The sequence below is a fragment of the Aotus nancymaae genome, unplaced genomic scaffold, assembly GCF_030222135.1.
Source record: "Aotus nancymaae isolate 86718 unplaced genomic scaffold, 86718_ANA_hifiasm-v0.15.2.pri h1tg000077l, whole genome shotgun sequence".
NCBI classification, from domain to species: Eukaryota; Metazoa; Chordata; class Mammalia; order Primates; family Aotidae; genus Aotus; species Aotus nancymaae.
The window spans coordinates 861,010-933,098 of NW_026988492.1; the positions used below are offsets into that span (position 1 = coordinate 861,010).

General features: G+C 43.3%; 1 long non-coding RNA gene across 1 annotated transcript; it reads left to right on the top strand.

Annotated features, from left to right (window-relative positions):
• The first annotated feature begins 16,899 nt into the window (after positions 1 to 16,899).
• On the top strand, positions 16,900 to 25,823 carry LOC135271395 (uncharacterized). The gene is made up of 2 exons (XR_010339515.1): positions 16,900 to 17,473; positions 25,403 to 25,823. It is a non-coding gene; the product is annotated as an uncharacterized LOC135271395 (long non-coding RNA).
• Positions 25,824 to 72,089: the final 46,266 nt, after the last annotated feature.

Below are 72,089 nucleotides of genomic sequence, written 5' to 3' on the forward strand. Positions count from 1 at the left end.
AGACCAAATAAAGCCATACTCATGTCCACTCTATGATGGTGCGTCGGAAGGGGCCAAAGCAGAAAGGAAGACAGCATCCCATCATGATGACTGGTATGGTTTGGCTGTGTCCCTACCCAAAACTCATCTTGAAATCCTGCATGTTGTGGGAGGAACCCAATGGGAGGTAATTGAATCTTGGGGGCAGGTCTTTCTTGTGCTGCTCTCTTGATAGTCAATAAGTCTCATGAGATCTGATGGCTTTATAAGGCAGAGTTTCCCTGCACGAGCTCTCTCTCTCTTTGCCTGCTGCTGTCCATGTAAGATGTGACTTGCTTGTCCTTGCCTTCCACCATGATTGTGAGGTCGTCCCCAACCACGTGGAACTGTAAGTCCAGTTAAATCCCTTTCTTTTGTAAACTGACCAGTCTCGGATATGGATTTATCAGCGGCATGAAAATGGATTAATACAGTAATTTGTACCAGTAGAGTGGGGCACTGCTGAAAAGATACACAAAAATGTGGAAGCAACTTTGGAACTGGGTAACAAGCAGAGGCTGGAACAATTTGGAAGGCTCAGAAGAAGAAAGGAAAATGTGGGAGTTTGGAACTTCCTAGAGACTTGTTGAATGACTTTGACCAAAATGCTGATAATGATATGGACAATAAAATCCAGTCTGAGGTGGTCTCAGATGGAGATGAGGAGCTTGTTGGGAACTGGAGCAAGGGTGATTCTTGTTATGTCTTAGCGAAGAGACTGGCAGCCTTTTGCCCCTGCCCTAGAGATTTGTGGAACTTTGAACTTGAGAGAGATGATTTAAGGTATGTGGTGAAAGAAATTTCTAAGCAGCAAAGCAGTCGAGAGGTGACTTGGGTGCTGTTAAAGGCACTCAGTTTTAAAAGGAAAATAGAGCATAAAAGTGCAGCAAATTTGTAGCCTGACAATGCAATAGAAAAGAACGTCTCATTTTCTGAGGAGAAATTCAAGCAGACTGCAAAAATGTCCCTAAGTAATGAAGAGTCAAATGTGAATCCCCACTATGAAGTGGAAAAATGTCTCCAGGGCATGTCAGAGATCCTCACGGCAGCTCCTCCCGTCACAGGCCCTGAGGCCTAGGAGGAAAAAACGGTTTCGTAGGCTGTGCCCAGGGTCCATGTGCTGTGTGCAACCTAGGAACTTGGTGCCCAGTGTCCCAGCCGCTCCAGCTGTGGCTGAAAGGGGCCAGCATAGAGCTTGGGCCGTAGCTTCAGAAGGTGCAAGCCTTAAGCCTGGGCAGCTTCCACATGGTGTTGAGCCTTCAGCTGCATGGAAGTCAAGAATTGAGGTTTGGGAAACTCCACCTAGATTTCAGATAGACAGGCAGACAAAGTGAGGAGAGGATGTGGGAGTTCTCTTCTGATCACCTTTGCTTTCTCTGTTAGACAGGAAGTAAGATCATCAACTGAGTGAAGAAGGTACAGCAGGGCAGAAAGGACAGTGAGTCATGGGCAAGGGCCAGGAGCACTGAGTGGACCCGAGAGATGTAGCCTGACCGCCACGTGCACTCAAGGCCCCCCGGAAGCTCAGTGTCATGAAAGAGTTAGGGCAGTCAGCCTTGGCATGTGGTTTTCTCTGGACACTTAGCTAAGGGGTGCAGGCAGGTCAAAGCGTCACTGCGGACAGGGTAGTGAAGGAAGTGAGTGACAGAGGAAGGAGGCTGCAGCTGGAGCCCAGGATGCTTGCAGTGGAAATATGCACTTTGTAGCTATTCCAGGGTGTGACTGTGGAATAGGGGACTGAAGTGGTGTCTAGAATGAGATCTTTGGAGAATAGGTCAGGGAATAGAGAGACCAGTTTGCTTACAGTATGTGGGTATTTAAGTCACCAAGAATTAAGGCAACAGTCATATTGAGAAAACCAACAGTGAGCAGGGTAAGGACCCGGGGGTTGTAGATGACAAAACAGTGACTGGTCAGTCTAACATGGCACTCAAATGCAGGGATTCCAGAAGGGAAGGGGAGCAAAGTCAGAGTCTCTGTGAAAGTGGCCATGAAGAGAACATGGCGGGTCCCCACCCACCCACCCGGAGGCTCAACACTGGGAAGACTACAGGTGGTGAGATGCTGTTTTTGGAAAATGCAGCAGAGAAACGAAACATTAACCTAGGTAGTAAGAAACTTGGTATTTGAAACATTTCTTCTTCTTTTTAATTGATACCTAATAGTTGTGTGCGTATTTGGAGTACATGCGCTATTTTGATGCCTGTATGTAATGTGTGATTATTAAACCTGAGTAACTGGGACCTCCATCACCCCAAACATTTATCTGTTCTTTGTGTTGGGAACATTATTATTCTTCTCTTCCCTCTCTTATTCTTCTCTTATTCACTGTGCATACTTGGAAAAATGTAAAAAAGGGTGATGATGTTGAGGCTAAAAGACAAAATGTGTTCAACGTTGGCTTTGTGGGCGAAAGACATCATCCTAGCTCATAGGAAACATGAGTCTGTTAATAGTGAACTGCACCTACCGTGTTTGGCTGGAGAGGCAGGAAATCCACTGTGACAGCCCTGAGCACTCTGTGACCAGTCTCTTTGGTCTTTGTCCTGAGGAAATACAATAGGCAGCTTGGAACAGAGCACTATTGTTCACATTACATGGGTGCGAAGATTAAGCTCTTAATTAACAGGGAATGGGTAATTGATCATTGTTAAGTGCCTGAAAGTAGTCACGATTACATATTGGGCCATGAAATTGATCATTGTCTTTTCCTCTGGAAATGATTATGATTGCCTATGAGTAACTTTATAATGAACGCAGAGCTCCATCGAATCGCTAATCACCTGGGAATGGGATTCATGATTTGGTAGAGCTCAGTGTTTTCTCAGTGTGGAAGTCTTCCCACTCTTCATATCAGCCCCTTCGAGAGGCAGATTTCCAGATTTAAATACACCCAGAAGAACAAAGGAGCAATAGAGGGGTAAAACAGCAAACAGAAAAACAATGTTCTTTAAACAAACGTGATTTGAATTCAACACCCAAGGAAACCTGGCAGCAAAGTGACTTTAAGGAGAATAATTTAAAATCACCATATTAAACCTTGTTCCCAACCGTACTGTCACTGGTACCATCTTTGTAGGGGGAGAAAAGAAAGGACGGGAAGGAAGGGAAGTAATTACAGGTATAAAGACAGAATAATTGCCAACAAGATTTAAAATTCACCTCCATTTCCTGGCTGTAATGGTCTCAGGTTGAAGATTAACTTTATCCGTGTTCTTTATGTTACTGTTTTCCCAAAAACCTTCTTGCTTGGCTGTGTTGAGGCAAAGAAAGAAACAATGGGGTTCTTTCTAGTCACGGCATCTGTGGTATGTCGTCAGCAGAAAAGTTCCTCTCCTTCTGTCAAACCTGCTGTTACCCTGGTGCTAAGAGCATCTATATAAATAAACATGAATGGATACAAGCATGTAACTCTATTTTGCAAACACAAACGGTACTTCCTAGTAATGTCATAGCGCGAACTGCAAAAATGAAAGGTTCACCAGGAGAATCTTCATGAAGAGGTTGTATAAATTGTCAGCACTGGACGTAATCGTTAGCACACAGAGCCTTGATCAGCCGTTGTGCAAATGTTTATACAGACAGATTTGGAAAGGGAATTATGATGTATTCCTCCCACTACACATCCCTGTTTGGTCAGGCAGCAGTTAGCTCAGATTGTGTGAGAAACTCGAGAGCTGTTTCAGATGACGCTGACCTGCTGAACTAGAACGTGGGCTGACTGCGCACAGCACGTTCACCATGCACGATGGGGGCCACGCAGGTGGACTCGCTCAGCACACCAGACCCCAGGCAACCAAGATTCGTGGAGCAGATGCAGGAAAGTGATTATTCGCTTAACTGCAATGCAATGACAAAGAGTGTGTGCTTCATCAAAACCCCACTCACCGTGACATTTATTTAAATGTCTCCTAAAACAATTAAAAAATTAGTTTTTTTGAGAAGATTATGCGAACTATTTTGCAATGGATATTTGCACTATTCAAACTGTGCAAAATGAAACACCCCTGCAAATAAGAATCAGTCTGCCTTGACAGCCTGTGCTCCAACTCACCTGAATGGCATCAGAGTAAGTTAAAACAGAGGCTGGATTTCTTTGTCTCCTCTTTCTACAAACACATAAGAATTCTTCGTTCATACAAATACTGACCCAGTTAAGACTATGTAATCTTTTCACACGGGGTTTGTTCAAGCATACTTTTTTTTTTTTTTTTTTTTTTGAGACAGGGGCTTGCTCTGTCACTCAGGCTGGAGTGCAGTGACATGATCATGGCTCACTACAGCCTCAACTTCCTGGGCTCAAGTGATCCTCCCACCTCAGCCTCCTGAGTAGCTAGGACTACGGATGTGTGCCACCACTCCCGGATAATTTTTTAAGTTTTTTGTAGAGACAGGGGTCTCACTATGTTGCCCAGGCTGGTCTCAAACTCCTGGTCTCAAGTGATCCTCCCTCCTCAGCCTTCCAAACTACAGGGATTGCAGGCATAAGTCACAGTGCCAGGGTCTCACTATGTTGCCCAGGCTAATCTCAAACTCCAGGTCTCAAGTGATCCTCCCTCCTCAGCCTTCCAAAGTACAGGGATTGCAGGCATAAGTCACAGTGCCTGACAAAAGCAAACGTTTTAAAAGAAGAAACGTTTGGTTTTGGTGTTTCTTCTGCGTCTCTTTGTTTTGCTCTCCTTCCTTCTGTCAATCCCTCGTCATCTGTCAGAACTCTCCTAATGCCCCCTCCCGATGATCAGGGACTCCCACAGGTAGGGCATTACCTGGCAGAACCCATGCTTACCAGTTATCTGACTCCTTCTCCCAGCTCCAGAGTCCGTGGGTCTCATTTTGGAAACAAATTCATGTCTAGCTATTAATAGATAATTTTTCATAGCATTACCTCTTTCATGTAATGTATTTGCACTGAAATTTGACATTGAACCAAAGAATTAAAAACCCAAACCCCTTCCCCAACTCACTCTTTCTTCTCCCAGGAGAGATTAAGAATCTCCTATCACTAACCCAGGTGGACACTTCTGAGTTGTGAGCTGCAAAGAAAAATCTAAAGCAGCCAGGCACATTTCATGAGCCCTGTGCGATGGATTCATGGCCCCTGCCTTCACTGATACCAACTGAACTATAGTAGGATAAAGATTCACACTGTCTTCTTCATCACACTTGTGACTCCAGCTCAGATGAATGAAGGTTAATTTTGTAGGAAGCAGCCACCCCAAGCCTCCCCAAAACAGATTCTTTTGTTCTCTAACCCTAGAATGGAAACTTAGAGGATTAGAAGTTCTAAACCAATTTCGGAGAGATTGGTTTTCTAATGCTTATGAGGAGAACTTGAATGGAAAATTATTAAGTAGTGTGAGGCCAACAAACATATGAAAAAATGCTCATCATCACTGATCATTAGAGAAATGCAAATCAAAACTACATTGAGATACCATCTCACGCCAGTGAGAATGGCAATCATTAAAAAATCTGGAGACAACAGATGCTGGAGAGAATGTGGAGAAATAGAAACACTTCTACACTGTTGGTGGGAGTGTAAATTAGTTCAACCATTGCGGAAGACAGTGTGGCGATTCCTTAAGGACCTAGAAATAGGAATTCCATTTGATCCAGCAATCCTGTTACTGGGTATCTACCCAAAGGATTATAAATCGTTCTACTATAAGGACACATGCACACGAATGTTCATTGCCGTACAGTTTACAATAGCAAAGACCTGGAACCAACCTAAATGCCCATCAATGATAGACTGGACAGGAAAAATGTGGCACATATACACCATGGAATATTATGCAGCCATCAAAAACGATGAGTTCGTGTCCTTTGTAGGGACATGGATGAACCTGGAAACCATCATTCTCAGCAAACTGACACAAGAACAGAAAATCAAACACTGCATGTTCTCACTCATAGGTGGGTGTTGAACAATGAGAACACATGGACACAGGGAGGGGAGCATCACACACTGTGGTCTGTTGGCGGGAATAGGGGAGGGACAGTGAGGGGTGGGGAGTTGGGGACAGATAGCATGGGGAGAAATGCCAGATACAGGTGAAGGGGAGAAAGGCAGCAAATCACACTGCCACATGTGTACCTATGCAACAATCTTGCATGTTCTTCACATGTACCCCAAAACCTAAAAAGTAGTGTTATAGAGGAATCTGATTAACGTGGTTCTGCATGGAATTAAGGAGATGTTGTAAGATGGAGCCCAGGTAGAAGTTAGAATGAGACGCCCAGCAGAGGGCATTCCCTGGAGGACTTCTAATACTAGAAGCAGGAGGTTGAGAAGCTTGTCCAGAGCATGTGCTGGGATGGCCGGGGGAATAGTGTTCTCTTTACTCTAGGAATATGAGTAGCAAGCAAAACGCAAAGCCTCCCCGCAAAAAAAGAAAATATACTTCTAAAGTTCATGACAAAGGCAATGCCCTGAAAATGAGCTCCCAGCAATGTGTTCAACTGAATGTTGAGGGGATATTGAAACGGAATAACAGGAGGTGTCTTAGTCCATTCCAGTTGCTATAACTAAATGCCTTAGACCGGGTGATATGTAACAGAAATTGACTGCTCACCGTTCTGGAGGCTGGGAAGTCCAGGATCAAGGCACCAGCAGATTCCGTGTTTGATGAGGGTTCTCTGCTTCATAGGTGGCACCTTCTTGCTATGTCCTCACCTGACAGAAGGATCAAACAAGTTTCCCGAAGCTTCTTCTATGAAGGCATTAATCCCATTCCTGAGAGTGGAATCCTTATGATCAAATCACTTCCAAAGGCTGCATCTCTTAATACTATCGCATAGGAAACTAGGTTTCAATGTATTAATTTTGGGCGGACATAAACATTCGGCTCATAGCAGAGAGTACGATTCTTCTTTCTTTCTGATTTTCATTGCAGAAGGTGGAACTCCACTGGCTGACATTGCTCAGTTCTAAGTCTTTGCTCACTTTGTTCCTGGGAAGGGTAGTACATTTAACTGACGGTTAAATCGGAGGCAGAGTTTCAGGAGGATTGGTACCAGTTCTTTGTATATTTGGTGGAATTTGGCTGTAAGCTCATCTGCTTTGGGGTTTTTGCTGTTGCTGATGGGAGTTTTTTTATTGATTCATGCTCACTCTTTGTTACTGGTCTGTTCAGGATTTCTATTTCTTCCCGGTTTAATCTTGGGAAGTTGTACGTTGCCAGGAATTTATCCATTTCCTCTAGGTTTTCGAGCTCGTGGGTATATTGTTGTTTCTAGCAGTCTCTGATGATCTGTTGTATTTCTGGGGTATCATTTGTAGTGCTTCCTTTAGAATTTCTGATTATGTTTATTTGGACCTTCTCTTTTCTTTTCATTGTTAGTCTAGCTAAGAATCTATCCATTTTCTTCATCTGTTTCATTTTGTTCCTTGTTTGTATTGTTCTTTTTTCTGAATTTCTTTGAGTTCTACACTGATCTTTGAAATAAATAACCCTATACGCATGGCTCTTTGTCTTAGGAGAAAAACCTGTGCTCAGAGAGTTGGTGTTTTCCGTAACGAGTGCTGTGAGTTGCACTGAGTCTCATGGTTGTGGGCTGTATTGTGTCCCTGCCCCCTGCCCAAAGGACATACTGAAGTCCAAACCCCAGGACCTCAAAATGCGACCTTATTTGTAAATAGAGTCTTTGCAGATGTAATTGATAAGATGAAGTCGTAAGTATGGGCTCGAAATCCAACGTGAATGGTGTTCCGATAAAGAGAAAATTTGGTCTGCTGTGGCGGCTCATGCCTATAATCCCAGCACTTTGGGAGGCTGAGGTGGGCAGATCACCTGAGGTCAGGAGTTCGAGACCAGGCCGGCCAACATGGTGATACCCCGTCTCTACTAAAAATACAAAAATTAGCCTCGCAAGGTGGTTAGTCCCAGGTACTCAGTAGGCTGAGACAGGAGAATCTCTTGAACCTGGGAGGTAGAGGTTGCAGTGAGCTGAGATTGCACCACTGCACTCCAGCCTGGGCAACAGAGCAAGACTCCATCTCAAAAAAAAAAAAAAAAGGAAGAAGAAAATTTGAACACAGACCTAGATAAACAAGGAGAAGGCCATGAAAGAGCAGAATTGGAGATCTAAGTGATGCAGCCACAAGCCAAGGCTTGACAGGTCCACGAAAAGCTAGGAAGAGACCAGGAAGAGAGGACTCCCACTTACGGATTTTGGAGGGAAAAAGATCCTGCCAGCACCTTGATCTTCCACTTCTAGCCTCCAGAACTATGAGACAACAAATTCCTGTTGCTTTGAGCCATCTAATTTGTGGTACTTTACTGTGGCACCTGTAGTAAACCAGCACCCCACCCTCCCACGTGGCCTTCCTGATCCCTGAGACACAGCAATATTGAAATTGGGCCAATGAAGAACCTTATATTGGCCTCTGAGTGTTCAAGTAAAAGGAAGTGTTGCATATGTCTCACTTTAAATCAAAAGCTAGGACTGATTAAGCTTAGTGGGGAAGGCCAGCACTGCCTGGGAGTGGAGGGGGCCTGCCTCTGGGCTCGGCGTTCACAGGCATACTTGGCTGTCAGCCCTAAAGCCACATTTTCCAACTTTGCTCTTTTTAACTCGATACTTTGCCCCCATCTGTCTCTCCCGGTTTAAATTTTCAAATTCTTGAGATCCCCAGCAGAGTTGAGAATGACATTTATGGGGAGCCCTTCAAAAACACCAACCTCACACAGCTAAATAAGGTATACCACACAAACCTCCACACTGGGGGGAATCTCTTAGGAGACAAAAATTATCTTTCCAAGCACACGTTTCTTGTCCTATAACTTCCTTGGGTAGTCCATACATTGGTCCAACGACACAGCTAAATGAAAAGTTGTTGAAAGAAATAAAGTTAATGAAATCAAGAAGTTGTTGAAATGAAGAATGTTGACCACGACTGTCATATTATGATATAAATCCTAATTTTTAGGTTAAACATAGTACTATAATTGGCCTTCGGATAGAAAGAACCGGGAGTTTTAAAAGGAGAGGCCAATGTTCAGTGCACTGTGGCAACCGCAGACAGGAAGACTGGCCAGGCAGCCGCCTCTCCGGCAGCTCAATGTAACATCCTCATTTGGAGATGAGAATGGGGGCTTCCAAATGCAACAAACTACAGAGCTCCTTTTCCATTTCAAAGTCCAGTTATCTTTCCAGGATTCCAAATTGTTATCGTGAAAATGCTTCACTCATTGCCAGGGAACGCATTTCCATTTTACATGGCGCATGTCTCCCTTGCAGAGGTTTGCCTCCCTGATCTTTCTGCAGCCTCGGGAGATGGGAAGCACACAGCTTGGGCTCCTGATCAGGCCAAAGCGTCAGGACAGAACCAAGCACATTTACCAGGAACAAACAGCCCGGCTTCTCCACTGACCACGGTGAAGGGAATCAGTGGGGAAATGAGAGTCCTTGGCGTTCTGCTGATTTTTATGTCAACCTCCACTCCATCTTCAGAGGCATCTTCCTTTGCAAACTGGGCTATACCATAATTCATTGCTCTGCTCACAGGAACCCCTCACATCTCCCCATCTCTGATCCTGGAAGCAAGTTCTCCAGCGTTTTGCATCTGGCCACAGACTGAGTGAGGTGTGAGCAGCTGGAGGATGATTCTGTTCCTCTCTGGAAGCTGCTCCGTTACCCACAGAGTGACTCTGAAGGCTCCAGGGAGGCGTAGCAAATGCATTTCCTTACTCCTGTATTTCCATCATAAATCACAACGGGCAGCACCATGCTATGCTTCACTTTCAGAGCTGCATAGAGTTCCCAGGTCAGCTAAGGGCATCTCTTCTGTGTTGTGCGTGCTTCATTTATTTATTTATTTGAGAGAGTCTCACTCTGTCACCCAGGCCGGAGTGCGGTAGTGAGATCTCAGCTCACTGCAGCCTCTGCCCCTCAGGTTCAAGCAATTCTCTTGCCTCAGCCTCTTGAGTAGCTGAGATTACAGGCAAGTGCCACCACACTCAGCTAATTTTTGTATTTTTAGTAGAGACAGGGTTTCACCATGTTGGCCAGGCTGGTCTTGAACTCCTGATCTCAGGCGATCTGCCCTCCTCGGCCTCCCAAAGTGCTGGGATTACAGGCATGAGCCGCCGCACCCGGCCCAGACTTTAGCTTTTAAAAGTAGAAACACTCCCAAGAAAACAACTGTTTGCTCATCTACAGGCATGCCTCATTTTATTGAGCCCTGCTTATCGCTCTTTGCAAATGGCGCGCTCTTTACAAATGGAAGGTTCGGGGCGACCCTGCGTCGAGCGTCCTGACACCATTTTTCCAACAGTGTGCTTACTTAGTGGCTATGGGTCACATTTTGATAATTCCCACAGTATTTCAGACTCTTTCATCATTGTGACTTCTATGATGGTGACCTGTCATTAGTGATACTGCGTATTACTACTGCAACTGTTTTGCCTACGTAAGGCAGCAAACTTAATCTGTAAACGGTGTGTGCGTTCCTCGGCTTTACTGAGCAGCCACTCCCCCATCTCTCCCTCTCCTCGGGCCTCCCCGTCGTGGGAGATGCAAGAATATTGAAATTAGGCCAATTAATAACTCTACAACGGCCTCTAAGTGTTCAAGTGAAAGGAAGAGTCACACATCTCTCACTTGAAATCAAAAGCTAAAAATGATTAAGCTTAGTGAGGAAGGCATGTTGAAAGCTGAGACAGGCTGAAAGCCGGGCTTCTTACACCAAACAGCCAAGCTGTGAATGTAAAGGAAAGGTTCTTGAAGGAAATTAAAAGTGCTACTCCAGTGCACACGGGAATGCTAGGAAAGTGAAACAGCCTTGCTGCTGATAGGGAGAAAGTGTGAGTGGTCTGGATCAATCAAACCAGCCGTGACATTCCCTTAAGCCAAAGCCCTAATCCAGAGCCAGACCCTAACTCTTTTCGATTCTGTGAAGGCTGAGAGAGGTGAGAAAGACACAGAAGAAAACTGTAGCACCAAATTGGTTCATGAGATTGAGAGAAAGACGACATCTCCGCGACATAAAAGTGCAAGGGTCTGAAGCACCAAGTACTGATGGAGAAGCTGCCGCAAGTTATCCAGAAGATCCAGCTAAGATCATCGATGAATGGATTTTCAATGTAAACAAAACAGCCTTATTTTGGAAGAACATACCATCTAGATCTTTCTTAGCTAGAAGGGAGAAGTCAATGCCACGCTTCATAGCTTCAAGGCCAGGCTGACCCAAAGTTAAGTTAAGGGTTAATGCAGCTGGTGACATTAAGTGAAAGCCAATACTCTTCGACCATTCTAAAAATCCCAGGGCCCTTAAGAATGATGCTAAATCTACTCTGCCTGTGCTCTAGAAATGGAAAAACAAAGATTGGATAACAGCACATCTGTTTACAGCATAGTTGACTGAATATTTTAAGCCCTCTGTTGAAGCCTGCTCAGAAAAAGATATATATTCTGTTCAAAATCTTACCGCACGTTGACGACTCACCTGGTCACCCGAGAGCTCAAGAGACGCACGAGGAGATTGTACAAGGAGAGGAATGTTGTTTTCATGTCCGCTAAGACAGGGAGTCATTTCAACTCTCAAGTCCTATTATTTAAGAAACACATTTCATAAAGCTATAACTGCCATAGACAGTAATTCCTCTGGAGGATCTGGGCAAAGTAAATTGAAAACTTTCCGGGAAGGTTTCACCATTCGAAATGCCATTAAAAGCGTTGCTGATTCAGGAAACGAGGTCAAACTATCAACATTAACAGGGATTTGGAGGAAGTAGATTCCATCCTTCATGGGTGATTTTGAGGGATTCAAGACTTCCATGGAGGAAGGGACTGCAGATGTGGTGGAAACAGCAAGAGAACTAGAATGGGAAGTGGAGGCTGAAGATGTGACTGAATTGCTTCAATTTCATGATAAAAATCGAATTGAATGGAGCAAAGAAAGTGGTTTCTTGAGACGGCATCTACTCCTAGTGGAGATTCTGTGACCCTGTGGAAATGACAACAAAAGATTGAGAATATTCCATAAACTTGGTCAATAAGGCAACAGCAGGGTTTGAGAGGCTTCACTCCAATCTCGAAAGCTCTACTTTGGGGAAAATGCTATCCGACAGCATTGCATGCTACAGAGGAGTCTTTCCTGAAAGAGTTCAGCAGTGCAGCAAACTTCATTGTTTTCTTACCTTAAGAAATGTTCACAGCCACCCCAACCCTCAGCAACCACCGCCCCGATCAGTCAGTAGCCATCAGTGAGGCGACACCCTCTACCAGCAAAAAGATTACAACCTGCTGAAGGCTAAGATGATCAGAAGCACTTTTTTGCAATAAAATATTTTTAATCAAGGTACGTCCATGTTTTTACACATAATGCTACTGCCGTTGTAAAGTACAGTGTAATATAAACAAAACTTTTTATTTTATTTTATTTTATTTTTTTGAGACAGAGTTTCGCTCTTGTTACCCAGGCTGGAGTGCAATGGCGTGATCTCGGCTCACCGCAACCTCTGCCTCCTGGGTTCAAGCAATTCTCCTGCCTCAGCCTCCCGAATAGCTGGGATTATAGGCGCGTGCCACCATGTCCAGCTAATTTTTGTATTTTTAGTAGAGACGGGGTTTCACCATGTTGACCAGGATAGTCTCGATCTCTTGACCTCGTGATCCACCCGCCTCGGCCTCCCAAAGTGCGGGGATTATAGGCGTGAGCCACCGATAAACAAAACTTTTATGTGCACTGGGAAATTTGTGTAGCTGTCTTTATTACGCTATTCACTTTATTGCACTGATCTGGAACTAAACCTACAATATCTCTGAGGTATGCCTGTATTTGGGAATATTCTCTTCAAAGGGAAAAATGCATCTGTAATTAAAGTTAAACATGCATGTTGCATCCTTCTCTCTGCTCCCAACACTCTCTAAAACCAGCAGAGGTCTGGGAGAGAGCCAAAGGATTCTTCCAACAAGCCCATGACCACAACCCCTTGCCAGCTGGTTCCATATAGAGCACATAACAGTCAATGGTTTGTCTTCAAACACGTCTTAGCTGAGAGGAAACGTGGTCTTTGAATTCAGACACTTTTAGCTTTGAATCCAGCCTCTGTTCACTCTGAACTGCTTGATGAGATATTTAACCTTTCTGATTTTTAAATTTTTTATCTCTAAAATGCAAATAATAATATGCTTTCCTAGGGAATTATTGTGAAATTAAATCGCATTGTGCAATGTACCTACCCTCTGTAAGTGATTCTGACAAATGTAACACTTATTTGCCCAATGAAGAAGGGGAGACTGGGTGCGGTGGCTCATACCTGTAATCCCAGCACTTTGGGAGGCCAAGGTAGGAGGATCATTTGAGGCCAGGAGTTCAATACCAGCCTCGGCAACATAACAAAACCCCATCTCTATAAAAAGTCACAAAATTAGCCAGGCATGGTAGAGTATGCCTGGAGGCTGAGGTGGGAGGATCGCTTGAGCCCAGGAGGTCGAGGGTGCAGACAGCTATGATCTTACCCCTGCACTCCAACCTAAGCAAAATAGCACAATCTCATCTCTTATTTAAAAAAAAAAAAAAATGAGGTGACGATAATGATGCCGACAGTAAATGCGTGTATGACATTTAAAACATGTCAGGCACTGTTCTAAACTGTAATATTGATTCACTTAATCTGCACGTGGGCCTACAAAGTGTTCTACAGATAATGAAATCAAGACACAGGGAGGTTAAGTAATCCGTCCAAGGTCACACAGCAGGTGAACAGTCGAACCAGGACTCCGTTCCAGACAATCGTGCTTCAGTCCATGCTCCTAATCATTCCACTGGGTTGTCTCTTGCTGCGTAGTGATAATTCCCGTGGTCCTGACTCCCAATTTCCCTTCTAAAGGAAGCTCTTTAATCTCCCCTTTCCTGTTGCCTTGAAAAGGCGCTGCTGCAATTTCCCACACGTCTGGCAATCACTGTTCCTTCTCCAAGACCCTGAGTGGTGTCTCCTGCCTCTCTCCTCCTCTTCAGGACCCTCCCTCCTTCTCGGTGCTCCAGCCATGTGGGCCTCCTTTCGGTTCCTCGTGCTCACCATACTTGAGCACAGAGCACTCCTTTCTCCCCATTTCTCCCAGAATGCCCTTCAGATCTCAACCCAACTGTTATCTCCCCAGGGGAAGCCTTGTGGGACCTCCCTGACCAGGTGGATTTCCGCATATGCACAGCTCCAGGGATGCTCACACTTAGCTTCTGCCTGTAGAGCGAGGGCTGTGTGCCCTGTTTTGCTCACCCTGTGCCCATAAAGCCTGGTCTAGTGCCACACTCATTAGGAGCTCAATAAACATTTGCTGAATGAATGAACGAACTTTGCTCTGTGTTTGGAAGTGTCTGGCGGTGTCGTCTTCCCATAGCTTCTCTTAACTCACTTCTGCTGCTCCCCAGAGGCTTGGGGAAACTTTCAGGAAGTCTTTGCAGATGCAGAAAATGTCCTTCTATTTAGTAGAGGACTCAGGGATCACCTTTCTTTCGTCATTCAAAATATAACTCAAAATACTATTCATTGGGAAATGCAAATTTAAAAAAAACAATGAAATAGGCTACACACTTATTAAAATGGCCAAAATGCAAAAGCTTGGCAGCACAAAATGTGGACCAGGTAGGAGCTCTCATTCACTGCAGGCGGGAGTGCAAATGGCACAGCCACTTTGGAAGGCAGTGTGGCAGTTCTCTACAAAAGTAAACATACTTGGCAGGACGCGCCTGTAATCCCAGCACTTTGGGAGGCCGAGGCGGTTGGATCACCTGAGGTCAGGAGTTCGAGACCAGCCTGGCCAACATGGTGAAACCCCATCTCTACTTAAAATACAAAAATTAGCCAGGTGTGGTGGCTCACACTGTAAATCCTAGCTACTTGGGAGGCTGAGGCAGGAGAATCACTTGAGCCTGGGAGGCGGAGGTTGCAGTGAGCCGAGATCGCACCACTGCACTCCAGCCTGGGTGACAGAGCAAGACTCCATCTTTAAAAAACAAAAAACAAACAAACAAAAAAACCTAAACATACCTTTAATGTAGAATCTGACAATCACGATCTTTGGTATTTACCTAAAAGAGTCGAAAACATGTCCACACGAAAACTGCACATAGATGTTTATAGTAGGTTTTTTCATAATTGCTAAAGCTTAGAAACAACCAAAATGCAAGATCATTCTGTGCTAGAAAGAAAACAGTTCTCAGAACATGGGTTTGAACTGCAGGGGATCACGTACATGTAGATTTTCTTCTGCCCCTGCCGCCAGAGACAGCAAGACAAACCCCTCCTCTTCTTCCTCCTCCTCAGCCTACTCAGAGTGAAGATGATGAGGATGAAGACCTTTATGGTGAGCACTTCCACTTCACAGATGGTAAATCTGGCGGAAATTTAAATGCATATCACTAAGAAAAAGAAGCCGATCTGACAAGGCTACCTGCTGCATGACTCCAACTATATGACGTTTTGAAAATGACAAAACTTTGAGGACAGCAAAGAGAGTAGTGGTTGTCAGGGGTTGGAGGTCGGGTGGTGCAAGCAATGAATATGCAGATCACAGAGAAATTTCAGGGCCAATGAAAGTACTCTGTATGATACTATCATGATAGGTACAGGTCATTAGACAAATGCAGTATATGTGCCCAAACTCAGAGCATGCACAATACCTAGAGTGAGCCCCAGTGTAAACCATGGACTTTTGGTGATAATGATGTGTCAGTGTGGGTTCACCAGTTGTAACAAATGCACCCCTTGGTGGGCGACATTGTTAACTGGGGAGGCTGTGCAGGTGTGGAGAGAGGGGACAGACGGAATATCTCTGTACCTTCCTCTGAATTTTGCTATGAACCTAAAACTGCTCTAAAAAAAATGAAGTCTCAAGAAATACTATTAGTTGCAACCTTAAAAGCATGATAAGGATGCTGAAAGGGCAATAGAGAACACGAGGCTGCGTCCACGCTTACCTGTGCCTGCACTGTAATCAACAAATCCTCGCCCAGCGCTCAGCAACGACTGTTCTGATGCAAAATGAGTGGAATATTCGCAAATCCTTTACAACAGAGTTCCATGCAGGGTTTTCTTTTCCCCAACTTGCGCCAGAACACTATTGGATTTCAGATCTTCTAGACACGGTTTAGCTCGTGGCAGCCAGCGGCTCTCCATGTTGGTGCAATTTGTCCTGTGCATGGTGAGAAAGAGATGAAATTCCAGTGAAGGAAGTGACGGGAACTCCTTGCCTTCCTGTTCTCTTAACTTGGGCATCTTCAACTCGAAATACTGAGCTAGCAGTTTTTTTTAACTTAAGAGCTATTTTATATTTTATTTTACTCTTTGCTACGTTCCTATTCCTGATCGTGGTGAGTACTCTTTTATTCAATCACAGAGAATGTGGCATACAAATATTTTAACATTTTAATTAATTGCATTTTCATTATGCTTGTCCTGAGGTTTCCTGGGCTGAGTGAAATGTATTAAATCTCAAAGAGAAAAGCCATGACTGCAATTAGCTCCTAAGTGGGATGGGTTTCAGTTTTACATAGAAGAAGCATTTTAACGTGACCTTAGTGGCACAGATAGTCTCTGGAGGGCTTATTGTAATGACTGTCCAGCTTCCTGGCCCCAAATTAGCAGTATCTCCCCAACACACACACACACACAAACACACACACACACACTTAATGCCCGTACATTACTCCACTATTTCTTTAGCTCTTGAAGGTCTCCTGGCCTTTTAAAATACCACTCCAAGGTATTAAGCCTTATCAGTTCATAGCTTTGTTATCAGCCAACACCTTAGCTGAAAACCAGCTGAGAGTGAAAGCGTGCCAGGAATGTGGCCTGGATAGGTGCTGGGCCTGGGGGAGGGGAGGGCAGTTCTCAAGGGGAGAAGAAAAAGGCTGTGGGGGTGGGGGGAGGGAGAGTCAGTGACAGCCTGGGGCGGCAGGATGCTGGCCTTTGCCACCAATAGGCATGTTTTGCTCAGTGCTAGAGTTCAGCTTCTCAGACGAAAACACTCCTGCCCAGGGAGCTACGGAGCCGAAGGAGCCAGGAAGGGCTCCACTCCACCCGTGCCTTCTTCATTCTCTGCACAGCCTGCGACAGAGCTAAAGGAGGTACCGCAGACCCTGCTGCCGTCCTCCAGGCACACGGCTCCTCCCCCTTCTCGGAGGGTGAGATCGGCCTCATCCATACTGACCGTGCGGTTCACCTATTACCAACGCAAGCCAGCTAGCAGGGCTGGAATATTTACTGCATCTAAAAAAAACGGCATTCTGAATGCTTTGTGCCCGTCATCTGATCGAATCCTCACTGCAGCTGTGTGAGTAGATGACAGTCTCCAGTTGACCCTTTAAGAACATGGGTGTGAACTGCAGGGGATCACTTACGTGTAGATTTTCTTCTGCCCCTGCCACCAGAGACAGCAAGACAAACCCCTCCTCTTCCTCCTCCTGGGTCTACTCAGAGTGAAGATGATGAGGATGAAGATCTTTATGGTGAGTACTTCCGCTTCACAGACAGTAAATACATGTTCTCTTCCTTATGGTTTTCTTAAACCATTTTCTTTTCTCTAGCTTTCTTGAAGAATATAGTATAGAATAGGTATGTTATATAAAATGTGTGTTAATTGACTATCTATTGTTATCGGTAAGGCTTTCGGTCCACAGTAGACTATTAGTAGTTAAGTTTTGGGAGCATCAAAATATATACAAGGATTTTCAACTGTGAGGGGGTTCAGTGCCTCTAACCCTCACATTGTTCCAGGTTCAACTATATGTGATTCATCATCTTCTACAAATCAGAACTGAGGTTAACAAAAAGTAAAGCAACTTTCCCAAGAGCGCATAGCTAGTATACGGGAGAGATCCCATTAAACAGGGTTCAAACTCAAACTTGTCTGACTCCAGAGCCTGGAATTTAACCACTACACCTTTTAACTTCTTTATGTTTATAAAGTGCTTTTTTTAAAAGCTAGTGTTTTACTTGCTGTCAAAAAATTCTGGGAAATGCAGAGGCTGCGCATGCTCTCTTACTTCCATTCTGGAAATGGAAATGCAAGGGCACAAACTTAGCGGCCCCGGGTCCTCAGTCAATTGCAGAGCGTGGACAGAAACATACCCGCAGGTCCCACCCAAGACTTCCCGTAGGAAGACCATATCTTTCCTTATCTCATTCAATAACACAAGTCATATTTTCATCCATGTGCTCATTTTGGCATTTGTTCTATATGGTCGTCTCTCAATATCTGCCAGGGATTGTCTCCAGGACCTCCTGCAGATAATAACATCCACAGATGCTCAAGTCCCAGATATAAAATTGTGTGATATTTGCATACAACATTCGCACATCCTTTGACATGCTTGAAATCATCTCTAGATTACTTAGAATACCTAATACAATACAAATGCTATGTAAGCAGTTATTATACTGTATTATTTAGGGAATAATGACAAGATGTGAAAGTCTGTATGTATTCAACACAGACCTATTCGTCCTTTTTGAAAAAGTATTTTTGATCGACATTGGTTGAATCTTCAGTCGTGGGACCTACAGATCACAAGGCCCATCGTATCTACCACCAAGAATATGTCTTTGACAGAGGTAAACACAGCAAAACTTGATCCGTTCAATCCATTCACGGACACAACTGTGTGTTTCTGGACACCATTAAGATAAAAATTATGACATTAGGAAGCTCTCATCAGGGTGATGGCATCCGTCATGATTATCCTAAGCGTTCCCTAAGGCCTCCCGGGGTCACTGAAGCTCAGGACAGTCCCCTGAAGAAACAGTGCAGAGGGGCCAGAAAGTGGATGCCAGCAAAGAAGTTTTAACAAGCAGCTCCAGCTTTTTATTGACTTAAAGGAAAATGGAGTCAAGAGAGAAGTTCCAATAAAACTGTAAGTAAGTCAGAGGTTTGTTTTCGTTTCTGTAGATTAGTTCTCACACGTTTCCTGTTACTAGACTTAATTTTGGTAGTGTGTAATTATAACCACAAACCTACCATTAAGCAATGAGCACTAAAGTCTATTTCCTGATGAACTCGAGAAAGGGCAGAGGTTAATTGGGGCATGGCTAGTTAAAATGTCATAAACTTAAAGGTATAGCTTCTCACCTTCCCATAGGCCCTTGCGACATTATCAGAACCAGGGACGTTTCCTCAGTTAGACACGTGAATGTCTTAGTTTCGGAGAAACCCGTCTAATATGTCTTAACTGTGCTCTACTAAATAAACGACTCAAACTTCCTGAAACCTTAAGAAAACACAAAAGGCCCTTAGTCTTAGAGTCTGGGCCTCACCAATATGACCTTACATCCCTGCCCTTGCTACAAAGAACAGAAGCAACTGAAATTTATACTCATCATCAATTACACAGAATCAGATCTGTCACCAAGCTCCAGAGCTGAATTTTCCTGGGGAAAATGAATAGCATATATTAACCAAATGTCTAAAGGGGATTTAGAAGAAGGGTAGAGGGAACTCCAGAAAAGAGTTACAAAAGGGCCTGTGTGTAACCACAGATACGCACTGAAAAGTAAGTTCCAACAGTTTTTTCTGAAACACAATTATGGATTTCCATTTAGAATTTCAGTTAAAAATGATGAGAATGATCATTGATAGCAGAAATAAAATGAAGAGAACAGCTCAATGCCTAGGTATTTTCTTTCCAAGATTTTCTGTCTTGAATCAGCCAATCTGTTTTAGATGGGCAGATACTGATAGGGTCACATGAAAGTTGCACTGAAATCCATAATATCCTAGTAGGCAAATAACTGCTGGGATAGAGTATTTACAAATAATTTTCAAGTAGGGTAAACCAGGACAACTGCTTATACAGACTTCAAATCATATTTTTATTTTTAATTAATTGCCTAAATTATTTATTCAGCTTTCATTAAAACAAAGAAACAAACTTGTCCCCAAAGCATTGAGCTGCTGAGAACTTTGAAACCTTTCTAGAATCAGCTCAGCATATTTCTGGAACCCACATTCCCAGGACAAGACGAGAGTGTGTCAATGGAAAAGACTTGTGAGCTAATTTCTCTCAGGGACAAGCCAAGAAATGTCTTTATCAGAAGACACCCACAGCTGAAGGATGATTTTTATGTTGCTGGCACATTCTCTGACTACTCATTCAGAGCTTTGGAGGCAATCTTTCCAACAGAATATCTTACTTTACTTACTGAGAGAGGGTCTGATATTTTAAATTGTTTGAATCATCTATCTAAAAAACTTCCATTTTAACTGAACGAGTTCAAGAATGCTACTAGGAGACGGAGAGTAGTGGTGTTTTCCACATTTGAGAAGATAAACCAAAAGATACGAAAGTTTTCTGTATTTATATCTTCACATATTTTTACTCTAAGAATATAAACCTCAGACTGGGAAGGGAGTCTAGTGCTTAAAATGTTGTCCATGTATCTCAGATGCAAGAGTGAGTTCTACAAAGGAATATATTCAGGATTTATATCACTTACTAAGAGAATCTGACTGAAAGAGGGCACCTCAGGAGGCCAAAGCCATAATCTATGCACTTTCTGAGAAAAGCACTGGGTTTGGTTATGCACAAACTGAGAAAGATCAGATTGCCCAGGCCATCTTAAGTCTCAGGATTAGCCCACAATGAAGCACATACCCTGCTGTGCAACTTCCTTCCAAAAAAAAAAAAAAACCACTAAACAAAAAAGATTTCCCTACCTGATAGAATATATTTAAATAGAAATTTAGAAAACAAAAATACAAAATATGTCCATTAGGATAAGCCAAAAAACAGACCAGACACAGTGGCTCACACCTGTAATCTCAGCATTTTGGGAGGCCTAGGCGGTTGGATCACTAAGACCAGGAGTTCGAGACCAGCCTGGCCAACACGGCAAAACGAAAAATACAGAATTACAAAACCCTACTAAAAAGTGTAAAAATAAAAAAATTAGCCAAGTGTGGTGGTAGGCACCTGTAGTCTCAGCTATTCTGGAGGCTGAAGCATGAGAATCATTTGAATCTAGGAAGTGGAGGTTTCAGTGAGCTGAAATCACGCCACTGCACTCCAGCCTGAGCAACAGAGTGAGACTCCATCTCAAAAAAAAAAAAAAAAGGATAAACCGAAAAACAAAATGCAAAAATGCATCTTAAAAAAAAAAGAAAAATATACTGAAAAATTAAATAGGCGAAGAAAATGTGTCAAAACTTTATCTTTGTATGCCAGAACTGATTGTCCCAGGAATGGGCAATTTTTCCTTAATACTTTTCTCAAACTCTCAAATTTCATACAGTTAAGTATGACTTCAAACACCATTAAAAAGCACAAAATAGGAAACAAAACCAAGAACTTCTAGTGAAGAGCCACTGTAAGGCTGTGGTTTGTCCAACTCCCTCTGCTCCATATATATGGCAATAACACATTCAACTTTTAAAAAGAGAAACTTACTCCCAAAGAATAAAAGACTAGTAATGATAACGTATAAAGAACCCCAGATAATAGGAAAGCAGTTAAAGAATGCAAACAGAAAATTCACAAAACGATATCCAAACACTTTCAGCATGAGGTCATTGGAAATTAAAAGATGCTATTCTATAGCCATAATATTGGGAAAACTTTATTAAAATTCCAAGTATTGTGAAGGATGTGGGAAAATGAAAGCACGCACGGTGTTAATGGTCGCATCAGTTGATACACTGCTTTGGAGGCAGTTTGGTGACGTCTAGTAAAGTGTCGATAGGCTTTTGCTCTATGACTTGTGAGTACTGTTACAAAGGGTGCCTTTACCATGTGGACACAGGAGGCATTGTGCTGGAATTTTTATTGCAGCATTGCTTGAAATATTGAACAGTTAGGAACAATTTGCAATTCTATCAATAGAGAAAGGGATCGATGAAATTGCGGGGTCTCATAAAATAGACCACTTTCAAAAAATTAAAATAAACAAGATATAGCTATAGAAGTAGGGATCAATGTTGAAAGCATTGATTTCAATGAATTCATTGATTTCATTCTCCAATGAAAAGCAAATTGGAGAATAATGTGCTGCATATAGCATTCTGGAACTTTCCGTTCTGACTCTTGGGCACTTGAGGGCACATCCTATTACGCTCTGTATTTTTCAAAATGCCTGATCTATTTCATAATTTAAAAAAGTAAGTATCCACAGGATTTATCCATCAAGAGCCACTGTTGATTTTAGCCAGAGTAAACTGTGAGAGTGGCAGGGGAGAGTCAATTTCCTGCGGGGGAGGCGGGCCCGGAGGCGGGGAGGCGATGAGCGACCCCCGAGCTTCTGATGAGAGCCAGACCTCCCGGCGGACGGACGGACGGGGAGGCCGGAAGGTCCCGAGAGTGCTGCGGGCGACGGGCCTGGCGTCCCGGCTGCACGGTGGGAGGACGCGGGTGTGGACACGCTGCTGGAAACAGAGGCGGAGGAGCTGAGCGCCCTGGGAGGTCCCGGGCTGCGGCTGAGACGGGGCGGGAGGGCAGGCGGCGGGGGTCACACGGAGAAGCCCGAGGACGCCGCGGCGGAGTGGAAGAGGCCGGGCCCGGCGTGGCCAGGGCGAGGGAGGAAATGACCTGGAAGTCCCCAGGGCTGAGCCGGGACCTGCAGGCCGCCAGGACGCAGAGGGAGCAGGGCTGTGAGCTGAAATCCCCAGCACCTGGAGGCACTGACGGAGGGGACGTGGAGGAGGACACGGGTGTCGCACTTTCCTTTTGCCAAAAAAAAAAAAAAAAAAGTCATTTAGGGAAAACGAACGCCCATGAGCAGAGGTGGCTCCACCCCGCTTTGGATTCCTCGCGTCCCAGCCCTGGGAGAAGGCCTGGCAGTCCAGCCACAGGGCACACTTTTTTTCTGATTTCAACTCTTGTTTTAGAGGCAGGGTGTACATGTGCAAATGTGTTGTGTGGGAATACCGCGTGATGCTGTGGTTTGACGCACGGATCTCATCACCTAAATATTAAGCGTAGTGCTCAACAGGCAGTTTCTCTTGTGTTTTATTTTTGTTTTTGAGATGGAGTATCACTTGCTCTGTCACCCCGGCTAGAGTACAAAGGCGAGATCGCAGCTATCTGCAACCTCCATCCCCCAGGTTCAAGCAGTTCTCCTGCCTCAGCCTCCCGAGTGGTTGGGATTACAGGCACGTGCCACCACACCCAGCTAATTTGGCGACCATCATTTACTGAGGCCATTTCCGTCTTCTGTTTTGAGGAAGGTGCGGAACCGGACGGCTTCCCGTTATTTCTGGGGTTTGCAGCCACTTTCTCCCTTTCTGTGTGATGGAATTAATTTCCCCGTGCTGGCCAGGTTGGTCAGGTTGGTCAGGCTGGTCTCAAACTCCCGACCTTAAGTGATCCACCTGCCTCAGCCTCCCAAAGTGCTAGAATCACGGATGTGAGCCACAGTAGGCAGTTTTTAACCCCACCATCCCCTTCCTCCACCCTCTAGGAGTCCAGAGTGTCTACTGCTCCCATCTTTGTGTCCATGTGTGTTCAATGCTTACTTCCCACATGTCCATGAGAACATGTGGTATTTGGTTTTCTGTTCCTGCATTAATTTGCTTAGGATTTTGGCCTCTAGCTCCATGCATGATTTCATCCTTTCCCGTGACCACATAGTATTCCACGGTGTATGTGTGCCGCATTTTCTTCATGCAACCTACCACCGATGGGCAGCTGGGTTGGTCTCATGTCTTTGCTATTGTGAATAGCACAGCGATGAACATACAAGAGGCCGCACATTTTCTGTGTAACTTGCAGAGGTAGATACTTTAACCGCAGTCCATTCAAACTCACGTCTCTTTGCACCCCAACTTCTCTGCTGTTACACTTACCACCATGTCGGGCAGAGATGCCGGGCACTTCTGAATGCTGGTTAAAGAGATAAGTTGAAGGTACTTTTCATTAGGATGTAGAGGGACATATTTATATAGTTTGTGTCACTTCTGTGTGTAGGTATTACTAGCCATGCAAGGTAAAAATGGCTTCCAGGAATAATCCCGTCCACCCTGCCAACCCACCTGCCATCCTGGTACAGGCCAGGGCCAGAAGTTTCACTGTTATGAGAACGAGTCCCATGTTCCCCAGTGACAGGAGAAAGTGTTTGAAAATACAAGTGGAGCTAGCCTGCAGAAAATCCTTCCACCATCTAACAAGTACAACACAAATCAAGGAAATACAGGGGAAGGTATTTTAGCAGCATATTATGGATTAGTCTAAAAGGACATTGTCATCTACATTTTGTAATGTCTGTGGAATTTCTAAGTTTGTGATGCGATGTGATTTTTTTTTCTCTAAACAAACATCCAGCCTGGTGCAGTAGTGAGCACCTGTAGTCCCATCTACTTGGGCGGCTGAGGTAAGAGAATGCTTGAACCCAGGAATTCCAGGCTGCAGAGTGCGACGATTGTGTCTGTAAATAGACCCAGCCAGGGCAGCATAGAGAGACCCCATCACTATAAAAATAATTAATAAATAAATGTTCAATTTCATACCTAACCTTATATTCATAATTTAAAGAGAGCCTTTCAAAGTTGTATAAGCTCAGGCCCCCCCAAAATTTGGATCCATTTCTGGTAGTTAAAACTTGGATTCAAAACAATGATATAGAATAATAAAAATTAAGTGTGCTTCTCCGTCTTCAGTTCACAAGGTTTTGGTTTTCCCGAAAGAAATACAAGCTAGGGTTTAGCCAAACATCATTTATTTTATTAAAATTTATGTAATCACTGTGTTGTTTTTTTTTTTAATGTAATCCAAAGACCAGGGAATGAGACCAAAATTTTGAATATAGCAATGCTTGCCAAGTTTAATGACCTCTTAATGGTATGAGAGTTTCCAAGATTTTATATTTCTAATTGCTTTTTATATTATTGTTGAACAAAACTCTGCAAAACAAGAAAAAATGATAATCATAGCCTTTTTAAAAAAATATGAAGATGCTGGAATTTTACTCATTATATAATGACTCAAATGATTCTGTAGAGCACTCTGTCCATTTAAAACAATCCGAAAGTTGTAGTCATCAGGATCCCACCACAGTCCACCTAGCCTGTCCGAGGGGAAATTAATTTCATCACGCCAAAGGAGAAAGTGGCTGCAAACCCCAGAAATAATGGGAAACCACCCAGTTCAGCACATTCTTCAGCAGAAAATGGAAATGGCCTCAGTAAATGATGGTCACCTGACTCGTGCAAACACTCTACTACTTAACACTATGTTTTTAAATGACCCGGCCATTCCAACTGGAAATGTGTACGAAAATGTCCCGTTTAACAAGAGCTTCAGATGATTTACTAGGTGGGTGCAAAGGGAATTGCAGTTTGGGGCTGATCATTTTGCCTTTCCAACAGACATTCCTTCCTGTTTTAAAGGAGCCTTCTGAGATAGATGGCCTTTCTTCTTAAAATGCCTTTAATTCTGTTTTGTTTCATTTCTTAGGATAAAGTAACAACTCGCTCACTCAATAAAGGTGGGCTCATTCTCAAATTCTCCGGTGCCTTCCTGGAAAGCACATTGGAACACGAAGCGTGTCAGCGCCTTGCCTAAGACCCCTCCCATCCACGCCCTGTCTCAGGGCCCTTGGTGAAGCCCCCCTGGCTGCTACAGATGAAGTTGGACACCACCCATCAAAATCTGCTCCAAGGCAGGGAGCATTTGCTGGACAGAATGCTTCTCACTGCTCTCGACCACCCATTGGTATTTGCGGGTTGAGGCGTCTTTTTTTTTTTTTTGTCAGAATTTACTAATAACTGAGAGAACGTTTATCAAATGGGTTTTTGTTTTCTCTGGGCTCACCTGCCTATTTCTTTGTTCTTTCTCCCTTTTTTTTAAATACAGAAATAAAAGCAGAAATTGGTCAGTCTGATTTCTCCAAATTATGATCCATGTGCCAAAAACGGTCCACTTGTGGGACAATGCACCACGTCACCCAGGATGTTTGACGGGGAGCAAAGAGGCGACAAGATCTCGGGGCTGCTTGGGACCTAAGAGGCTATTCATTCCTGTGTTTGCATTTCACTTGACGCCCAGGGGAAATGGGAATTTCTGTGGACCAGCTGACAGGCATGAACTCCAAGACCTCTCATTGCCAGTTTATTGGTGCTTTCATCATGCAAAGCTATGCTTGCAAGTTAATATAAAAATTAAAATTATAGGCCGGGCGCGGTGGCTCACGCCTGTAATCCCAGCACTTTGGGAGGCCAAGGTGGGTGGATCACGAGGTCAAGAGATCGAGACCATCCTGGTCAACATGGTGAAACTCCGTCTCTACTAAAAATACAAAAAATTAGCTGGACATGGTGCCGCGTGCCTGTAATCCCAGCTACTCAGGAGGCTGAGGCAGGAGAATTGCCTGAACCCAGGAGGCGGAGGCTGCGGTGAGCCGAGATCGCGCCATTGCACTCCAGCCTGGGTAACAAGAGCGAAACTCCGTCTCAAAAAAAAAAAAAAAAAAATTAAAACTATAGAGTTTAAAGGAAAAACTTACTTCTACTTTTTTTGACTTATGTGCCCTTGAAGAGACAGATAATCTAATGTCACCTCTCCAGTCTGGCCCCAGAGTATCCTCCATTCTCACCCCCGACCTCTTCCCCTCTGCACACCCTGTGCAGCTGGCTCCCGCATTACCCTCGGCTGTTCCACGCGTTTTCTGGCCTTTAGACATTTGCTCAAGCTGGGAATCCTCCCTCAATGCCTTCCCTCCTCCTGCATAGACCAAGCAAACCCTGCTAACCCCTCCAAATGTTGGTCCAATTCCTGCCCCCCGAAGGTGTGCAGAGACCTGTGTCCCTGAGTGTTTCTTGGCACGATTCCTTTAACACTGATCTGTAACACCATGGAGAGACCTTTCGCTGTCACTTTCAGTGATTCTTACCACTCGTACTCGTGTTTTTGCATATTCATGCCTTAATTTCTCAACTACATTGGAAAACTCTTAAAGGGAGAGCCCTTTATGACATAATTCTCTGTACTCTCCCGAAAAATATTTGGTACAATTCTTTATTTATAGCAGGTACTCAGTAAATATTCACACATGCAACTTAATCTGTAGGACGGGCAGATGGATAAGTAAACAAATCCGCAGCCATGTGTAACTCACTGAGTTTAGGTCTGTGAATTTGAAAACAATGTTGTTATCTGCCGTGTACCCAAACAGAATCCTACTTAACTAGTTTTTCCCATCCCAGTGCTGACCATAGAGAGCTGGTATATTGTCCTCACTCATTTCATGTGTATTTAGCTGTCTTGAGGGATTCTTTTTTTTTTTTTTGAGACAGAGTTTCGTTCTTGTTACCCAGGCTGGAGTGCAATGGCTCGATCTCGGCTCACCGAAACCTCCACCTCCTGGGTTCAAGCAATTCTCCTGCCTCAGCCTCCTGAGTAGCTGGGACTACAGGCGGGCGCCATCATGCCCAGCTAATTCTTGTATTTTTAGTAGAGACGGGGTTTCACCATGTTGACCAGGATGGTCTCGATCTCTTGACCTCGTGATCCGCCTGCCTCGGCCTCCCAAAGTGCTGGGATTACAGGCGTGAACCATCGCGCCCGGCCGAGGGATTCTTTAACTCAGAATGTTATGGCTTGTCAAGAATGGCTGAGCACATGGCCTGCAAGGAGAATCCTGCATTTGCTGGACATACTTTCGTAGAATGACCTCTACAGGAAATGCAGTTGCTCTCATAAGAATCCCAGATAATCTAGTAACCCCAGCCAAGCCAAGGATGTCATTCGGTCTGTCTGGATCTTCTGAAGGCCTCACATTTCTCTTGTACTGGAACTCCTGGACAGGGTCATTTCCTCTAATGATCACTGTAGTTGAGTGTGTCTTTGTTCATGCACTAACTTTAAGAGTGATAAATACTAAATCCTTGTCAACTTTACCAACTACAGGAGTGTCTAGAAAGGCAGATCCCGGCTGACTGTGGCTGGCTGAGATCGCAGGTGCGCCTCCATGCCAAGGGGCCTGGGTCTGTGGTCTTCACGGCCGCAGTCTCTCTGTGGATCAGATTTCTGTCCTGTTCAGGAACCACGAGAGAAAGGCCTGAACACAAAAACTCAAAATGCTTGAAAAAAATGTTCTCTTTCGTCGTGAAAACTTGACGAAAATGTCAAGAAAAATCAAATCTCCCTGGACTGTCTAGGAATATTTTCCTATCTAAAGAGTCACGTAAAGGCATTTTTTAAGAGTTCAAGGTAAACAATCTCCATGAGAAAGTCAAGATCCGTTCAAATTATGAATTAAAAGTCTCCAAATAAGTCCTTTATAATATCAGAAAAATGAAAAAAACTACCTCTTCATAAGGGAGTACATCGAAATTGCCTCCTTCCCATCTCCTCATATTGAATCATGGACCGTGTTTTAAGGGCTGTTCAGATATCTAAGGTGCATATCTTTCATGGTTCCCAACACTCTTCACCTGGCTGATGGTTATTTGTAACAACACGTTTCTCCACTGGGTCTTCCTTGAGGACCGTATGTGTGTCGGATTTGTCTGTGCATCTCTCATATCTGCAATGCAAAAAGCTCAGGCCTGGCTGGTCTCGAACTCCTGACTTCAGATGATCCACCCACCTTGACCTCCCAAAGTGCTGGGATTACAGGCGTGAGCCACCGCGCCCGGCCCAGTTCGCCTCTCTGAGCTTTTTGCATTGCAGATACTCAATAAATATTGCTTATACGGAGAAGTGAATCAATGCTTTCTTATATTTGGCAAGACCAGTAATTTTGGTGTCAGAAGTAGGATGCCCAGGACCAATAATCACGAACACTGTCACTGTTTAATTCCTACGAAGGACTCTAAACAACCGAACAACTAAACAACACACAACTGAACACTAAAACACACATCTAAACAACTTATGCATGCTCAAAATGTGCCGGAGCCCAACAGCAGGCTTAGGACACCCAACTAATGAGTCCACCTCTACTGCAGAGAAGGGTATTCTGTTAGCAACCTTTATCTATGCACTCAGACATCCAGTTACCCAATAACTTGTTGGGGACATTAAAACAGCGTCAGGCACTGTGCAAGATACTAAATAGATAATACAGAGATAAGTTAAGCACAGACTTTGTCTTCAAGAAGCTCACAGTCTGAATATATTGAGTGGGACAGAAGGTCAAAGGTTAAAGATGAAGCTACAAGAAATAAGTTGGGGTCAGATTGTGACAAACACAGGACAGCAACGTTCAAAAGTTTGGAAGCTGCCAAAAAAAAAAAAAAAATTCACTGAAGTGCAAGAAAAATTGAATGAAAGGAAGAAAAGATATGAAAATAATAAACAGGAAGGAGAGATATCACAAAGAGGCAGCCTATGTGGAAAGTGCGTCAGCTATGTTTCTTTCATTGCTTAAGTTTCCGAGAACGAGTTCTGGTTCTTAAGCCCAGAGGGAAGCTACTGGCAGGAGCCAGGGAGCTCACTGCACCGTCCAAGGAGGCTAGAGATCCAGGCTGGGTCAGAGCAGAGTGCTTGCCCGGGTCAGGGGAGCAGGGACTACTTAACAGTCTCATCCAGACACAATCGCGGAATAACATGAACTGCAGCCGTCGTCAGACTTTTTATCACTCTGCTGGAAATTCAAATTCCAGGGTGAAGACTCACATTCCTTAGCAAGGAGAGGGCAGGACTCCCAGATAACCAGTCCCACCAGAATGCACTCAAGGAGGGAAATGCAATTCCCCAAAAAGAAGTCAAGCTGGGGTCGATGACGGGCAGCCAAAAACACAAAGATGAAGACAGAAAGTTCACCGCAGCAAGCGACACTCCAGAAGGGAAAACCAGCATCGAAAGAGAAGAAACAGAGTTGAGAAGAAAATCTTCCTAGACCAGAGAAAGACCTGAACCTGGGCATCTGTGGTTCACAGCAAGTAGCTCGTAACATTAACGAAAAGAGTGCAGTACCTGGGTATATCCCAGCAGAATGTTCCTGGTGCCCCAGCTCTTGCTCTGGGAGCAATGCAGGCATTTTGCAAGGGGAGAAATGAACAGAAATGCAAGGGGAGAAATGAAGGCATCTGTTATTCCTGTTACACTTAAAGAAATGGATGGGGAGGGAGGGAGCCGTGCCCACAATTTGAGCGGAACTTAAGTGAAGAGAAATGAAAGATCCCTGCCCAGTCTTCAGGTATCTAATGTTCACGGCTGGAGTAGACTGATGTTGAATTGGAAAGGCACAGTGGTAGGCACCACTTGTATAAACAGGGCGTGATCTGGAGCCAGGAGGGTGACGAGGGGACCCTCACAACAGCTTTCGATAACAATATGAAGTGCTGTCTTCACCAGGAGCAGAGAAACCGTGAATATGTCACCTTTAGGAAAATAGTTCTCTGGGTTGATTTTAAGAGATTTTAAGAGTCTCTCTCTCTCTGCAAATTATCATTTGTTTTGGAAAGGGTGAGTGCGTGTTGCCTGAGACTTTCCCACAGTGTGAGTGTGTGAGGCCAGGAGGATGGAAGAAACACATCTTCACCCGCACGCGGAGAGGGACCTGGGCAGGAACTCGCCCTGGGGTACACAGCACACTCTGTGCTATTTCTCTTATTTCAGAAGCCAGAATCCACCAGGGTCTACTGTGCCCAAGTTCTGGGTATTAACCAGACCACATATACCATGCTTTGGAAAATGTGAGGCTATGAATTAGTGGGACCTCAAAAATGTCCCAGGGAAACGGGCTACAGTGAAAATTCACCCATCTGGACCTTTAAGATTGGTTTGTTGTGTGCACATTGTACCTCGATTGAAGAATGGCTGCAGGGGCCGGGCCAGGAGATGCTCTTTCATTGCGTGGTGAGGTGCACTGTGAAGAACTGAAGGGGACCTCCCAGGAGAGTCGAGGGCGGGGACTCAAGGCAGAGCAGCAAGGCCCAGAAACAGGCTGAAGCCAGGAAGGGATCCCAATCAAACACTGATATTTTTCCATTCTTTTTCCCTTAGCCTCTCTGGAATACTCTACTGGGCATCGTGCTTAAGAATTGTTTCCTAGCTGGCACAGTGGTTCATGCCTGTAATCCCAGTACTTAGGGGGGCCAAGGCAGTAGGATCCCTTGAGCCCAGGAGTTTGAGGTCAGCCTAGCCAACATAGTGAGACCCTGTCTCTACCAAAAAAAAAAAAAATTTAAAATTAGCCAGGGGTGGTAGCCTGCACCTCTGGTCCCAGCTACTCAGGAGGCTGAGGTGGGAGGATCACTTGGGCCCAATAAGTCAAGGCTGCAACGAGCTATGATTGCACCTTTGCACTCCAGGCTGGGCAACAGAATGAGACCCCAGCTCAAAATATTTATCTATTTCTATTTTATAATATCCTCAAGTTCCTTCCAAATTTTTAGTTTAAAAAGTTGTAGGGTGGTATTGTGGTGAATTAATAAATTGGCAGGAATGAGAGTTTGGTCTTCTCCACCTCGTCATCATGAGGCCACGAAAATCACAGTAGGAACCCCACGCGCGTGGAACGTGGGATCGAGAATGCAGGAGAAAATGAAAGAAACAGAGGACGGACTGCATGGAAGAATGAGGCTCCGGTGCTGACGAGGATGCAGGAGAAAAACTGCATTTACTTAAAATCTACTGCATGGAGGGTTTTGTCCTCGGGGTGCTGGGTGAAGGGTTGATGCAGGGAAAATAGAAATGAGTCATTCAAAAATACAAAACCACCCTACAGGTATGCAGGCAGAAAGAGCAGGCTGTTTATAAAGAAATGCATGTAAAGCTGGCCTCAGACTTCTTCCCTGCAGCTCTAACTACTCAAAAAATGTACACTCATCCAAGTCCTTATTCATATGCAAGGACAAGAGGAATCCAAGCTTGCTCTCTTTCTCTCTCTCTCTCTCTCTCTCTTTCTCTCTCTCTTTCTCTCTCTCTCTCTCTCTCTCTCTCACACACACACACACACACACACACACACACAGAGAGAGAGTCAGGGAAAACATTACCCACCGTCTCTGAAAGAGGAAATTACCAAAAGATGTAATCTAAAGAGATAAATAAAATTAAGTAACTCAAGATTGGAAAATTTGTAGTAAAAATTATAGGCAAAAAAAAAGTACCTCAGTTCAGTAGGACACTAAACAAATTCTAAATCATTGCTTATATGATTACAGAATGCAAGGTCAAAGGTAATTATTGACATATAAAATGTGAAAGATAAGTAAATAACAATTATCTGGATCTATAATTCCAGTTTTATCAAAAAGAACTAGAAAATAGAGTGAAGAGTAAGGGAGGAGTTCGCTCATTCTAATTTTATCCTCATAATAAATAAGTAGGTAGTTACTATCTCATTCATTTTATTGATCATTAGAGAAAACTGTGTTAAATGGTTTTTAAATTTAACGGTGAAAGGACGGCAAATAGCTTTTAAAGCCACCAAATCATTAGAGGGGATAAAACAACTAAAATAAAACATAATCTCATAGTAAAAGACCCAAGTTTTTAAATAACAGCAAATCTTTACAATTTTTAATTTAATGTTTTTCATCCAAAGCATTTCACTCATATCACCGTACAAGAGTAATGTGTGCTGTACCAAAGGCATTTTGTTTATCTTAACAAAGGCTTGATCTTCGCTTCTTAGCCACAAAGTGGTTTCGGGGGAAGTAACAAGACTTTCAAGATGGAAACATTAATATCACACAGAACTCTGTTCCCATCTAGTAAGCTTCTAAATTGGAGTTCTGGCAAATAGAATGAAAACTTCACCATCACGGATGGAAAATAAGATTTCTAGAAATTCTTGCTTCCCCCAATACTAACGTATTTGTGTTTTGCATTTTCCCGTTGGTAATTTTCCTTTCCCAACTCTCACAACTGAGACTAGGCTTTCTTGACCTTTTGTAAGAGTCAGTTTTATCTGTGATTTCCATGCTGTGAAATATGATTATGTAGGAAATTACACAAAAACTCCTAACATCAGCTATCACAAAAAATATTTTTATAGTTACGAAATCATAACCTCATACCAATGGCATTGCTGTCAGCTGTGACTTTTATGGTATCTGACTGCAGTGTTTCTACACTACCTGTGAAATGCAGTTAGGTACATGCCTTCTCATTTATGCTTTTTGCAAGCTAAGGCATTTGGCTTTGGGGGCTTGGTGATTAAAAGAAGAATATATATATATATATATCTCTGTTAGGTGACACTCAGTCACTGAAGGTACTTTATACTCTCAAACCTTGAACTGGGTCAAGAATTCTTCTTAAATTTCTAAGATTATTGTCAGTGGGGAAAAAATGCTTGCAAATGTTTTAGATCCTTCTTAATATTCTATAGATATATTGGGCAAGAAAGCTTTCGAAACTAGCAAAAAAAATCATTTTGAATTAAGTAAAGTTAAATTGGTTTTTATTCTAAACTGCTTGAAGTCTAAAAAATGTTGGATCTACTGGTGATTTGTGAGGTGGGTTGAAATGTGGAAGTAATTTTTTAAAAGTAAGCAAGACTTCTCCTTTCTGACAAATTATTCAGGAAAGGGTAGCTCCAGTTTTAATTTAGGCCCCATCCTTTACCGACATAGTTTGATGTTCCTATCTTGGAGGTAAAAGAACAAAAGCAACAGGTCTACAGAGTTTATTCCCCCCTAAGAATTTAAGCAACTTACTCTGTTATCCTTCAGTGTTTCAATTACTTGATTGCTTCTGTTGTGGCCAGCCGCAATTTCGCAGACATGAATTAGGACTTTGCATTTCCGGAGCTGTCTTTCCTATGTGCTCAGGTCTGAGTCCTACAGCCCACCATACACGGGGTTGACCACGTGACTTGCTGCGTTGTTAAGTCTATTGGTACGATTAGCAGGCTAGCAGCCACAGGGACCTGGTCATGTAAATATCACCACGGTGGTATAGATAAAAAACATAACCAAAGTTCATGAGTGAGCAGTGTGCTGTGTACCTGAACTCTTCTGAGTCCTGTCTCACGATGTTGGGAGTGAAATGATTCAGGCATGTCTTGGAGGAATGTGGAAATGATGTCAACTTTATTTCATAAGAAATACCTTTTAATACTTGATCTCTTGGATTTATTGATTAATATTAGTGACCTTTCCTAATTTTACTTTTTAATAATACATGATAATTATATATATATATTTATTTATGGAGAACATAGCAGTGTTTCCATACATATAATGTATAGAGATCACATCAGAGTAATTAGCCTATCCATCAATTCAATCATTTATCACTTCTTTATGTGGGGAATATTCAGTATTCTTCTTCTAGAATATAAACCGTTCTATGATAAAGGCATATGTGCACATATGTTCACTGCAGCACTATTCACAATGGCAAAAACGTGGAATCAACCCAAATGGCCATCAACAGTAGACTGGATAAAGAAAATGTGGTACATATGCACCATGGAATACTATGCAGCCATAAAAAAGAATGAGATCATGCCCTTGGCAGTAACATGGATGGAGCCGGAGGTCATTATCCTTAGCAAACAAACACAGAAACAGAAAACCAAATACCCCATGTTCTCACTGAGAAGTGGGAACAAGGAATACACATGGACACTAAGAGAAAAACAGACACGGGGGCTACTTGAGGGTGAAGGGTCAGAGACGGGAGAGGAGCAGAAAAAAATACTTAGGTATTATGCTTATTACCTGGGTAATGAAATAATCTATACACCAAACCCTCATGGCACGCAGCTCACCTACAAAACAAGCCTGTGCATTTATCCCTGAGCCTAAAATATAAGTTAAGAAAAAATCCTTCCGGCTACCTGAAAATATATAATATACTATTGTTAGCTATAGTCACCCTGCAGTGGTCTAGAGCACAGGGACTTACTCTTCCTGGCTAGCTGTGATTACCCATTCTTTCTCATTCATTTCTCCTCCGTGGAAAGACTGCCTGTCTCAGCCCCTGACTCTGTTGAGCACGTGCTGTACGGTGACTTTATGCCGAGCACCTGACTTTGATTATCTCGTTTAACATGCCCGAGGCTTGGGGCTCTTGATTTATGGAAGGGGTGTCATGTCATGGAGTTTCCCCTTAGTCATGTGCCTTGATCACTTTCACTGTCATAGAAATGTTACCCAAAGATAGAGGGCAGAGCCATCTTTTTTTAAAAAAATCACAGCCTAGCATTAAACAGAGCTTATTGTTCATTTATCAGCAACTAAAATGCCGAGAAGCTTGCCATGACCTGTTCCAGCCCAGTTAGATCCAAACCGAGAAAGCTGGAACTCAGCTTCATCATCGTTCAACGGCCAGGAAAAACTCGCTTCAGTGTAGTTCCTTGGTCATAAAAAGCAGGGGACTGCAATCAAGGTAGGGGCGTGGAATTACCCTCAATTAGAATTAGATGCCATGTACTTTAAGCACTGAAGCTCAGATTCAGACTCTGCCAAAGAGCAATCAGACACGAATCTCCTGGGAGTTACTCAGCAATTGGAAGACGAGGCTGGGAGTGTTCGCTGGGATATGCGTCAGTATCTTCCCACCGGGGAGTGTGGCTGACCTTGGTTTCTAAAGTGGAACTCCCCCAACCCCACTGCCTGTGCCAGCCCCTGTAGCACCTGTGGATAACTGAAAAGCCCTTCCCTTTCCAAAGCGTTTTAAATTAAGTGAAGTTAAATTCTTTCTCTGATTACTGTAAGTCTGGGGGGCGAAAAAACAGAAGCAATAGGTTTGCAAAATTCCTTACAGAGATGGACACGGCCTGAGCCAGAGTCCCCAGCTCTTTGAAAATCACACAGATGGGGAAATTCCAGCCCCAGCTGGCCCGCGTGGCCTGGCACTCTGGCGCCCACATGGCCCGGTGCTCTGGCACCAGCATGGCCCCTACCTTCCCTGACTTGTGCCCGTGAGAACCAGAAAGTGCTAGAACACAGAGGGATACTACCAAGCACAGTTTTCTTCTTTGGCTGTTATTTTATTAATATTTCACACATGTTCTCTCTCCTGATATAACCCAAATCAAATTATACTGAAAAGCCTAGATCTGTGTCAAAACTGTTACTTATGTTTCATAGTCTTCAAGAAAGACCACGGCAAACAGGTAAACTAGAAAACATCACCAGTGTGGAATTATCCATTTGGTCTATGCTGCAGATGAAGTCCAATGTTTTCTTGTCGATTTTCTGTCTGGACAGTTTTCCCAATGCTGAAAGTGGAGCATTCAGATCTTCTCTGGTTATTACGCACTATATACCTGTATTAAAACATCATATTCACCCCGTAAAGGTGTACAACTATTACGCATCCATGATATTCAAAATAAAAACTGGTATATGTTATCACACCACCACCACGCCCCTCCACAGACACACATACACAGGAGCCCTTTATATACTAAGCCTTGGACACATTTCCCACTGTGGTTGGACTCAGCAGACGAGATTATGGAATCTGATGATAAGCGAACAACCCTGCGCTATTGAAAAGCGCCAGCGTCCCTGGGGCTTGGAAAGGCAGGGAAAACAAGCTAAGGTGGTCCAGAGAACAGAAACAACACCAGATATTCTGAACAGTGGGGATTTAACACAGCGACCTGTTTACAGAACTATTGGAAGCATTCAGGAAATTAAAAAAAAAACAGTCAATTTGCCCAGAAAATAGCAATTTTAGGAAGTTTGCTGGTGTGTTGAAGGCCATGGCGTTGGTTACTCCATCCGTCTAACAGAACCTCACGCTTGTTGACAAAAAGGGTTCCTTTGAGGAATGTCTAGCAATGTCCGCTCACTGACAGATGCTCAGAGGCTGCTGTGACTTCTCTGTCCAAGTGAAGGAAGCCTAGGAGATAGGGCAGAATGAGGGGCCGAGGTGAGAAGAACATGATCGGTTCAGTGCGGGAGGAGTTTCCTCCTGGGGAAGGCAAGAAACCCAAAGAGAACAGGCAACTGAAAAATAGATCACCTTTCAGTCGGGAAGACATGAAACAGAACGTGATCACATTAACAACACTTTTGGTTGGGATAGTTACATCGTCTAAATGTTTTCACAAATATCACCTCATTTAATGTTCCAAAGCTGGAAGGCACTAGAAGGGAGCTGGCGAGCAAAGAGGTGATGGAACCGCTCAGAAACACAGGAGGATGGCACGCTACCCCTGTAGTGAGAAAAGACAGCTTCCAGGAGAAATCGGCGGTGAAATGCTGCCAAGACATTGAGAATAATGAAGCTAGGCTGGGCACAGGGGCTCACACCTGTAATCCCAGCACTTTGGGAGGCCAAGGTGGAAGGATCACTTGAAGCCGGGAGTTTGAGACCAACCTGAGCAATAAGGTAAGACCCCATCTCTTCAAAAAGTAATTTTTAAAAATCAGCTGGGAATAGTGGTGCATGCCTGTAGTCTCAGCTACTTCAGAGGCTGAGGAAGGAGGATCCCTTGAGCCCAGGAATCGGAGGCTGCAGTGAGCTATGACTGCACCACTGCACCCCAGTGTGGCGGACAGAGCAAGACCCTGACTCTGGAAAAAGAACAGAAGAAGAAGAATGAGGCTGTGGAAGGTAAGAAAAGGAAGCCATTGAAAACCCTGAAGAGTTCATTCAAGTGACCAGAGCGGACAGCAGCTCAATGACAGAGGCAGAAAGTCAGAAGACGTGGAGATAGTGGATCTTACCGATTTTGCCGTGGCAGAGGCAAAACATCAGACGGTATTTCATGTGCGTGTTTTCCTTCTGTTACTTGATTTTAGTGAAAGCTCCTTACTGCCTCACGTTAAAATCACATTTACATTTTGAGGTTTTGAGAGTGAGACTGGAATTCTCTCTGTCTGTCCCTCTACGTCCCTCCCACGAGCCTCGGAGGGAAGAGGCACAGGGACAGGAGGAGGATGTGGGGATCAGCCAGACGCCCTGCTTTTGTTCTTCTCTTGACTTTTTAGACTTTTTCATACAGAGGGAATTTGTCAGCAAATTTAACCTTTTAATCGCCAAAGGGATTCAAGCCTTGCTATCATAAGTCACCATTATGTGATTTCTTTCACTGTTGACGTTCTCAGCATTCCTATTCGTATCTCGCCTGCAGAGGCACAGATTCTGCTCTGAGCATCTGCTGTAGAGAATCACTGCAGACATCACTACATCTCTGGTAAAAGAATAAAATAAACCAAGAAGAGGCCGTTTAGGCCGGGGGCAGTGGCTCCTGCCTGTAATCCCAGCACTTTGGGATGCCGGGAGATCGAGACCAGCCTGGCCAACATGGTGAAACCCCGTCTCTACTAAAAATTTAAAAATTAGCCAGGCGTGGTGGCACGCACCTGTAATCCCAGCTACTCGAGAAGCTGAGGCAAAAGAATCTCTTGAACCTGGGAGGCAGAGGTCACAGTGAGCCGAGATCGTGCCACTGCATTCCAGCCTTGACAACAGGAGCGAGACTCTGTTTCAAAAAAATATAAAAAGGCATTTAAATGGAGTGCAGTTTTCTTTTGGTTATCGTTAAAGTGGGCTGGGGGAAGGCAGTCTTCAGACGGGTGGGACAGGAGGCCTGAGTTGCTCTTGTTAAGGTCTTCATATCCCTGCAAATTCAGAGGGCCTTGCCCGGCAGGTGAGGGGCGCACTTCCCAAGCACGACAGCCAGCCTGGGAGCTCAATTTCACCTGCTCACCAGGCTCCAGGCCGTGGTGCTGGGGCAGCATCTTCTAACTTCAAATAGGAGTTCCTGCCACAGCAACATTTTTTCACCAGAATCTGCCCCTCCTCCCCGAGGGATATTTTCCCGTTGCTTTTGGTAACACCACTGCCCAAGGTAAGTTTCCTATTCCCACTGGGTAATTCAGTCCAAACAGATCAGTGAATTTGCCGCTGTTTGTTTTGCTTGGGAAATACAGTTGCTCCTGCAGACAAGTCCCTTTTACATGACCTCAGGCACTAAAATATCCGTCAGAGGTTTGCTAGGACGTTTAGAACTGCCTAATCTTCATTTTACACAATAGAGCAGATAGGACTAAATGAGTCGTGGACTAAGACCTGTGGACGTGAATCGTAGAACACTTACTATGTTCTGGTATTATCTAGAATCCACCCGGTTTCATCAGCCCCACCAAGCCTTACTCGCCGTGTTAGCCTCTAGCACACAATGCTCGCCATTGTCCCAAAAGGGGAAAATCGCAAACTGGAGACAGAAAAGGGGTGAAGCTTGTGGTGCTGAATTCCAAATTTTCCTGAGAGACCTCCCTCCCATGATTTCCTATTCTGTTCTTTTCCGCCCTCCCCCCGACCCCTTTTCTTTTTGGAAACAGGGTCTTTCTCTGTCACCCAGGCTAGAGTGCAGTGACAGTTGTATCTCCACTCACTGCAGCCTTGGATTCCTGGACGCAGGTGATCCTCCTACCTCAACCTCCTGAGTAGCCGGGAGAACAGGTGCACGCCACCACGCCTGGCTAATATTTATTTATTTTGTAGAGATGGAGTTTGCCATGTTGTCCAGGATGGTCTTGAACTCTTGGGCTCGAGTGATCCTCCTGTCTCAGCCTCCCAATGCGCTGGGATTACAGCCATGATTTTCTAGAGCCAATGTTTTCCAAATCATTAAACTGTGCTGTTACTTCAAGAATCGATTTCAAATACCACCTTTTTGATGAAGCTCCGACCCCTTGCACTACGTCAGAGTAATGTCTCCCATCTTGGGCTTCCAGTAGCTTTTCATCTGTCCTACTTAGTAGAGATGAAGTATAAATATATATACATTTGGAGACAGGGTCTCACTCTTGCCCAGGCTGCCAGCAGAATGCACTGCAGCCTCCAACTCCTGAGCTCAAGCAATCCTCCTCCCTCAGCCTCCCAAGTAGCTGGGACTATAGCTGTGCACCCCCCCACCCCCCCGCAAGCTAATGTTTTAAATTTTTGTAGAGGTACGTCTTGCTATGTTGCCCAGGCTGGTCTCAAACTCCTGTCCTCAAGCAATCCTCCTCCCTCAGCCTCCCAAAGTGCTGGGATTCCCAAAGGTGAGCCACCGTGCCTGGTGCTCTGTTTTCATATACGGTTTCCATGCTCAGATTCTAAACATTTTGAGGCTGGGGGCTGCCTCCTCTGTATTTACTGTGGGCGCTGCACGTGGTAACTACTCAGCAATTACATGGATGACTCCAGGTTGACCGCACGGCATGGGTCTGTGCCTGCAGCTTCTGGGCAGGTGTGATTTTAGTCTTTACCAGACCAGAACTTTTCAGAGGACAGGACTGCTGTCCTCCCCTTCTTGGTAATATCCATAGTGCTTAAGACATCCCGAATGCTATCCATGAAAAGATATCACCTGGCTGATTGATGAAGTGTTATAGCCATCTTCAGCCTCTGATCAATTTTGGTTGCCCTGAGGATGTCCTGGTTCACAGTAGAACATAATTTAAGCAGACTCAGCTCATCTGTTTTCTTATTTTGGACCTCTGAAGGGTCTAGGATCAAACATACTCATCATGAAACTAGGTGGCCCTGGTCCGACTTGTGAAGCTGCAGATTTCTGTACGGGAAACCAGCATCCATCCAGGATGTTGAACTGCAAATAGCCCAAGCCTGTGCCTTTTGTATTTCAATTAGCATTTTAAGGCAATGGAAAAAAACATAAACATACTAGTTCAAACAAGTATTAGGGGGTGGGGTGAGGAGAAGATGCAAATATTTGAAGTGCATAACTTTAGACTTCAACTATGGATACTGTGAAATCAATTCCCTAATTACATATATAATAAATCATTTCCCCTCAGCAAGAAAACTAATTAATGAGCAAGACACAGGCAGACTCTCACCAACCCTTAACAGATGCTTATGTAGAATTGTCAGGATACCAGAAAAGATCGTTTTCAAAGGAAGCAAGTTCCAGTTCCTTCCATTTCCAGTCTTCCTGCTCTAGGTAACAATTGCTGTACTTAAAGCCATGGCTCCCCGGAAGGAGGAGAATCAGTGCACAGGGCAGCTGAGAAGCCGAGGTACTGGTGAATAATTCAGGAGCAGTAAGCTATCAAGTTGCTCTCCTGTACTTTCTTCACAGAATTTGGGGGGGTGGGGGGCACCAAGGATCTCTGGGAATGATTTCCTTCATTTCCACCACAGAAAAGACCAGGCAAGGAGGAAATGCCAAAACCAGGGACTGCGGACCTCACAAAACAGAGGTTGTACTTTTAAGGATTTTTCTTCTCTTTTACTGACTAGCCAGCCTCCAGCCTCACCAAAAAAAAAAAAAAAAAAAAAAAAAAAAAAAAAAAAGTCATGTTACCCCTCTTGAATTCATTTGGTGTTTTTTTTGTTGTTGTTTTTTTTGGTTTTTGTTTTGAGATGGAGACTCACTCTATCGCCCATGCTGGAGTGCAGCGGTGTGACCTCAGCTCACTGCAACCTCCGCCTCCTGAATTCAAATGATTCGCCTGCCTCAGCCTCTTGAGTAGCTGGGATTACAGGCACATGGCATCACACCCAGTTAATTTTTTTATATTTTTAGTAGAGACAGGGTTTCACCATGTTGGCCAGGCTGGTCTCGAACTCCTGATCTCAGGTCACCCGCCTTGGCCTCCCAAGTGCTGGGATTACAGGGATGAGCCACCGTGTTTGTTTTATTTTTGTTTTTTGGGACAGAGTCTCACTCTGTTGCCCAGGCTGGAGTGCAGTGGCACAATCATGGCTCACTGCAGCCTCAACCTCCCAGCTTCAAGCGATCCTCCCACCTCAGCCTCCCAAGTAGCTTGGACTACAGGCACACGCCACCACATCGGACTAACTGTTTTTATTTTTATGGTGAGACAGCAGCTCACTTTGTTGGCCAGGCTGGCTGTGAACTCCTGGGCTCAAGCGATTCTCTTACACTGGCCTCCCAAAGTGCTGGGATTACAGGTATGCACCTCTACCCCCAGCCTTATTCTTTAACTTGGATAATAGATACCTTTTGCACCTGCCTGGGCTCTTAAATGTTCACAAGAGACTTACAGGGACTGAGTAACAGATTCCTTCCAGCCTTCTAAGCCACCCCACCTGATGCTGGCCTCAGGGATCCCTAAATGTCACCACCACTGCGGCCTCAGCACTCACCGTGCAGCCCAGCCCCTCTGCAGTGACTCCCAGGTCCTTGTGACTCTCTCCTCCGTCCTCCTTCTGTTAATGAACTCTGCAGGGTCACATAGCTATTCATGTCTGTTATGCCTTCTCGGCTCCTTAACTAGACAGAAGACTCTCCGTAGGCAGGTGTAATCTGAGTGGGTCTACTCATCAGCAGCTGTGTCCTCAGACTAGTTGCTAAGAAATTAGCCCCTTTTTCCAATGGTCAGGCTCTAGCTGCTCCTGGACGATTCACAACAAATGAAATTCTGTGCAACTAACAAGAGCATGCAGGTGCACACAGGGTGTTCTAGATGGACAGGAACTGCAACCCGGTATTGCAAAAAGAACTTGTGTCTAAGGGTAAGAAGTGTGAGTTCGGATTCCTCTAAAAGTTCCCTGCCTAAGTCTGTTCTAGCCAGCATTCCCAGGACATTCGGTTAATACGAAAAAGAAATAGTCCTCAATCTACTTGTTAAAAAAATCATTAAATAGCTAACACTCAGTGCACACCCGCCAGGTGTTCAGCGCTGTTCTAAGTGCCTCGTGGGTATCATCTTACTTCATTCTCAATGGCTCCATCAACAGGCACAGCGTCTGTTTCTATAATCACCTCTGTTTCACAGAAGAGGTAACTGAACACCCAGCCGTGATCAGGTGCCCACGCTCACGGATGCTGTGCCAGGAAGTCCACCCTGCAGAGTCCACTCCTCCCCTCTGCACCAGGCCACCTTTCCTCCACCTGCACAGGCACAAAAGGCTCTTTTCCTCATCCTAATGAACCTTCTGGTGTAGTTATTCACCGCAGGATGGATGGAACTTATCAAAATTTCCTGGGTGAAAGAAAATAGAATTTTTTTCAGTCACTCCTTCTTACCCTAATAATTCCAAATTGTGATGTCATACACCTCCAGGGGCACCTGGTCTTTTATACAAATAGCATCCTCTAGATTGGGGCAAGGTGGCAACCCAAGCTCCTGGCCTCCTTCTTTTCTCTTTCCTGTTTGAGGATCAGTATGTGTTATTCATTTAGCCACTGCAGAAGCACAAAAATGCTTGAGATCCTGTGTTCCCTAAGTGCTGTGTGACTTTAAATTCTTCAGGTGGTAAGTAGCAGAAACGAACTCCAACAAGCCTCAGCACACACAAAATATTTGCTTATTCACCTAACAGGAAGGCATCCAGGGCGTACACCTGCTTCAGGCACAGTGTGATCCAGACGCTGAAACAGTGTCACCAAGTTGTGGTCTTTTAGTTGGCTCTGCTTTCTTGCGTATTGACACCATTCTCTTAAGATGGTCATCGAATGATTTGGGCTTCATGCTAGCAATTAGAGAAGACAGAGGGGACCGTTTTTATATGGCTTCAGCAACAGGACGAGGGAGGGCTCTGATGGACCAGACAAGCTTACTACCCTACCCTGAACCAGTCATGTGACCTGAAGTATATGAAATTCCAATTGGCCAAGCCAATGTGTTTTGGCTCCTGTGGGGAAGTCACTCCCATGTGAACCCACATGAAATGGGTTCTTCCTAAGAAAAAGAAAAGGGATGGTGAACAGAAAAAAAACAAATTCTAATAGAGATCCTGTCAACACACATATCAAAACACATTTAAAAGGCATATTCCCAAATGGCAACATTCTCTACTTGCAATATTTATTCTTTGAAGAATCCAGTAGACCAGTCAAACTGAAAAGGTGTTCAAGCAGGTTTGTGATCATGGGTAAGTCAAATCCTCTCTCTGAGCCTCAGTTTTAAGTGAGTAAACTGGTTTAAATAACCATTAAGACATTTATTTCCCTTAATAAAATACATAATTTAAGTAGTGTTCGCAATTATAAAAATACCAGCTCAAGAAATTACTATACTGTACTGGCAATCAAACATCTGTTCTGTCCCGGCTGCTAGATCTCAAACTAGAATTTTGTATAACTTCTTTAATGACTTTAGCAATCGGAATCACAAGTTAACACAATGACTTTCCAAGCAAAATGCCGCATGTCCTCGCTGCAAAGGTTCTATCGGTAGAAGATCACACACACCGCAGCTGTATTTACAGCCTGACTTTGAAATTTGGGAAACTTACATGGTTCCTGGAAAGCTATTTGGACTGTAGAGGATGACAATTTTGCTTCGTAGATCCATTCATCAAATGAAATCATCATTCTTTAGGATGTTATTTTCTGGGAAGAAAAATAATGACATGTACCACATTATGTTCAAAACGCTTTCCGTTTAGACCACAAGTCCAGTCTGTAGCTCTATGAATTCTAACGCGGTAGAGAGACTCATATTGTGAGATAAAAGGCATTAGGTACTCAACTGAAGTGAAATGCAAGACTGAGCCATGGTCAGTAAGGAGAGTCACATCTTTGTTGACTTTGACCTAAATTGTTGAAACGCCGTTTTTAAGAAATTAAGCAGTCAGTTGATTTTTCTATAAACAGCCATTCACATGTGAAAATCTATACCATATCTCAACCACGTTTGAAGAATGTATTATAAAGCCCTCATTTTGTCTCTTAAGTTTTCATTATACCATTTTAAAGTCAACTTTCATCCTTGCTTAAAAGGCATGGATTCCAGATGTATGTTTGTTAAATCCAGTAAGAACACACAACAATATCTGAATAACACATACAAATATCAGTCAAGCATCCAGATGATCTGTTTCTTCTACAAGCACTAATGACAATGTTTGGAAACTTCTAGAAACTCAGGACCACGTAGCTGGAGTATAAATTCAATCAAACTTGTTTCCTCCCCTCAGCCTATGAACCCCCGCAAGTCTCCAACTCTCTTCAACTCTCCTGTGGTTTTGCTTTTTGTGTCAGTTGTAATTTTATCACATAACACTTAAATTTTGAATTTGACTCTGCATTCCCATTTTCTAAGGCATACCTTTTAATATTCTCAAGTGAAAAAGGTGGCCAGGCACAGTGGCTCACGCCTGTAATCCCAGCACTTTGGGAGGCCAAAGGGGGCAGATCACCTGAAGTAAGGAATTTGACAGCAGGCTGGCCAACATGGTGAAACCTTGTGTCTACTAAAAATGCAAAAATTGGCTGGGTGTGGTGGTGTGCACCTGTAATCCCAGCTACTCGGGAGGCTGAGACATGAAAATTGCTTGAACATGGGAGGCAGAGGTTTCAGTGAGCCAAGATTGCACCACTGCACTCCAGCCTGGGCAATAGAGTGAGACTTTGTCTCAAAAAAAAGAAAAAGAAATGGGCTGGGCGTGGTGGCTCACGCCTATAATCCCAGCACTTTGGGAGGCCAAGGCGGGTGGATCATGAGGTCAAGAGATCAAGACCATCCTGTTCAACATGGTGAAACCCCATCTCTACTAAAAATACAAAAATTAGCTGGGCATGGTGGTGCATGCCTGTAGTCCCGGCTACTTGGGAGACTGAGGCAGGAGAATTGCTTGAACCTGGGAGGCGGAGGTTGTGGTGAGCCGAGATCGCGCCATTGCACTCCGGCCTGGGTAACAAGAGCAAAACTCCATCTCAAAAAAAAAAAAAAGGAAAGGAAAAGAAAAAGGTTTGGAGGCACATAATTGTTTAATCTTCTTGAAGGATTCAAACTGGTAGCACTCAGCTCTTGCACTCATTCTCAAGCATGTTAATATTTGGCTACTTTGATCTGTGGTACAACTTCCCATTGACCTACAACTGAGATATGTTGCTATTTTAAATGACAGCTCAGAAGGAGTAGCCTTCCCCCAAACCTAGAAATTCACACTTTTCTTAACTGATCGGGTCAAAAGAATGTCATAGGGGCAGAGATCTTGCTTGGGCTGTGATGATGGTTGTTTTTTCTGCCTCATTTAGGAAGCATACTCACCATCATTCACAGGATGGAGTCTGAGGTCTAAGGATGAATAAAATACTCCAAATAAGAACAGTGTAATTATACAAACTTGATTGTGAGTTTTAAAACAGCAGTTATTTTTCAAACATTAGTTGATAGGTGTTACTTCAAGTCCAAATTCCTACAAAAGGGATCTTATTCTCATCACGTTTCCAGCTCAATTTTCACTATATCTGAAGCTCTTATGCAGCATATCCTCTTCAAACATGCAAGACAACTCTTCGTCTTATTAACCTCTGAAATCTGAGACTAGCTTGTACCTCTTCCTTCTACTCTTATTTAAAATACATAACTAAGTAAAATTTTTAAAAAAAAAAAGATGAAATAAAATAAAATATGTAACTGCAGATTCTTCCCCAATGCTGAAAGATAAGAGGTTTAGATTTTTTACAACTGATCAAAATCTAACTGTAAAATAAAATTGAGATTATTTTTGGTTTTGTGATTGTCATTAATTTTATCCACTCCAACTCCTAATCATTTAAATCCTGCCTCTACCTCTTAGCCATAATTGCCACTCCCCTAATTCAGAATTATTTCCTGCCTAGCTTATTCCTGCATCAGTAGGCTAACTGGTGTCTCTCTCAGTAGTCTCACTCATCTACAACCTGTCTTCCTCAACGTCATTTGGAAAATCCCTTTAAAATCCTTCCAGAGGGGTCCTTCTCTATCAAATAAGTGTTGGGAGTTGGTTGCATTCTACAATTTGCCTACCCATTTTCCATTTCCCTCCATCCTTACTAATAGAACTCCTAATTTGTGTAGGGCGGTAATGTGTCCAGTTGAAAATATTTATTTCCCCAGACTCACTGTGACCAGTTTTGGCCGATGAGATGTAAGTAGAAATCTTCACATGGCACTTCTAGAAAGCTTTATTTTCCTAATCAAATGGGACACTTAAAGCAGGCTCTTTTCCCTTCCTTCTAGTTCCTACCTGAAATGCAGCAACCATGGCAGAAGTCATGGTAGCTGCCTTAGTATGTTCAGGAAGAAAACAACCCATGGAAGTGCAGGAGCTGAGCAGCAGAAGTGGGTCTCGTCAGCACCTTTCGGGGGTCACATAGACCCTGGCTACACTGAACACTGCTGGCCTTCTCCTTTATGGGAGAAAAATAACCTTTATTTCATTTCACTGTAACTTAGATTTCTTTCCTAGGGGACAAACACAATATATCTGATAAAGTGGGTCAGAATAAAAGCTTCATGAAATTTCTTCCAGGTGAAATGCTCAATGGTTCCAGAATTCCATGCAAATTCATGTCATCAATGGGATTTAATCAAAGAAAACTTATACCAGATTATCTTCTAAAACCATAATGTTCATTTCTTCACTATGGGGTAACATCTAGAGACTGTTTCCCTAAGTACAGTTCATGAATACCTCCCCTTTATCTAGAATAATCAATGTAACAGAAATACAGAGAGCATTTATTCCATTCGAAGCTTTATTCTATGCACTGTAGAATAATAAAGGAAGTAAACTATAGAGCCCTTACACTTAAGAAACTCACAATTTAGTCGAAAAGATAAGGAATAAGGATAAAAAATAATTGTAATGAAAAAGATCAGGCTAAGAATAGAAAAGATATCATCAAGCATAACACAGATTGACTTTTTTAAAAAACTATATAGACAATAAGAATATGAAAGAAGTTTAAATCAAGAAGAATCCCTTTAGCTGAATGTTGAAAGAAATTATAAGCATTAGAAGTTGTTTTTCAAATTTTAAATCTACTGGACATGGTAGTGTAGTGAATTCATAATTTGAAGTATCCTCTCTCTTTCAAACACATGGCAATGATAAATAAAATATAGGCCAGTGCAGTGGCTCATGCCTATAATCCTAGCACTTTGGGAGGCCAAGGCAGGAGGATTGCTTGAGCCCAGGAGTTTAAGACCAGTCTGGAAAACATAGTGAGATCCCTCCTCTACAAAAAATTAAGGAAAACCCAAATATCCAGGTATGGTGACATGCACCTGTAGTCTCAGCTACTTGGGAGGCTGAGGAGGGAGAATTGCTTAAGCCCAGGAGTTGGAGACTGCAGTGAGCTATGATTGTACTACTGTATTCCAGAGTGAGACCCTTTATCAAAAAGTAAATAAATAAAACAAAATATTGAAATTAAAACAAAAAAATAGTTTCAACAACAAAAGAAAGAGAGCCGCAGAAGAGGGAACCGAAACAGGAAGTTGAGCGAAGCCACAAGCCTGTGGAGGTGGTAGCCAACGTTTGGTACCTGTGGGTCCCAGGAAGTCAGGCGTTCTCTAAGTCACATGGCCAAGCGGGGATAGGCTTGAAGTCAGAAGCTGGGATGGTGCTTTATGGTGGAATATAAACACCCCCTTAAAAACAGATTTGAACAAGCTACACACCTACAAAAGTAGACAAGCCCAGACACAGTCTCATGTCCAAAACTTAAGTAAACTGCCTGCTGGTCCTGGGACAAAATTGGCACTCTCCTTACTATGACTTGGGATAGGAACGCCAAAAATAACATCATAATACCTGGTCTGGACAGGGGCCCAGAGATCTCAGGAGAGAAAACTGAAAAACCCAACAAAGGGAAGTAAGAACAGAGAGAAATAGAAAAAAAAAAATTAAACATAAAACTTACCATTTAAAATGAACCTGAAAATCTAAATTTGAAAAAGTGTGGGGGAAAAAATCTAATACAAATAGAATAGTCATAAAATTTTTTACATGGAAGTACTATAAATGTTTGCATTTCCCAAAAATTTGTATGTTAAAATCCTAACCCCTAATGTGTTGGTATTTGAAGATGGGGTCGTTGAGAGGTGATTAGGTTATGAGGGCAGAACCCTTATGAATGGAATTGATGCCCTTATAAGACCTCAGAGAGCTCCCACCCCTTCTACCATGTAAGGTTATAGCACGAAAACACTCTCCTGGAAAGTCAGAAGCAGGCCTCACTGGACACCCTGTCTGCTGGTGCCTTGGTCTTGGGCTTCCCAGCCTCCAGAACTGTGGAAAATAAATGTATCATTTATCAGCTGCCAGGTAATGATGTTGTGTTACAGCAGCCCAGACAAACTAACAGAAACTGGTACCAGGAAATGGGGGTGCTGCTGTAACAAATACCTAAAGATATGCCAGTGGCTTTGAGACTGGGCAATGGATAGAGGCAGAAAGCGTTTGGGTGTTCATGCTAGGAAAAGACTACCTCACCATAGGTGATCGCAGAGTGAGGACTCAGAAAGAAAGTAAGATGGCTGTAGAAAAAGCCTCAATCTTCTCAGAGAATTCCTGAGTAATCCTGAATAGGATGTTGATAGAAATATGGACCCTTAAGGGCCATTCTGATGAGGCCTGGAAAGGAAGTGAGAGGAAAGATCTTTGTTATAAAATGGTAAAAAACTTAGCTAAATTGGTTCTTGTCCTCGTGTTTTGTGAAAGGTAGGACATGAGAGTGACGAGATTGGAGATTTGGCTTAGGAAACTCTAGGGAAAATGTTGAAGGAACAACCTGGTTCCTCCTGACTGCTTATAGTAAGATAAGAAAAGAGAGAAATGGCCTAAAGGTGGAATTGTTAATCAAAATGAAAAAAAAAAGAACTTAGAAATATGAGAAATTCCAACTTAAATTAGAAAAAAAAAAAAAGAAGTGTGGGAAATTCCTAGGCTGCTTGGGAATTTATTGCAAAAAATGAGAAAGTGTGTTCTGAAGAAACACTAAGGGTGTGGCCCCGTGACCATTTGATACGATCAGTCAGCAGCTTCCACCAGGTAGTACTGTTCAAGACAATGGGCGCATGCAAAGGAGGGGACTCCATTGCCTGTGGAATGTTGGTGCACACTGCCCAGCACCACCTAACATCACAGACTCCACTCCCCATGTTCCAGCACCAAGCTCCTCAGTCACCTCAAGCGTGGCTCTGGTAGACCCACGTGTGCCACAGGCCATGATGGTCATCCTTCTGGAGGGCACAGGCAGCAATCTTTGGTAGCAAACAAAGAATGCTCAGCCCAGAGGATGTGGATGCCTCCTCCTAGATTTCAGAGGACAGGAGAAATATCCCTTGGAGTCATGGGGGTGGAGTCCAGGCAGGGGTCACCATTAGGAAAGAATCTCCCAAATCCATGGGGCAGACCAACCCAGAGCCTTGAGGGCTCAACTTCTTCCTGGGAAAGCAGTAGGCGCAGGACCAAAGCCCCACTGTGTCCAGAAGACAGGCTCTGGAAGGTGGGACCTCCACCCCATTGAGCCCGAAAGGCAGATCGTCAGACCTAAGAAGATCAATCTCAAGGCTTCAGGCCTAGCGGATTCGCCTTGGTAGGTTTTGGCATAGAACCTATCACTTCTCTTTTCTTTCCTATGTCTCCGTTTTGGAAGGGGAATGCCTGCCTTCTGCCTGCCCTACCATCATGTTTTGGAAGCAGGTAACTTATTTGATTCCACATGCTTATAACTAGGGGGGAATTTGCTTCAGGATGGATTGTAGCCTGCGTTGCACCCATATCTGATTTAGATGACATTCAGATGAGATGTTGAATTTTGAACTTTTGAGTTGATGCTGGAACAAGTTGAAATTGGGGCGGGGGGGCACTGTTGGGCTGGAATAAATGTATTTTGCATGTGAGGACATGAATTCGGAGGGGCAGGGAGAAAATGCTATGGACTGAATGCTCATGTGCCCCTGAAATTCGTATGTTGAAACCTAACTTCCAATGTAAAAATATTAGGAGATGGGGCCCTTTGGGAAGTGATCAGGTCATGAGTGTGGAACCCTCATGAATAAGATTAGTGTCCTAATGAAAAAGGCCCCAAATAATTTCCCTCCACCTCCTGTCATGTAGACATAGCAGGAAGCTAGCCATCTGTGAACCAAGAGACCAATACTCACCAGACACAGAATCTCCTGGCACCTTGATGTTGGACTTCTCAGCCTCCAGAGCTGTGAGAAATAAATACCTATTGTTTATAAGCCACCTTGTCTATGGTATATTTGTTACAGCCGCCTGAATGGTCAAAGACAGAAGGTAAATATATTCCAGGTAAAAACAATGTGATGAAACAATATAATATAGACTTTAATGTAAGTATGTTTAGATGTTGAAAGAGAGAAATGGAATAACTCTCATTAAAAGAAAGTAAGAAATTATTGGTGGTGAGAGAAATAGCCCAAAAAAAGAGAATCATCCAGGCCGGGCATGGTGGTTCACGCCTGTAATCCCAGCACTTTGGGAGGCCGAGGTGGGCGGATCACGGGGTCAAGAGATCGAGACCATCCTGGCCATGATGATGAAACCCCGTCTCTAGTAAAAATACAAAAATTAGCCGGGCATGGTGGCGCGCGCGCACCTGTAGTCCCAGCTACTCGGGAGGCTGAGGCGGAACAATTGCTTGAACCCAGGAGGCGGAGGTTGCAGTGAGCCGAGATTGCGCCACTGCACTCCAGCCTGGTGACAGAGCAAGATTCCGTCTCTAAAAAAAAAAAAAAAAAAAAAAAAGAATCATCCAAATATCTTAAAAATGACTAATATAATCTACTAAATTTTAGAAAGAAACTCAACTGGATAAATGTTAAAATGAAAACAGAAACTAAATGAGAGAATAAAGAACATTACTAAGGAAGTCACCTAAAACACAGTATAAAGAAATAGAGGGTTTTTTTTTAAATAGACAAAAAATTAATTTACAATTTGAGAGTGGTTTTCAGGTGACATCCTCAGCCGGGAGCTGTTGGCATTTGGGAAGGATAATTCTGTGTTGTGTTTTGGGGGTGGCGGCACTGTCCTGTGCTCTGTAGCATGTTGAGCAGCATCCCTGGCCTCGGCACAGTTGAAATCAATAGCATCCCCAAGTTGTCAAAACCAATCATGTTTCTGGACTTTGCCAAATATCCCTTGGGGGGTAAAATTGCTTCCTGCTGAGAACCGTGATTCTAATATACGTCTAAAGTGAATTATGACCAAATGCAGAGGCTCATGCCCGTAATCCAGCAGTTTGGGAGGCTGAGGCAGGAAGATTGCTTGAGGCCAGGTGTTTAAGAGCAGCCTAGGCAACACAGCAAGACCCCAGCTCTACAAAAGTGATAATAAATAAATAAAGTGAGTTACAGAAAAGACAATGGAAAGAACGGACATATTAGTAGAGATAAAAGGGAGGCCGAGGCGGGTGGATCACGAGGTCAAGAGATCGAGACCATCCTGGTCAACATGGTGAAACCCCGTCTCTACTAATACAAAAAATTAGCTGGGCATGGTGGCGTGTGCCTGTAATCCCAGCTACTCAGGAGGCTGAGGCAGGAGAATTGCCTGAACCCAGGAGGCGGAGGTTGCGGTGAGCCGAGATCGTGCCACTGCACTCCAGCCTGGGTAACAAGAGCGAAACTCCGTCTCAAAAAAAAGAAGACGGGATAACAACTGGGAAGTTTTCAGAAATGGGTGCTCAAATCAAAAATGCATTCTAAGTACTCAACAAGATAAAGTCAAGAAAACATATACACAGACACATTACAGTAAACACTAATACTAAAGAAAAATCTAATAATCCACTAGAGAGAAAAGACAGATCATCTACAGAGGAAAAATGATTAGACTGGCATCAGCAGCAGGTTCAACAGATGCCGACGTAAATGAGAGGGGGTAAAGCAACTCTCAATCGAGAAGCTTATGCCAAACAATCCCTCAAAGGTAAGAACAAAATGCAGCTATTTCTAGACATTCAAAAACCAAAAGCGCTCATTTTCTGAGGTCTGAACTTAATGAACACTTAAAGGATGATAAAATATTGCTTAATTTAATTAAAAAGTGATTTAGTTCTTTCTGTTTTTAAAAAAAAACACACATCAAGACAAAACTCTCGATGGCAATCAAAAAAGAGAAATAGAAACTGCAGTTAATGGAACAAATGCCAAAATTCATGTCATGTTTAGAAAGGAGAAAAACTGAATAACTTTAAGCCTTGTCAAAAAATATATATAATGTAGGATGTATTTTTTATCGATTTAAAAAATAGCAATACAATCTATAGCTTCTAAATCAACAGACATAACATAAATAACGATTTTTTTAGCAATTTTCGTTTTGTACTAGAACCTGCAAATCATATAGTCAAACCTGGTAAACAGCGAAGGCTGGTGGCTCTGCTAACCTGAGAACGCAGTCATGGTGAAGGCAAGTAATGAACCACTGGTTTATTCAGGAATTTGGTGAGGAGTTCTAGGAGGTGAGACACCCGGAGGAGGACTCATAAGGTCTTCTGCGTGTTCCAAGTTGCTGCAAACCTTGTGTATGAGCAACAGAGCCCAGGGGAGATCCAGTCCACCCATATAGTCCTAGTTGATGGAGCCCTGCACGTGCTCAGAGGAGATGCAAGAGGGCTGGCATAAAACAAAACCTGAAGTGGACTTCAAAGCAGACCGAGTCTGATTGTGCTCCCTGACCCACATTTAAATCCAGTGGCACAAAGTAAAGAAGCCTTACTGGCCTAAAGCACCTGCGCTCAGCCTCTGTCTAATCGTTGACTGAACACCAAGATAGGCAGACATGGAAACAAACCCTAGGAAACGAGCCTTAAAAATAAAAAGTCAGCTGAGCAGAGATATCAGCATGTACACGTTGTAGGGAGACAGACTTCTCAGATTTAATCCAGGCGAGTAATTAAACAACAGACAAACCGCAGGGAGAAAAATCAGATTCTGTGGTTAAAATGATATATTATTTAAATATCCAGAATTCAACAACAACAACATAAGTTGGTAGACATAGCGAGAAATATGAAAGTATTTCTCATGGAAAAAAAAAAGCAGTTGACAGAAACTGTCTGAGTGTTTCCAGATGTTGGATTAAGTAGTCAAAGACTTCACAGCAGCTATTATAAATATATCTTAAAAATTAAAGAACATCGTGTTTAAAGATTAGAGGAAACTGTGACAATAATGACTCAGCACATAATCTGAATAGAGAAAAATTATTTTTAAAAAGAACCAAATGGAAATTCTGAAATTAAAAGAACAATAACAAGTATGAAATATTCATTAGGAGAATACTTGGCAGATTTAACATGCAAAAAAAGAATCAGTAAATGTAAGTATAGATCAATAGAAATAGAAAAAAAAAAAGATTGAAGAAAAAAGCTATCAAAGCATTAGAGACCTGTGGAACAATGTGAAGGGCACCAACACACTTGTAATGGTATTCCCAGAAGAAAAGGAAAAGGAAGCAGCAGAAAATATTTGAAGAAATAATGGCCTAAAATTTTCTAAACTTGATGAAAAGAAAAGATAACCTACAGCTCCAAGAAGCTCAAGATACCCCAGCAGGCTAAGCACAAAGAAATCATATCACAGTCAAACTGTTGACAATTCTTCCCAAATTGATCTATAGATTAAACATAATTTCTATTAAAATCTAATCATCTTGTCTGTAGAAAATTGACAAGTTAATCCTAAAATGTGGATGAAAATGCAAAAAGAGCTACAGAATAGACACAGTTTTGAAAAAGAACAAGTTGGAAGACACACACGACCCAATTTTCAAACTTACTATAAAGCCACAATCATTAACGATTTGATGTTTGTGTAAAATAGGCAGGGATCAATAGAACAGAATGGAGAATTCAGAAATAAATGCTTACAGTTACATTCAATTGATTCTTGACAAATTGCCAAGATAATTCAGTGGAGAAAGGACAGTCCTTTCAACAATTACTGAGACCACTGGATGTCTATAAGCAAAAAAAAAAGAAAAGAAAGAACTTAAGACTCGTAACTCACAACATACACAAAAAAACTCAAATTGGATACTAGAATCCTCAATTAAGAGTTCAAACTATAAAAATTTCTGAAAGAAAACATAGGGGAATATCTTTATGATCTGGGATCAGGCAAGGAGTTTTTAGATACAATACTAAAAGCATAAATCATTTTTAAAAATTATTAAATCGGGCTTCATTAAAGTTAAAAATGTTTTGCTTCTAAAGACACAAGTAATTGAAAAGACAAGCTACAAACTAGGGGTATTTCTAAATCTTTACATACAGAATATGTAAAGAACTCTTCAACTCAACATAAAAAGACAAAACACTCAGTTTTTTAAACGGCCAACACTTGAGTAGACATTTTACCCAAGAAGATATATAAATGACTAATAAGCACATAAAAAAGTGTTCAACAACATTAAACATTAGGGAAATGCACCTTAAAACCACACTGAGAATACCACTATACATCTACTAGAATGACAGTATTTAAAATGACAGACGACGTCAAGTGTTGGTAAGAATATGGAGAAACCGAAACTCTCATTCATTGCTGAATGTAAAATAGCATAGACATTTTGGAATACTGCTGGGCAGTTTCTTAAAAAGTGAAATAGAAAATTACCATACAACTCAGCAATTCTACTCTTAGAAACATACCCAAAAGAAATGGAACTATGTAATCACACAAAGACTTGTATAATGTTCACAGCAGCATTGCTCATAATAGCTAAAGACTGGAAACAATCCAAATGACCATCAACCAGTCGATGCATACATAACATTTTGTAAATCTATACACAGAATACTAGTCAGCAGTAAAAAAGAACAAGATGCCAATACATGGTATAATATGGATGAACCTCAAAAACATTTTGCAAAATGAAACAAGCCAGACCCCCAAAATTACATATTGTATTATTCTGTTTATAGCCAATGTCCAGAAAAGGCAGATTTATTAGATACAGAAGGTAGATCAGTGGTTCCTTAGGACTTGTGGGAGGAAGAGTGGGAGCAAAGACTAAAAGCAGGCTCAAGAGAAATGTTGGGAATAATAGAAAAGTTCCGGAACTGAATTGTACCAACAATTGCACAACTCTGTAAATCTGCTGAAACTCACTTAATTATATACGTAGTCATGAATTTTGTTTTGGAAATTACAACTCAATAATATAATTAAAAAATTTATGAACAGACGGAACAAAAAAAAACCACAGACAAATCTGAAGGACTTAGATAGAAGGAAATCGTAAAGATCCATATAGAAATCAATTAAAAAGATGACAAAAAAATCGATGAAAAGAAACAACACAAGCAAAAGTCAGTTCTTAGGGGAAAAAATTCAAAATGAATAAACTACTGGCAAAACTGATCAGGTACAAGAGAAATTAAACAGTACTAGGAATATCAAAATAACACAGGCACAATTGAAATAGACAAAAGGAAGATGAAGACATGAGTGCAGATCAGCGGAGAGTATGGGCAAAATCCTATCAGAGTGTTCATCGTACAGCAGGTAAATCCACTTGACTCCTCTAGGAAGGACAGTGAGAAATACCACTGTGAACATCAGTAAGAAATTGTATACTCGAAGGGTATCACATTAAAGTCAATTTGGGCCAGGCGCCATAGCTCGCTCCTGTAATCCCAGCACTTTGGGAGGCCAAGGTGGGCGGAACACCTGAGGTCAAGAGTTCAAGGCCAGCCTGGCCTATCTCTACTAAAAAATACATACAAAAATCAGCCGGACGTGGTGGCACATGCCTGTGATCCCAGCTATTCTGAGGCTGAAGCAGGAGAACTGCTTGAACCCAGGGGGCGGAGGTTGCAGTGAGCCAAGATCGTGCCACTGCACTCCAGCCTGGGCCACAGAGCAAGACTCCGTCTCAGAAACAAAAATAAATAATTAAATACATAATCATTAGAAAAAAAGATGAAAGCTAAAATATATTTTAAAATATAGTAAATATAATGTCTTCAGTCTGTGCAAACCACCCATAAAATACTTTCTACAAGCAGACCAGGCTCAATCATTAAATCCTAGGCAATTTCATGAGGCATTTGCCACAAATGAACTCTGTGAATAGAAAGTGATGCTCAATTAGAACAACAATATAAAGGAGTATGTAGAAATGACATCCGAATTCAGGGCCCATCACCAAGTGTGACTACAGAAACTCCACGCTGCAGATCCAACTGGATCAAGACTTTCCAAACAAGCCATTGCTTTTGAAAGAAAACCAATTCTAGTTTGTTATGCTTTACTGGATGTTAACATTCATCTGTCAAAACCACCAAGTACAGGAAGAATGCCATATCTCCACTTCATTCATTATTACCATTACTCAGGAACAAACTGAGCCTCCTAAACTGGAAATCCACTCATCTCTGAGGAGCAAGATCACCTTTCAACAGCTCCACGGCTCAGTCACATCCCAGTTCACTTGTCTGGTAGAGAAGTTACGGCTTCAAACTGCATGGCACGGACAGCATATCCAGAACCTTTACAGACGGGATTAATTTTCATCATCAATAGCTAGATGGCTTCATTTCTACAAATCAGTTAGTATTTGTTGAGGATGTCCTCTGTACAATGCACTTTGGCCTCTGTATTGGGGAACAAATGACCCATGATTGAGATACAATTCTACTCTTTTAGGTTGCAGTCTACAAGAAAATCTGGTACACAATAAAATGCTCAGATACAGGGTAAATGGTGAGACGTCCAGCAGCTAACAAAGTTGGTTGTGTCGAGGTGATCTGAGAAGGTTCCCAGGGAGGATTGCAACTGAAGAAATGGATTGGACAGGTGACAGAAACGACGGTATTCAAAGAATAGAAGACCATTTGAACAGAGGCTCAGAGGAAAGGAAGTGGGATTTGTGGTTCGGCTCAGGGTTCAGAGGTGAAGAGGGAATTGAGAGGAAGGCGTGAAACATGAGAGATAGACATCAACCTCAGATGAACATTGGTCTCTAAGGAATGAGGAATCACTCAAAGGTTTCCAGGAGTAGGGGAGCAGTGCGATCAGATGGCGTTTTGGGCAGATCTCTCTGCTGCCTGCGTGAGTGGGAAGGATGGGCAGGGAGGCGAGGGCTTCAGCAGGAACCCGGGCAGGAGGGAACACAAGCCAGGGCTAGGACGGCGAAGACAGACACAGAGCGTTACACACTTCAGCGGCAGGAACCCCTCTCCCGAGGCCCATCTCAATCACTGCTTCCCAAAGAGTGGTTCCCAAAATGTGATTTTATCTGTTTATGCCAAAATCACAACTTTTTACACCATCTGTTTATACCAAAATCACAACTAAGGTCTTTATTTCTTTTTGGACATACAAAAAGTAATGTCATCAAATTTTCTCTCCCTTGTGTAGAGAATTCTCCCAACCCAGATGTGCACATCATCCCAAAATTAGGAGGCATCATTTGCTTTGAACAAACCCCACACTGAACAACCAAACACAGATATTTTACATGAAAGTCTTCAACAACACAGTTCAAGCGCAAGACTAGAAACCCATTCTCCAAAGTTCAAAAATTGAGTTTGAACATAAGCTCCTAGGTTTACGAAGGTAGAAAGCGGCAGGCATAAAATCTCAAAGCTCACGTTTCTGATAAATTCAAAAAGCTAATGAGTGTTGAGTCCCTTACCTCTGTTTCCTCGGGTCGGCTTTCTAGAATCCTAGCATGCAGAAAGTGCTTGCGGAGCTCCCAACTTTGTCATAAATGTGCTCGTGGCGGGAACAGTAATGCAATATAATTATAATTCAGACTTATTGGTGTGCAAAATTTATTTAAAGATTTTTATCAAAGAGCCTCACAGCACATTGAGTATCTTTGGAGCACTTCTCAATATTAGATATTTTACAATTCTTTCTGTAGCTCACTGTTATAGTGCGTAACCTGGTGGAAAGGGGTCTGTCACCGCATTCCCATTTCATAAATAAGAACAGGTCTCATATCATATAATAAGGCAGATAGCAGCACTCTGCAGGAAGATTTAAAAGTCATCCTCACCTTTCAACAAACACAAAATTTATACCCCTATGTCATTATGGGCTGAACTGTGTCCCCGCAAAATTCACATGTTGAAGTTCTAACCCCAGTACCTCAAACTGTGGCTGTATTTGGAGACAGGGCCTTTAAAGAGGTGATTATGTTAAAATGAGGTGATTAGGGTGGCCCTATTCCAATACGACTGGTTTCTCAGAGGAAGGAATTTGGGGCTGGGCATGGTGGCTCAGGCCTGTAACCACAAAGCTTTGGTGAGACTGAGGCAGGAGCATCACTTGAACCCAGGAGTTCGAGGCTGCAGTGAGCCATGATCGCTCCACTGGACTCCAGCCTACGCGACAGCATGAGACCCCCTCTCTAAAAAAAAAAAGAAATGTAAACACAAACAAATGGAGACACAGGGAGAACACAGCCATTTGGAAGCCAAAGAGAGAAGACTCACAAGAAACCAACCCTGCAGATACCTTGATTTCAGACATCCAGCCTCCGGGACCGTGAGAAAATCCATTACTGTTGTTTGAGCCACCCAGTCTGTGGGATTTTGCTGTAGCAGTCCTCACAAACTTTTATATTTGTGTAATATATATAAAATAAATTATTAAAACTATAATATACAATTATATATTATATATAGTATATAACAATTATATATACAATTGTATGTTACATATTACATATGATGCAACATATATTATTATACATATACTTTGTATACAATATATAATGTATAATTATACACAGATTATCTGGCTGACTCCAGCCTAAATATTCTACTCTTAACTGAATTGCTTTGTCATCTATTTTTTCCAAGCTATTTTTAGCTGATTAGTTTATTCTGTTTTCCCGGGAACCAAAGTTAATTAGGCTGATGTTCTTCAGAGCCGTTCTTTTCCCTGTAAGTACCAACTAAATGTTGCATGGGACTGGACACTGCTTGCTGTTTTCACCTGTGCCCCTGGAACCTGGAAGACTCTCTGGAACATCGTAAGTCCTCAATAAACATGTGTTGAATGAATGAATGAATGAATGAATGATCCCACCCTCCACCGCTCAATTTTACTCTTGAGGAAATGCATTAGTATACTGCAAAAAGAATCAAGTAAAACCTAAAACACAGAATTACGCTTATATTCAGCTCAAGAAAAGCATCCATGGCAAAGCCAACATCAGAGAAATTTATTTAATTCCCACATACTGAAGAAGAGGAAAAAAAATGCCTTTAAAAATAAGTCTTGTGAGCGCTTTCATTTTCTGCCCAAGGGAGAAAGTATACTCATGAACTGGGATAGCACAGAATAAAGAAAGTGTTCATCTCTAGAATCACAGTAACATCTGCATCATGTTAAAACTTGTATCATGGATTTATAGGGATGGGCTAAACTAAACTGTTGCCACTGAGATTAATGGACTATTTTTGCTAACAATGTGCTCTCAGTACTGCTGAAGCCCAAGCAATAAAAACGCGTGGTTGGAGCTCCACACGGAAATTCCTACCGCAGATGGGCAGGACTGTAATCAAGTTCTGAACCGAAATAAACTTCATCGTAATGCTCTGTACAATTTCTAAACGGTAAAAGGGTCATTTTGTGATTAATAATAATAGACACTGTATTTTTTTTACCCTGGGAATGTTCCAAATAGCTATTAATGAACCCAAAGCATTTTTCCATTATTAGTAAATTGACCGATGTGGGTCACGAAGCAATACATCAATGCTGAATTAATTCCGAAGGCCAACTTTTTACTGGGGATTAAGGGAAGCTCTGCAATCACTGTGCACCTTATGTCATTTTCTTAAAGAAAGACAACAAAAGCAATGGGATATCCTTCTGTTCAAGTTCACCAACAAAGCCAGACCTATCAGGGTCAGTTAGGAGCGCACTGGAATTCTCATAGGCAAGTACGTGCTTCTAGGATATACTCATGCTCCAAAAACACAGTAAAATTTAACAGTTAGCAGTCAAGTGAGTGGCAAAATAAACCGTTTCAGCTTGAGCAGCTACTACAACTGACAATGAAATAATCCCCAATGCACAGCGGACGTGCAATCAGTTTGAGATCTGGTCAATAACAAACTTGTTATTTTTTTACATGTAACATACAAGCATCAAATACTCCTGATAAATAATATTTTGGAAACTGACAAAAGCCTCTGACTCACTTCAGTTACATTCGCAGTACGTGTTTTCTTATAATCGCAAATAGAAAAATCTCAGTGATAAACTGTGTTCACCAGCGTTGCTATAAAGGAATACCTGAGACCGGGTAATTTACAAAGAGGTTTATTTGGCTCGTGGTTCTGCAGACTGTACAAGGAGCATGCTGCTGGCATCTGCCTCTGGTGAGGGCTCAGGAAGCTTCCACTCCTGGCAGGAGGTGAAGGGGGATCAGGTACATCACATGATGAAAGGGAACAGGAGATGGGGCAGGTGCCGCGCTCAGCTCTCACCTGAACTCATACAGCAAGAACCCACTCATGGTTCCAGGAAGGGCATCAAGCCATTCAATAGGGATCGGCCCTCGTGACCCAAATGCCTTCCACTGGGCCCCAGCTCCAACACTGGGGATCACATTTCAGCACGAGATTCGGAAGGCACAAACATCCAAACTATACCCTAAATCAAACGGATAAGCTTGATTACAAAGATCCGGATATAGCAAACAGTCGCTCATGGAAAACAGCGCCAAAGGGCTGTGGAAAACCTAAGTGTTCTCGGCAATAGTTTCATTCCATATTGCTTATCTAAAATGTGCTGAAGCCGGCGCGTGGCTCAAGCCTGTAATCCCAGCCCTTTGGGAGGCCAAGGCGGGCGGATCACGAGGTCAAGAGATCGAGACCATCCTGGTCAACATGGTGAAACCTCGTCTCTACTAAAAATACAAAAACTAGCTGGGCACGGTGGCGCGTGCCTGTAATCCCAGCTACTCGGGAGGCTGAGGCAGGAGAATTGCTTGAACCCAGGAGGCGGAGGTTGCAGTCAGCCGAGATTGTGCCACTGTACTCGAGCTTGGTGCCTGGCAACAGAGTGGACTCTGTCTCAAAAAAAAAAAAAAAAAGTGCTGAAAACTCATTAAGAACAAAACATTCTGTCTTCTCCATAAATGCACCCACCGCGTAGTACCAAGCCTAGGGCCTGGCACGTGATGACTGCAAACAAAAATCACTTAATGAAATTTCACTTCCCGTCACCATGAAACGGAAGCTCCTAGAGGTAAGAGTTTCTTTGATGTGAAATAATAGAAATTTGATGCAAAGTGGCTACAACTATAAAAAAAAAGTTTGCTAATTTTTACATTAGAAAGTTCAGAAGTAAGGTGTCTTCCAGGTTCTTAGCAGCCTGACAATAAGATCAGGTCTCTGGTTGCTTTGCATTTCTCCTTATTATCTCCATTTTTCTACCCTTATCATCTTTTTTCTTTTTTTTTTTTTTTTTTGATATAGAGTCTCTCTCTGTCACCCAGGCTGGAGGGCAGCGGCGTGATCTCGGCTCACTGCAACCTCCGCCACCCAGGTTCATGCGATTCTCCTGCCTCAGTCTCCCAAATAGCTGGGACTACAAGCATGTGCTACCACTGCCTGGCTAATTTCTGTATTTTTAGTAGAGACGGGGTTTCACCACATTGGCCAGGCTGGTCTCGAACCTCAGGTGATCAGCCTGTCTCGGCCTCCCAAAGCGCTGGGTTTACAGGCGGGAGCCACCACCACACCCAGCTATGCTTATTATCTTTAACTGGTAGCAGTGCCCGACATCAAACACAGATTAATCAGATAAGCGCAGATTTCTTTTCTGAGGCTGCACTGAGTGACAAGGGGTCAACCTCAATGACAACCGCAGGGAAAACGCTGCTTCCCGCTTCCAGCATCTCAATGAAGACAGCTTGAACCCCTATGATGGGACAGATCCACAGGTGGGAGGGATTGGTCCCTAAATCACCATGTGATACAAACGTCCCTGCTGGCCACAAACATCTACACTGGACCATCTTGCGAGTGAGAAACTGGTAGGGTATTAAGCTATTGAATCAATCGCGGTTATTTGTTGCAGCAGCTAAGCTCACTGCAGCCTCAAACTCCTGGGCTCAAGTAATTCTCCTGCCTCAGTCCCCCAAGTAGCTAGGACTAAAGTGTGCACCACCACACCCACCTAATTTTTAAATTTTGTTTTTAGATACAGGGCTTCACTACATTGCCCAGGTTGGACTCAACCTCCTGGTCTGAAGCGATCCTCCCACCTTGGCCTCCCATATGGCTGGGATTGCAGGCATGAGCCACCATATCCAGGCTTTATGAGGATTTTTGAAACAATGCAAATTTCTTGAGAATAACTGGATTCACATTCAGGAATCCAGGTAACATAAAATGCCAATTATAGTCATTGTATCCCAAAGAATTCACACCGGATCTTGACATCCGCCTCCAGTTCTCCTCGGGAAAGAGCTTGTGAAATCCCCTGAGTGTGGCCACGCACTGATTCCGTGTCCCGTGGTCACTCTGGAATGTCTGTTTCTGTTTTGGTTTTTGTTTTGAGATGGGAGTCTCGCTCTGCCGCACAGGTAATCTTGGCTCACTGCAAACTCTGCTTTCCAGGTTCCAGCAATTCTCCTGCCTCAGCCTCCTGAATAGCTGGGATTGTAGGGATGTGTCACACCCCGAACTAATTTTTGTATTTTTAGTAGAGATAGGGTTTCACCCTGTTGGCCAGGCTGATTTCGAACTCCTGACCTCAAGTGATCTGCCAGCCTCAACCTCCCAAAGTTCTGAGATTACAGGTTTGCGCCACCGCACCCAGCCAGGAATATCTGCCTCTTTATACAGGGAGCTCCCCGTGTGCTTGATGGCTGCATTTTGTGTATGGATTTCTACTGAAGTCCCTGCTGTCCCTCTCTCTCTTGCTTTTTCTCTCTCTTTTTTTTTTTTTTTGTTTGAGGCAGGGTCTTGCTCTGTCACCCAGGTAGGAATACAGTGGCACAGTCACGGCACAGCATCGACCTTGTGGGATCAAGTGATCCTCCCACCTTAGCCACCCGAGTAGCTGGAACTACAAGCATATGCCACCATACCTGGCTTAGTTTTTAAATTTTTTCTAGACAGAGTCTTACTATGTTGCCCAGACTGGTCTCAAACTCCTGGGCTCAAGTGATCTGCCTGCCTGAGCCTCCCAAAGTGCTGGGATGACAGGTGTGAGCCACGATACCTGACCTGCTGTCTTCTAGCACCCTTGCCAAATTCTGACCATGAGCCCACACGGCCGCAATTACTGTCTCTCTAACAGGACGACGTAATACGGGCTCCCTCTGTCCAATCAGCTTCTGCCCTATGGTAACTGGCGAGGGACAGGGAGGGGAGCAGAGCTGGTGGGGACCAGGGCAAGGGGTGGTTAACATCATTTTATGGAGAAGATCAGCTTCTTGCTTAAAGCTGGAAACTAAAACTGCTGCTCCAATTTTTGCAGTATTGACCGGTTTAATGCTACCAAGCATTCTTCCTGCAGCAGTCATTTGAGATGGTTATTTATTCACCTGAGCATTGTCTAACTTACGCTTGCAGGAAAAACACATTTTTTAAAAATATTCTAGGATATATGGAGATTAAAGTTTGAGTAAGGCCAAAACGTGGAGTTTGGAGAACACGCTTCTTGAAAATCGAATTAAAGCATTCAAGGACATTTTCCTCAGTCTTAGTGAGACAATATTCCAAAAAGAACAGGCATAGAAATGATGTTTAACCTTTCAAACGCATTGGAGTAAATGAAAGTTCTTTAAAGCAAAATGAGTATATGACTCCCTTCTTTATTCTATTCCTTTATCAAAACCAAGGGTTGGAGGAGAGCGGTTTGGAATGCACCAATTTTGATTCAATTGGTTGAGAAGGGTTTTGTGAAGTAAGTGGAGTTTTTGGAGTTTAGGTAATGACACAAGAGAGAAAATTAAGCACGCCAAGGTCGGAGGCGATGACTGGAGAGTACGATGCCCTGACCCAGGCGAAGCTCCGAGATGAAACAGAATGAATAAATGGAAAAGTTCATTTGATCTCTCATCCATTCAGTCAGAAGCTTGGATTCAGGGCTAGACACAAACACCTTTTTTTCTGAGTCTACAAAATCTGTCTTCTGCCAAAATCCTGACTCGCACCATGATTTGCCACAAACTGTTTATCTCTTTAGCAACAAAATATAGCAACAAGATAGATGAACGAGGCACAGATTTCCTACTAAGCTGTCATCATTCAGCTAGTTCATTCTCCTCTCCTAAAGCTGATTAGCCGATGATAGCTGCATTCATTTGTGAAAACTGAATAAGGCAAATTTAGGGGGAAAAAAAGGCAGAGAATTGTGTTTGCTTTGATGCCCAGAGGAACCGAGCAGAGAAAAAGATTAATTTGTACCAAAAACAGAAGTTCACCAGCTCAAAATTCATCATCTAAAGCAATTCAGTTCCCCAGAAGTTTCCCTCATTTGCCGTAATCATCCCGCTTAAGGACTGGAAGAGTGTCATCACGGGATGCCAGAAAGAAGCTTGCAGGGTTTCTGTTTCAACCACCTTATTTTACAGATAAGGAACCAAAGGTCCAGAGAAAACCTGTGACTTTCCCAGGATTCAGTCAGGGATTCCAAATCGCCTGAGCCAGGCTCGTAACTGGGGGTACTCCCACTGCGGGAAACTTTGCAGTCATGGAAAGATGTTCCTCAGTCACCAAAAAAAAAACAGCCTCTTGTCATCTCTAGGACAGTTTTTAAATAGTGCGCTTTTAACTAGGGGGAAGAAAACGCAAGGCCATAGGCATTTGAACAAGTTGTCTGAAAGACACTTGCTTTTTCTCGATAAAGTCTTGCCCTTGGTTCACTCTTTAGGAATCTAATTAGTAAATCTACCTCTGAAAACACCATTCAGCTCTCTTAAGCAAAATAAATGCAAATGTGCACCAAGGTTCATTTCTATCTCATGAGCTGAAGCATATTCCCCCAGTCTGTCAGAAGGATGTGGGCTCTGGGAGACCGAGGTGGGAGGATGGCTTGAGCTTTGGATGTCAAGTCTCCCATGAGCTGCGATCGCACCACTGCTCTCCAGCTTGGGCGACAGAGCAGGATCCTGTCTCAAGAAAAAAAAAAGAATTTGTGATGCCTGATAAAGATGGAAATAATAAACATTGGAAATTCCAGAAAAGAAGGTGGGAAGGGAAAGGGTTGAAAAATGACCTATTGAGTACAATATTCACTATTTGAGAGCTGAGTTCACTAGCAGCCCAGTTCTCACCAGTACACAGCACGCCCATGGAACAAGTATGCACGTGCGTCCCCAGAATCTAAAATGAAATAAAACTTTAAAAACTAGATTAAAAAGAAAGAATTTGTGGCCGGACACTGTGGCTCACACCTGTAATCCCAGCACTTTGGGAGGCCAAGGTGGGTGAATCACTTGAGGTCAGGCATTTGAGAACAGCCTGGCCAACATGGTGAAACCCTGTCTCTACTAAAAAATACAAAAATTAGCTGGGCATGGTGGCCCACGCCTGTAATCCCAACTACTTGGGTGGCTGAAGCATGAGAATCGTTTGAACCCAGGCGGCAGGGATTGCAGTGAGCTGAGATCGCACCACTGCACTCCAGCCTGGGTGACACAGAGAGACTCTGTCTCAAAAAAAAAAAAAAAGAAAGAAAGAAAGAAAGAATTTGTGAAATCTGAACACTCCCTTCAGAGGCCATTGAGATGTCATAAATGGGACCTATCCATTAATTCCATTTGTGTTTCTAATACCATGGCTAATGTTATATGCACAAAAGCTGTGTATACAACTGCCTTTAATTTTTCACTTCTACATAGTTATTAAACATGCAGCCTCACAACATGCAAATTTGCAGTGGTGAGTGGAGAGAGGGGCAATGTGGTTAGAAATTCTGCAAAACTCATGGGGAAAAGAGGAAAAGGCTGATTTTAACAATGTTTACATAATGGAATTTGCCGCACCTTCTAAACAAATATTTATGAAAACATAATCAAGACTTTTTCAAACTTCCTGCTTCCTCTTAAACATTCACTTCCAATATTTTCATAATCAGTTTAGCATCACACATATTTTTCCACCATGGCTCTTATTTTTAAACCATCTGAATTTACAGAAAGCAAAATCGGATTAATATTGGCAAATTTTTATATTTGTGAATTAAAATAACAAAAATCACTACTTCAATAAAAGCTGCAAAATGCAAGCATTGTCTGGACTTCATTATGGAAATATTCTAAAGCAAGGCGAAGATTTACAAAAGATAACATTAGGAGCAGAATGAATCTGCCATCTCTTTCTACTCCAGAAAGAATTCTGGAGTAATAACAGGCCTGTGATCATACAGAGACTTGAACGTTTGGTCTGTTTTAAACACTCCAATTCCTTCCAACTGCTGTCAAAAATATACAGTTCTCTTCCTATATTTACTTCTCTAATCCACTGCTTGTCTTTTTCTCTGTGTCAGCAAAAGAATATTATTATTAATAAGGGAAGAAGAAATTAACGGAAATTGAGAATGAAAGAGGGAAAGAAGGAAGAAGAGGGGAATACTGAACACTGAGGAACTCTGTATAACTAGCCTTCAACCTTCCATTTAATGTGCTCATCTATCGTGACAGTGAGTGACCCATCGTCCTAGGCAGTCACACTAAAACAATCATGTTGCGATCGGTGCATTATCAGGTGATCTCGATCGGCCGTGTAAATTGGCCCTAGAAACGCATCTACTGAGCTAAAAAGAGTCCTGGGCTTACGTACGTGTAAGTCCACAGGGAATACTCAGTTCACCTGGCAACATTAAATGGAAAAACAAAATTATTGAAAAGGTCGGCAATCAAGCAAATAAACATTAAGAATTTTGACTTTTCTAGCCAACCACTTACCTTATTCACCCCTTCATAAATACAGAAATTTTATGTAAAATAAGCAGTCAGCTTGGCCCTTGGAGACATTGTTTCCTGAGGAGTACTTTGGTACCAACTCCACATGAAATATTTTTGACAATCAGAAGGTTAACAGACTGTACCTCAGGATCCTCCTTTTTCTCTAGCTTGAATGTTGCACGTTTAATTTGTACATCAATCCCACTTACAGAGTACTCACATCCAGCCTTTACTCCTTCTCTCTGGCAATTATTTCTAGCCTTCACCTCTCACTACCCAACCGGTGTTCTCATCAGAGTCGTTCTGCACCCCAGGAGACATTTGGCAATGTCTGGAGACACTTTTGATTGTGTGTCCCCACAACTGTAGGGGAGGGTGCTGCTGAGATCTGCACCAGCCGGGAATGCTGCTCAACAGCCCATAATACATCCCATCCTATCCTATCCTATCCTATCCTATCCTATCCTATCCTATCCTATCCTATCCTATCCCATCCTATCACATCCTATCCCATTCCATCCCATCCTATCCCATCCCATCCCATCCATCCCATCCCATCCATCCCATCCCATCCCATCTCATCCATCCCATTCCATCCATCCCATCCCATCCATCCCATCCCATCCATCCCATCCCATCCCATCCCATCCCATCCCATCCCATCCCATCCCATACCATCCATCCCATACCATCCCATCCATCCTATCCCATCTCATCCATCCCATCCCATCCATCCCATCCCATTCCATCCATCCCATCCCATCCCATCTCATCCATCCCATCCCATCCCATCCTATCCATCCCATCCCATCCCATCCCATCCCATCCCATCCATCCCATCCCATCCCGTCCCATCCCATCCCTCCCATCCCATCCATCCCATCCCATCCTATCCTATAGTACACCCTGTCCTATCATATACCCGATCCTGTAGTACACCCTATAATATCATATCATACCACATCCTATAATATATCCTATAATGTCATATCATATCGATCCTATGATACATCCCATTCTATTATATTATATCCTATAATACACACTATTCTATCAAATCTTACCATATGATATCATATCCTACAGTATATTCTATATCATATGATATCATATCACATCCTATAATATATTCTATAATATCATATCACCTCCTATGATATATCCCATAATACATGACAGCTCCACCACAGAGAATAATCTGGCCCAAAATGTGAATAGCACCAATGCTGAGAAACCTGACCCATTCAGCCTTGTTCATCCAGGCATTGAGACAGGTAAATGGGATGGGAAACCCCGCCTTGGCTTTCCCAGCAGCCACTCAAATGCAGACCAGATCTGTACCTTCCTTTTCATCAGTTTATAGAGGGACCTTAAAGCCGTGAGACTGGATGACTTCTTCTGGGAAACGAATATAGATCATAATTTTTTAAATTGTTTAAGAGGTCCGAGGATTGTGTCCTGAGCTCTTCCAACATGTAGGGGATGAACAGGGGAGGCAGAACAGCAAAGGAGGTAAGAAGGGGAGGCCAGATGGGCAGAAGGAGAGCCAGGGCCCCGGTGTCCTGGAAGCCAGCGTTTCAGCGGGGAGAGTCAACAAAACCAGTGCTCGGTAAGCCAGCAAGACAGGGCTGGATAAGTCGCCAACAGATCCCGCGGTGACTTTGGTAAGATGGTTCTGTGAGGCAGCAGTAGCAGACCCTGGTTGGAAAATACTCAAAAGAGAGCTAAGGAGAAAACTGGGAGGCACATAGACAACTCTGTCAGCAAGAACGCCCCCTAGGGGCCCCCACCTTTTCCCCCAAGTTCTCTTTGCTTACCCTTTGTGGCATTCGAAGGCACTTTCTCTACACTGGGCATTCCAGATGTACCTCCCAGAGACAGCATCTTTGAGCTGGCCTGACACTTTTCCCAATTGCTGCAAAGGAAAAGATATTTTATCAAGTCCTGCTTTAACCTCATAATTGACAAAATTGCTCCAGATTCTGTATCAACCCTCACGCTAAATCCCCTTGCACTGGTCAAGTGACTTCAATATCTGTCCTGTGGACTCATATCTGCACTCTGCCGACCTGTCTTGGAAGCACGTTTTGTGCGTACTCTGCCTACATTTCTGTTTTCATTTTTTATACTAAATTTTTGTCTCTTGGATTGACCCCCAGCTTCTGACTCTACAACCTGCGGGTGAATCTGACTCCATCCCCGTGCCCAGCACAGGCTTCAAGACACCCCAGCCCAAGGCAGCATTTCAAGTTCCTCTACTTCCCATTTTAGATTACTTGTAACTGTTTTTCTTTTATTTATATCATCTTGCTTTATATTTACTTTTACAGTTTTTGCATTTGTGTGTGTATGTGAGAGAGAGAGAGAGTGTGTGTGTCTGTGAGAGAGAGAGAGAGAGAGTGTGTGTGTGTGTGTGTTTATAGACCAGTTTGCTTTCCTTCCACAGTGGTTCAGAAGGTGGTTCTGCTTTTAATTTTTTTTTTTTTCTTTGAGACGGAGTTTCACTCTTGTTACCCAGGCTGGAGTGCAATGGCGTGATCTCGGCTCACTGCAACCTCCGCCTCCTGGGTTCAGGCAATTCTCCTGCCTCAGCCTCCTGAGTAGCTGGGACTACAGGCGTGCGCCACCGTGCCTAGCTAATTTTTGTATTTTTAGTAGAGACGGGGTTTCACCATGTTGACCAGGATGGTCTCGATCTCTTGACCTCGTGATCCACCCATCTCAGCCTCCCAAAGTACTAGGATTACAGGTGTGAGCCACCGCACCCAGCCCTCTGCTTTTAATTCTTATGATGGTGATAAGGTTTGGCTGGGGAAAGGAGGCTTTTTGACTTCCTTATTTTCTACTATAATCTGGAATGTAGATACTCTGCTGTGAAACCCAGCAGAATGCCCACCTTACAAAGAAAGGTTCAGCAAACTCCCTGCTGGAAACTTCATCTATCTATGAAACAGATAGATCCCCAAAGGAAGGCCTCCCCACCATCCAGGTCTCTGATTTATGTGGCAATCATATTAGAATCAAGCAGGGGGGTCTTATACATGGTTCAGAGCCAATGTGTACCTGTAGTCTCAGCTACTTGGGAGGCTGAGGCAGGAGGATCACTTGAGCCCAGGAGTTTGAAACCAGCTTGGGCAACATAACAAGATGAAATCTCTACCAAAATAAAACTTGTTTTTAATTAGCCAGGCATGGTGGCAGGTGCCCATAGTCCCAGCTACTCAGGAGGCTGAGGCAGGAGGATCGCTTGGTCCCAGGAGGTTGAGGCTACAGTAAGCCGTGATTGACTCACTGCACTCTAGCCTGGGTGACAGAGAGAGACACTGTCTCTAAATAAATAAATAAATAAATAAAACCAAACAGCTGGGATCCTAAGGCCACTGGTTCACAGAGTTCGGGAAAAGCTGAGCTCTTTTCTGCCTGAGCCTAGATGAGGACACGTTCACCTTTCCGTGGCAGGAGCGATCAGTCAGCCACAGCGGGCCTCCTTCTCTCACTTTCCAGAAGTGCCACAGCTCTCTCTGGAGTCGTGTCATTGGGTCTGGGTGTTGTTTCGTTTTGTTCTTTGCATTCTAAGTCCATTGGCAGATGTTTAGCAGAAACTTTTTTACGTTTCTGGTATGTGTACATATCAGAGAGACAGAGAGATAGAAAGGCCGGGAGGGATGAAGGAAAAGACAGGAGAACTGGTTATTTTAGGATAGGAAGGCAAACTGGTCTATTTTAAAAGATATTCGTAAGCAGGGGAGCTATATCTACGTCTCTAGGCTGCCCATTTACCCAAACGCCCTGCCCTGCTACTTAAAATGTTTGAGTGTTCCCAAACTCCATTGAAATCAATGGTCACCTAGAGTCCAATCAGGAGCTGATCTGTTTCCATTGCGCTTCCTTCCCAGTCCCCAGGTCTTGCAGCTTCCAGCCCCAGTGCTGACTCGACAGGACCTGTGCCCCGGGGACAGCGTATCCTGGGCGGATCACCCATCAGCCAGCAGCGTTCACAGTTCCGGACTCCAGGCTTGAGGTGGGCGGCAGGCATCCCCTCGGACCCAGGCTCCAACGAAATTCCTCTTCTGGCTCTTAGCCGCTGTGGTGTGTTTTTCCCCCCTAATGTTAAAACCAGGCTCAAGAATGGTCCAAAATAAGCAATTTGCTGTCATTAGATATTTCCTTTATGCCACAAAAAGAATTCACACAACAGACCTATACCATCAGGAATCCCGAGACATCTCACATTCAACCCCAGCAGCCGGTTGCCGCCCATAAGGGCCGATCAGCACCTTCGGGTCACTCATGAATTTCTTCAGTTATTCAGGAATTGAGTCGTTTTGACACCTCTGGGTCTCTGTTATGGCATAGAGCCAAATATTACATTACAAGTGTGAAAATTCATCATTAGGCAGGGAAGAGAGGTGTCAGGTCCGCGGTTCCTGGAGCGGCGTTGGGTTACCACACGTGGATTACACAGAACACTGTAGTCAGCTTAGTGAAGGCCGGACTGGGACCTGCAATGCCACATGTTAATTTCCGTGGTGGCTTTTAAACCCCAAACTGCCATTCTCTAAATAACAACGTCCAAAATCAATACAGTTTTAATACACATCGGAGTCACCCACATGTTCTCTATGTTGCATTTCATTGAAGGGAATTTGACGTTGGT